General features: G+C 50.1%; 1 protein-coding gene across 2 annotated transcripts; it reads left to right on the top strand.

Moving 5' to 3' along the window:
* The first annotated feature begins 18,034 nt into the window (after positions 1–18,034).
* ZBTB40 (zinc finger and BTB domain containing 40) lies at positions 18,035–51,418 on the top strand. 2 transcript variants are annotated; one of them, XM_075721638.1, is made up of 17 exons: positions 18,035–18,723; positions 19,402–19,535; positions 27,024–27,219; positions 27,752–27,894; positions 33,212–33,404; positions 36,293–36,429; positions 36,868–37,057; positions 38,132–38,265; positions 39,201–39,369; positions 45,368–45,775; positions 46,269–46,475; positions 47,194–47,358; positions 47,818–48,032; positions 48,624–48,786; positions 49,119–49,205; positions 50,185–50,405; positions 51,134–51,418. In XM_075721638.1, exons 1-17 carry the CDS (start codon positions 18,057–18,059, stop codon positions 51,323–51,325), a joined length of 3,621 nt encoding a protein of 1,206 aa, XP_075577753.1. In that variant the 5' UTR covers positions 18,035–18,056; the 3' UTR covers positions 51,326–51,418. The 2 variants fall into 2 exon arrangements, with proteins under 2 accessions (XP_075577753.1, XP_075577752.1); XM_075721637.1 differs by having other exon boundaries at positions 18,035–18,786.
* The last annotated feature ends 18,623 nt before the right edge of the window (positions 51,419–70,041 follow it).

The raw sequence follows: 70,041 nt of genomic DNA, 5'->3' as shown, positions 1-70,041 counted from the left end.
TTTGTCTTCAGGGATGGAGAGCTTGGATGGGGTGGTTGAATTTGAAATCACTTATCATCACTGAACCACTTTCTTTTCCTGGAGGTTCCTCATCCCAGGAGATCAGGCTAGACCAAGGTCTCTGGTTTACACCCAGATGTTTCCACCCAGTGACCCTCAACGTACAAGAGCAGCGTCCCAGCCCACCAGAACATGTGCCATTCTTCATCCTTTGCGGCTGGAGTAAAAGACCTCCCAAGGCCGGTTCACGGACTCGATTAGAAACGCTGTCTCAGTCACGGAACCCACCAACAAACTTTCTGGAGCTTTGCAAGGCCCTGGAAACCTTGTGCCACCCTATTTCTGAGTCTCTCCTCCATTTTCCAGGTGGTGCAGATGCCTGGGAGGCAGGGAGGAGGTGCTGGTGGTGTTTTTCCCAGAGGTTGACTGTTGCGGGGTACCTGTGCATCAGAACAGCACATACCGTACAGCTGGCACAGTGTACTGCTGCCCTGAGCCAGCTCTGGAGGGTGGGTGGGTGGCCGTGCACAACCTGTCCCCAGTGTGTGGGGAGATGGCTAAAACAGTCAGAGGGCTAAAACACTTCCCTTGCAAAGAGCTCTGTGACAGACCAACCTCTTCTAGGTCTACCCTGCCCAGAGAGACCCCAAAATAAATATTCCCAAGGCACTGAGCCCCAGTGGAAAGAGGAGCAGGAGCAGGGAGCGGGACCAGGCTGGTGCGCTCAGCCCCACACACAGGGCAGCTACACAGATCCATGATGTTGACAGATCCAAAAATAACTCCAGCATCTCTATTTAATGCTATTTAGAAAAACCTCCAAAATGGTGAGCTTCCCCAAAGACAGGACCAATATTTATAAATGCCGCAACTTCCATGACCTGGTGATTTATACGGGAACCAGGCTGTCGGGCAGGGTTGCTGCAGCCCCAGCCAGGTCTGCATGCATTAATAGCGTCAGTCATTTTTGCTGTTCCCCAGGGGAGCAGGACGGGCTGGGGCAGCCGGAGGAGGAGGTCTGGCTGTGCAGGGAGGCTGCTGGGCAGGGGCAGCTCACACGGAGGCTGAATTTTCCTCCCATGTGAAAACATAATGAATTTTTGAGGTTGAAGTCGCCAAGTAACGTTGGCTGGTGGTAAGCTGCTTTCCCACATCAGAAAGGGCTCGGGGCTCCTCTGTGATAGCAGAGGGAGTGTGGGGCACCCCCTGGTCACACGAGACTGTCCCCATCCTCCCGTGCCCAGGATTCAGATCAGCTTCCCTCCTCCCTGGAGCCTGTCCTGCACACGTGGAGAAGAGTCTGGAGGTCAGTGCCTCAGCTTTCATGGACATGACCAAAGTGTGAACCAATAAGGAAAACTGCAAAGAAATAACCACTTTGGGTCAATGTGAACTGTGTTTTCTGGATTGCAATTTTCTACACCACAAATCAGCCCGTGAACACAGTACTTGCCCAGCCCTGATCAGGACAGCTGTCGCTTCCTACCAGACTGGCTGGCAGTCCCCCAGTCCCCTCCCACCACAGCCAGAGTAACACAGCATGCTTTCTTGGGTGGCAAAGATTATTTTAATGATTTCTCTGCTCCCTCTCACACCTTGCCATGCCCTCCACTGTTCCTATCCAGCTGACTGTGGATCGCTGTAGAAAGCACATGGGGGATATATTTAACCCCTAAATCATCTCCATGGCTAGAACTTTAGCAGAAACAAATGTGTCAGCAGATGGCATGAACAACAAGCTACGGCATGAGGATGGAGAGATGATTACCAGCAACTCCATAAACTGATTTTCCCTGATAAAAAAGCCTCCTCTGCAACACCGCTTCCCAAAATGTCCTGCCTGGCCTGGGATGCCCAAGGGATGGCATACGGCTGCTGGCTGCTCTGTCTGCAAGATACCTTGCTAGATGCCAGCCATCAGGACCTCTCCTACTTGGCCTTCATTGACCCCATGGGACAGGTCCTAGTCCATGAGAAAGGACCCTTTTGAAGTGATTGGGGTACTATTCCTCTGTGATGGAGGCCTGGAAGCAGGATGCTTCCCAGGCAGGCGCACAGGGCACAGATTTACCTGCACAGCTGAGTGATGGAGAACATCCGGTTGCCTGGAACAGCTGCTGCCTGGAAAGGAGCTCGTGATCCAAGCCATGGCACTACCTTGGCACCATCAGGGGACTGCAGGAGTCTCCATCCCCTGCTCCTCCAGCGGAGAAAGCAAAGCATGGTGGTGGGAAAGCCAAGCATACTTTCCACTCCCAGCCAGCAGCAGGCACTGGCGTGCAGCAGCCTGTATGTGCTGAGGGCCAAAAAGGGGACTGGCAGGAGTCTCTGTCCCAGCAGGAACACGGTCCATGCAGCAACTGGATTGGGACGTGCAGAAGGACATGTGCCACAGCGGGCAGTTTGGAGGGAGAGCAGCTAAGTCAGCAGGCGAGCGCATGGCTGGAGCCCCGCCAGCACCTGCCACCTCTGGAAATAGCTCTTACAGAGAACTGGGTTACAGGCATGGAGTCCCCTTCCCTTGTGTTATTACGCAGCACATGATACATGAAACATATTGGCAGCGGTCAGTCTAGGGAGAGTTGCAGCAAGGGAGGGAGTTAGATTAATAGCAAAACAAATCAGCACCTAGAAACGGAGCAAACGGACAACATGGAGGGACCCAGACCACCGGGGATGCTGGATTGCAGACAAACCCGTGCACATGCATGGAAGGAAAAACAGGCTGTGTGCAGAGCTGGCCACCAGGAGTAAAGACAGGAAAATGAAAGGAAAACCCTTTATTATCTAAATGGGGATATGATTTCTGGAAGAACAGACTCTTCAGCCCAGGAATGGTGTTTGAAGCACTACAACAGCTGAGAGAGGTGTTGATGGGTGCTGTCACCAGAAAAAATGAGAGTATGGAGATACTGGTTTTTACCTAAAGCCAAGACACAGGAGAAGAAATAGATACTTGATTCTGGAGTTGGGAACTCTGCATCAGCATGGGCCTGCGGAGGTAGTAAAGCAGAACATGTAGGGGAGATGCTGAGAGAAGCAGATCTAGCACAGAAGAAATATCACTAGACTAACAGTTATGAGAAACGATTGATAACAAGTGGTAGCTGCTAGTGTTTGAGACATGCTGACTGAGAGCGATGTACAATGGTCACAAGGGAATAGAGTGGACAGAAAAATGTGTGGCTCTGGGCAGCAATGGAGGAACTGCTCTGCGCTCAGTGCCCAGTGCAGTCTGCAGCTTGCAGATCTAGGAGCAGGGATCCTGCCAAGCCAGAAGCTTGCTGCTTTGCTAACAGAGCACCTACGGACAGGAAGGAGGTTGTGCTCAGACAGAACAGGAGCTGCTGACTGCATCCTCTGGAAGGGGATGAGCCCACCAGCTCACTGCAGTGCATACACCGAGTAATCCCCAGTCACCATGAAGAAGCCCCTACTGAGGAGCTTTGGAGATCAGCTCTGAGAAAAAAAGAGTTCAAGTAAGTTGAGCTGGGCTCATCTTGCACTGCACATGCAGATCAATTTGCAGTCTTTTAGCTTGTTACAGCACTGGCATGGCTGGAAGGAGAGGCTCAAGGGATGTTACAAAGATCCGAACAGAAGCGGGTACTGAGAAAAGACAATAATTTGTACAGCAAGGCTGGTGAGATCACAGAAAATCAATGTGACAGATACCAGCAGCTCCTACCAGCAGGTGAGGGGTGAGTTCTGGGCCACATTTAGGGTGGGATTTTGCTTAAAAGAGGCCAGGCACTAATACCAGGGGACTGAAGAACTGACATCATGGACAGATGCCTATGCATGCTGAGCTGAGGATGAAGGCATGCCTGGAGTGGTGCCAGGGCTGGATACTGATGCTCAGCTGAAGACAAGTGCTGTGCCCCATCCTCAAAGGAATCTCTCCAGCCTTCTGAAACTCCAACCTGCCTGTGAAAAGACTGGAAAAAACCTGATCACATTAGTAATGGATCACAGGTACGCAGTAACAACCACAGAGCCCGGGAACTGGACCTTCTTGAGGCCACTGAAGTCAGAATCTGATGGAGAAGGTGAAGATGCACTGAAGATGCACTTTGGAAAGCCTCATGTTCTCAACATGTTCTGATCAGGCACTGGGCCACCACACTCAGCAACAGAGCGACACAGTCTGGCATCCTGTGGGAACCTGAACACAAGATATCTTTCCCCACATACCACACAGAAGGGAGCAGGGATGGCAAATGCCAAGGAGATGGTCCCCCTTGGGAATCGTTGCAATAAAAAGCAATGAATTCAAAAGCCAAGGAAGCTGGTGAACCAGAAACTACAAGAGGGCATTAGGAAGTCAGTCTGGGTGCCAGCAGTCTACCTCTTAAGTGAAAATTCAGTTTGGCTGGCAAAACACAGCAGTGAAATACTGCAAACCCATTTACAGTCCCTGCTTCTTAATGTGAATGTCCCCTTCCCCAAAAGGCCTCATCAGATTCAGTTTTGAAGGCAATTTAGCTGGAATAACTGGGCAACTTACAGTCTCTGAGTACAACCCTGGAATGTGCTGGCAAAGGCAAGAGTATGGGGCAAAAGGGGGGACAGAGACTCCTCTGCCATGAGACAGCTGCTCCCCTGGGAGGAGGGGGAAGGAGCGGGGTGGGAGGAAATCTCGAGTTTGGTACATGGAGAGTGCACTTTGCTTGGTAACTCCCAGTGTCTCCTCTGGGACAGCTTGGAGGGGTTGTGCATGGTGTTCCGCTCCATTAGTAATTACTTTATGCCAGCACATGTAAATAATTATTCTGGCACAGCTTCCCAGCAGAGTGCTGTGTGCAGTCCTTCTGAGCCGTTGTAGCATTGACCCCAGAGCACAGCCTGCTTTGCTGGCTCCCTTGGAGGCTAATACCAGGAGTGATGAGATTTGTGTTCGCACACGGACTGGCTGCAAGTCCTTGCATCAACAGCACTTTGGAAGCTTATAGTATCTGTGCAGGTGAAGTGTATTTCCATGTGACCAAACTCACTGCTTGCCCTCAAGAACTGATTGTGCAGCCCACCCCTTTCCCTAAAGTCAGATCCTCAAGAGAGAACCTTTGGGGTTAAAAAGATGGAAGGGAGAAATGCTTACAGAAGGAAGATAAAAGAAGTCTCCATCACTTGATATTTTCTGCGAAAGGCTTTGCCTGAGACAGGGTGGTCATGCCAAAGCATTAGCAACCCCTGTGAACAGCAAGGTTTCCAGTGGAAGCCAGAGTCCTTGCAAACTGATGTGCCTCTGCATGGTATGACATGAAACAAATCTTTCACCCCAGAAATCTGCCTCTTTCCAAACTCCAACAGTGCCCTCAAGTGCTCAAAGGAGAAGCTGCAAGCCAGGGATGGAGCTTGCTACCACCCAGGCTGCAGTGCAGAGGAGAGATTATGAACTAGGAGGGGAAAGCTGTGGTTGTATGGCCTTGAGCTTGCCTCAGTGCTGTTCCTGCCTGTGCTAAGCTGAAACGGCTGCATCCCCCTGTCTTACTTCTGTTCCCCTGAGTGGGGAGATCTGTGCCATGTGACAGCCCAGCTGTCACCAAGAGATGCTCCAAGAGCATCCAAGGCAGGTCTGTGTTGCCTGGAAAAGACACACACATCAAAAGCTTGTGAAAACAGTGTGGTTTGGATTTGACCACTGGAGTGATCCCACCCAGCCAGACCTCCTGGATCCATCCCTCCAGAAGATGTGACCTCCTCTGGAGGACTGAGTCTCAGTGTCCCAGCTTCAGAGGGGAGGTTGTGTTTCACCCCATCTGACTCCCTGCTGTGGGCTTTCCAAGCTGTCTGGAGACAGTTTTGGCACAGCAAGGCAGAGCAGTCCTTGCTCCTTCAGTGGGCTGTGTCTCAGCAAGAGGGGCTCTTTCAGGGAACAAGAGATAAGGCCTGTTTGGATCTGTGTGACCCTCTGCCTGCTCCCAGTGAGAAAGCGGGAGCTGGAGACACTGTACATGCTCATCTGAGCTCCTCTGTGTGACACACAAGTGATCCCTGGCAGGGTGGTTAACTCAGAAAGAGCTCAACTCACTCAGGTCTCCCCCTGTGTGTTCCCTGGAGAGTCACCTGGTGGAGCTTTACCCTATGGTCCTACACTTCGAGGAAAGAAAACATTCAGATGGTACACCTCCACTCACCAGTACTTGCTGTACGAAGATTAAGACGTTTCCAAGGGACAACAGGGTGTTACTGTGACAGGAATTGACAAAGGTATATTGGGACACTGTACTTGTCCCCTGTTTCCTCACCCTTTTCCTTATTTGGGGAGGCTACTCTTAGCCTGGATCATGGCATTAGTTTGATTTACACAGTGTGGCCCCCAAACCCATTAAGCAGAAGAGGGGACAGCAACAGGCAGATAGGGAAGGGAACTCCTGAATCTGTTTTTGTCCCTGTAGCCAAAGTATCATGAGACCATCCACTCTGGCCACCTTACCTTCAGACCTTGGAGGAAAGCCTGCCTGGCTCCTCTGAAGGCATGTTTGTTGTTCTCTTCTGTCACTTCTCATCATGCTACGTCTCCATACACCTCCAAGGCAGGAGACCGTAGCTGCTCTCTCAGCAGGCTGCCATCATCCTGTCAGTCCACCTTGAATCACAGACACTATCAAGCAAACAGTGATTCCAGCTCCAGAGCTGGTTTCAGCAGAGCCACCCTTCTGTCACCTTTTGGTGTGCTGCCTTGATGTGGGCAGTGATGGGTGTTCAGCTTTCTCCTCTTTCTAATCTTGGTGAAAAGCTGCTATCACAGGCACCTGCTCCAGGTGTTCACTGGAAGTACCACAACACAAAGCCAAAGCAGGCACTATACAGGCAGGTTCACAAACATCGAGCCAAAACCTCACACCTCGCTAGACCCCTTTAAGTGCCAAAGCTGCAACTTTCTTCCCCAAGGACCAATTCTCAAGGTACCAGAGACATCAGGGCTCTTCTCTGCCATCCTAGACTTTCTCTGCAGGAAATGTTCTGCTGCTCTGGAGAAGGTGCCTGCTGCGATGGACAGCTCCTGTGCTGCTGTGGTTCATCACTGCCTCAGACAGCACGAGGTGACCCTGCCAGCAAGCACAGATCCGACAGTGATGAGGACGGTCTTTCTAGTGTAGCGGGCAGCACTTGCTGCCCTTCATCTCACCGATGCTCCTTGGCAAGTGCCAGCCTCTCCCTGCAGCAGATGGGGAGCAGGTTTTTCGTCTGACACTGCCTGGTCATTGTCTTCAGGTCAGCTGCTGTCAGCAGCCACAGAGCAACAGACACTGGTGACTTCTCAGGGCTTCAGCATCAACTTGCTTTGATCATCACCGGCCTGGGGATAAAAATAACCAGATCTGGGTCCAGCACTTTGTCCCAGGGAACTCTTCAGCACATGAATAGGGGCACTTATGAGAAAACTGTCGGAGCCAGAATTAACAGCTGTAACAGGGACAACTAGTTGCAGGAAACTGGCAAAGGACCGTAGTCTGAGCAGGTCGCCCGGGAACATCTCTCCACACCTCTGCAAGAAAATGGCTTGTCCTGCTTTTCTTGCGTTCACCAAAAGTGACCTTGAAACCTGCTGCTGCCATGCCATTTCTATTCTAACGGCCAGAATAGCTGGCTGTGCCACTCACAGCTGAGGATCCCGGCCAAAAGGCATTTCCCTGGCAGAGTGCAGAGGCCCCAGAGCAGAGCAGGTCTCATCATGATGTTATGGGTTTCTAATTAATACCCATTTGTTTGCAAGCTGATCTGCCCAACCACATACCAGCCCCAGAATTCCATCTGCATTCCTGCAGAGAGGGCTTGACAGTCGTCAGGACCCACAATCCCAGGCCCTGCCCGCCTGCCTGCTGCTCTCTACCCAGTCACACACAGCCTAGTCTCAAAGCTACATAGCCAAGGATATTACACTCCCCACCTCCACGCATTTATCCCAAAATTAGCACTTGTTTATGCAATCCATCAATAGATGGCAGCAGATAGCCCCTTCCAGGCCTGGAAATACAAATGGCAATGCCTGAACCAGATGCTCCCTGCACTGTCTGGCGACTTTTGTTTTTTTCTTTTTTTTTTCATGCAAAATACAGCTAAAATTTTTCTGCTTCCACAATGACACAAGTCAGACAAAACTCTCCCCTGTAGGCAGAGGAAACAGCAGCTTTCAGGTGCGTCCTTTGGCACCGTGCAACTGTTAAGAAAGCAGAAACACCCGCCCGACATAACACACAGGAGAGGGATCGCATCTTCGCTGGCTGAGGTGTGATCGCAACTTATTCAGGCCAGCAGGGACACTTGGTAGCCTGGCTGTTTGATGGCAGGGGCAGTCCTGCTTACTGGGGCCATCTGGAAGCTCTCAGTGCCCGCTGAAACAAAACGCACCCAGAGGCCCTCGCTGAGCTGCAGCAGATTACTGTCAGAGAGACAGGGAACATAAACACACCAAGGTCTTGGGGCAGAACAAGGACCACCCCTGCTATGCCAGCATGCGTCTGTACAGAAATACAAAATGGGGTCTTGCCGCCTCTGCCCTGAGAGCAGATCACCAGCGCACAAGCTCAGTGAGGATGGCCTGTTCCCACCCAACGTCCTGCTGTACGCAGGCTGATGCACGGCATACGTACACAGGACCTTGAAAAGCACAGTGCCCTTCGGCATCTGGTGGCTCCTTTGCACCTCGCATTTCCTGGGGCCAGCCAGACGCCCTGGGGGTCTCTGCTGGGATTCCCCGCCATCCTCCCCAATTTGCCTTCCAGGCCTCCCCAGCCTGTGGTGCAGGGCCGCCATGAGCTGGGCTGCAGGCCAGCTGCTGAGGCTACCCTCAGGGTGGCTACGGGAGGCGGAGGGGACTGCTACAATGGCGAGATGGCCGCCCGGAGGGAGCAGGCAGTTGCACCGGCAGCGTGCTGTGAAGCCAAGGGCTGGCAACTGGGCAAGCAGCTGATGGAGCTGAAGGAAGATCGGGACCCACTGCCAGGGCTGTCCCGCTCCGCCCCCCTCCCCTCCCACAGCCAGAGCCTCCAAAGTACAGCCACAGCCTTGGCTCCGGAAGGCCCATCACGGCCCGGGTCCTTCCTTCCCCTCACCCAGCCCGTGCTTCGTGATCCAGAAGCATAGAAACACAGAATCGTTTAGGTTGGAAAAGACCTTTAAGATCATCGCTCCGGCCTGCGCCCCGCTCCTCAGCCCGGCAGGCCCCTTCGCAGCCAGCCGCCCACCCCCACCGGGCTGCTCACCCACGGCCCGTGCCCTGCCACCACCGCCGCCGCCGCCATCCTCAGGAAGCGAGCGCTGGCTCTGCCCCAGGAGGGCGATGTTTTATTCACCGAGGGGGCTCGGAGGGCGCCTGAGGCACCGGCCGCGGGGAGCCCTGGCAGCGGCAGCGGCCCCGCCGCCACCGCCGCCCGCTCCCTCAGGGCGGACCCGGGGCGGGGGGGGCGGTGAGGGAGCTGCGCGCGCCGAGAGCGCGCAGGAGGGCACCGCCCCTTACCCCTCCGTCACGTGCCGCGGGAGCCGGCCCGCTGCCGCCTCAAGATGGCGGCCGCGGAGGGGGGCGGGGGCGGGCGGCTGTTGTTGAAGCTTTATTGTTCCCGCGGCGATGGCTCCTGCCGTCGCGCGCCGTGTCCGCCGCGCCGCTCCCAATAAAGGTAACCATGGCGACGGTGGCGCCGGCCGGGCCGGGCCGGGGGCCGCGCTGCTCTGCGGGGGCGGCCCGGCCCGCCTCGCTCGGCCCCTCCGCGGCGGGCCGCCTCCGTGGGCGTCCCGGAGGGGCTCGGAGGGCAGCTCCCCCCCCCCCTTCCACCCCCGCCGGGCTGGCCCCGTCTCCTGCGGCCTCCCCCGGCCCGGCCTCGCTTCCTCGCCTCGGTGCCAGAGCCACGCGGGGGGGCCCAGCTGGGCCCGGGCTCTGCCGCGCCGGGGATGGGGCGGTTTGCCTCGGCCCGGGGGGCAGGCGGGCGGGAGCGCCTGTCCTCACCCGCAGGGAGGGGCCGGCTCCTGCGAAGCCTTTGCGGGCGGCCAAGGAGGGTGAAGGGAGCCGGCGGGCTGCCCTTGCCGACAGCCTGGCCGGGAGGTGGAACCCCCATGGGAGTGCTGTGTTAAATCGAGGTGTGCTTGATAGGTGCTCCACGGTTGGCCAAAATGGAAGGTCTGCTGTCCGTCTCGTTTAAAACACTGCACATGTCCCTTCTGCCGAAGGGAGCTGGTTGATTGCGTTGCTGCCATGGAAAATGTGGCCGGGCTCCTTCCTTTTGTAACCTACACTTAAAAGCAAGGATGCTTCCACCAGAATTTTGGCTCCACCTGTGAGCCAAAGCCTGTCAGCTGGCTACCACTAACCCCCCAAAGACATTTCTCATTAGATGCGCTGTAGGGGCTCTGAGCTGTGTCCCCTGCTTGGGCAGAAGCCGTGAACCTCCCAGAAAGTATTTTAAAGGTAGGCAAGGAAGGGAATTACTGTGCTCTTCCATGCCTGTCGCTACAGATTCCGCTCTTTTGCTTTGGACCGCTAATTGTGCCTGTTCATTGAGACGATCGGTTAGAAGACTGACCCATCAGGAGACAAGTAGTTTTTTTGCACTGCGCCTAGAATCAGTGGTCTGATTCAGTTTCTTGTGTGATCACCAGCTCGATAGAGCTGCTGCAGAGGAGAAGGGAGGAGCAGGGCTTCCCCTTTCTGTAGCAGCCTGTTCCCAGGTCGGGTTAGATGTATTATGGAAATGTGCTGTGGTGGGTCCTGGTCAATAAAACCCACCTCCGCCCTAGGGAGGGACAGGCTTGTCAGTGAGTCTCAGGGGTAATTTCTTTTCCTGTGGTGGAAAGGAAGGCTGGCACACCTGATTTATTGGCCTAGATATGATATAAGGCAGTACGATTCTGCAGGTTTTTGGTGAAGAGATACCAAGTGTCTTGCATTTGAGATTTGGGTTTCATACCCTGGTCCAAGGACAGGGTGGTGCAGGAACAGCCTGCTGGAGTATGGAACAGAATGGAGGTGCTCTCCCAGCCAACCACCCCAGCCTCCGAGCCCTGCTCATTCGCTCTTGTTTCACCTCTCTTTCCAGTATATTTTAACTGCCATGACATACCGCTTAAAGGAGGTGCTGAAAATGTGCCCGTTGTCACCCAGACTGCAGCTCAGCAGTTATAGAAGTCTTCGAGGAGACAGAGGGAGTTGGTTTCCTGGGGTAAATGCCGTTAGGCTTTTACATTGCTGCATCCTTCTCTGTCTGTGTTTCAAAGCAGCTGCACTCACGTTTGAAGAGTTGTTGTAGGTCCTTTTGCCTTAATTGAGTTTCAGGGCTGTGCAGGTGCCTCTCTGATGGCCTGAAGCAGGAGGTAACAGCGTTGGAAATCCCGGTGCCTCCTGGCTTGCTGTCTCGATAGATTCAGCTCAAAGTAATTCTGTGTACTTTACTAACAAGTCTGAGGGAATCAGTTCCCATTTTGGGCTGACCATGCTTGAGAAGTGTCATTTTAAAGCTTGGGGTTTTTCCTCTGTGTGCTTGAAGAGGGCTTTGGATCGAGGCACCTTATGGGTGCATTGTGCCTTGTCTGCTCTTGGGTGTAGGAACAAATGTCTTCTGCACTTCTGCTGACACAAAAATGGATCACAAAAGCTGGTCAAAGTAGTGGTTTGTGTTTTTTTTTTTTTTTTTTTAAAAAGCCACTAATAAATTACAACATGCAGTCTTCTCTGATGTAAACCTACCTGACAAACAGGAGTTCAGATGTCCAACTTTGTTTTTTGAGGATGCTATGGGAACCTGCAAAATATAATTAGCACTTCCAGTGTTCTCGGGCACAGCGAGACATGGATGAGCAGTGACTGGAGCAAACTTTGGCTGTTGCTTTGGGTTTGTGCTGGTTTCCCGCTGCGTGATATTGTTCTTTTGTTGGAGCAGCCCTATTCCATGAGGGATAAGCAGCAGCCCTCGCTTTGAAGAGTAATGGAAAACTTGCTGTTAAGAGTTGGAACGTACCCATTCGTTTTTCAGTCTATTATATTTCCATTAAGAGCATCAGTGCAGACAGATAGCCAAAATGTTGCGTGTTTTTTGAGCGGTATATTCTGCTGCCTTAGAGACGGCAGAGTGCTGAATTTAGTCAAAGTGTTGCTTAGTTTCCTCTGTTAGCTGTCTGCACTGATGCTCTGAACTGAAATAAAATAGATTGAAAAACAAATTGGTGTGCCCTGGCTTCTCGTACTGGATTTTACATTGTCCTCTGGGAGAGCTGCCTGTGCTGGCCCTTTGGAGCACCCCAGAGAAGGGTAATGACCACTCAGCCTCTTTCAACACTACAGAGACTGAATTACTTTTGGTGGGAGAGGTAAGAAAATTGAATCGCAGTACATGATTTTGTGGCTTTCCAATAACCCTCTTTGTAAGGTCATCATCTTAGTAACAAGAAAACAGGAAACTGGTAAACACACAGAAAAAGTATTCAGATTCTGATTTAAGGCTGTCACTATCCTTAACTCCTCAGAGCTAAAGACAGAAAGTTGCCCATTGCTTGGAGGCTGCTGTCGTACCCAAGGGACTGCAGGGCCAGGGAATGTGAGAGAATGAATCTCAGCTTTCTGTCCTGCTGCATTTACTGATTTACACAAGTCTTTGAAATGAGCCTTTGAGTAAGTGCCAAATGGGTAGTGATGGGGTGAGCTCCCCTCAGAGGGGCAGGGAGCCTTCCTGGGCTGAGAGTAGGCTTGCTTTGATGACCATTTCGGATTGTAGCTCCTGTGAGCAGAAAGCTAAGAGTGCAGGGAACAGGAGGGTTGCTGGACTGCTCCTGTGAGACCCTCCCTCCTATCAGCTCTAACAGAAGTGACATTTACTTAAGACAGAGAAGTTGGATTTTTCCATTTTGCTTATATCTTTCTGTCCACTTTATTTTTTTCTGCCTGCTTCGTTTTAGCTTTTTAGAGCTTGCACAGGATTTACTTTCCTCTACTTTTGCACCGAGTGTGCAGGCTGGCTTTAGTAAGCTTTAGCATCCCTGTGCATTGTGTTGCACTGCACTGTGCTGGCAGCAGAGAGAGCACAAGGCTGTGGGTTTGTGCCTTTAAAAAACAGTGTGATGGTATTGCTTAATTTTTTGGCAGTGCAGCAATAGTTGGGGGTGGTTGGTTTTTTTTTTTTTTCCTGAAAACTAAAAAAAGCCTACTCCTTGTGCATCCCAAGGAAGAATTTCAGGCACGGAATGCATCTTCAAGCTGGCCACTGAGATTCTACTAATCAATGCAGGAAGTAGCTTTTGGCATTATTTTAGTAATGCCAGCAGCTGTGTTGACCAGCACCTTGGAAAAGCCCTTAATTATGGCAGTGAGGGGCATACAGAATCATTTTGCTGAAGCCGTGGTGGCAATAAAATTCTGTGCCTTGCGATGGACTTTCTGATGATGTGAGCTACTACAGCAGCCTCGTAACTGTAAGGGAGTGATGGACTCGTGTGCATCTTTGGAGCACCTATCTCTGTAGTGTCTAACTGCTAAAGTGCTGAGTCCTAAATTTCAGTTATCTTTTGATGAACCTAGTGACGTGGATGGCTTTTGAATCTGTTGAATCTGGATTGAAGTAATTATATGAATAATGAAGAGAAATAATTTAATTTGGAAACTCCTCTTCAGTTACGTAAATAGAATTGGGTGTTCCTGTTTCCTCCTTCTCTGTGAAGAAGTATTGCTGCTCTCAACATATCTTTTTCTGGTTCTCATGTAGCTTAAAGAAAAAGACATGATCCTCTCAAACTGCGGGGGTGTCTGAGGACAGAAATACCTGGGAAAAGGAGGAAAGAGCTGGAACCAGATGGTGGACAGTAATGTTTGGTGCAGACCTGTTCTGGACCTCCCATATTTGTGAGGTTCAGAAGAAGGGGCTTCTCTGCTGAAGTGGGTGTCCTGAGAACAGTCCCAGATGATAACTGCTGCTTAAGGATGAACAGGAGGACATTTATCAACACGTGGTCGAGTAGAGCCTTAGGAATATTAGGCACTTGTGAAAATGTGACTCCAATTGATTGACTTTGCAGTCTCACTGGAAATCAGTGGAGTGAAAACTCCTAAGCCACCTTGGTGTTCTCCTTGGGAAGCTGGCAAGATGAGGCTTAAGATATCTCTTGATGTTCCTCAAAAGAGTCATCGTTGTTTTGCAAAGCCCAGCTGGAGGGCAGCTAAGATGAGCAAATATCTGTCTCCTCTGTCCCCCTTTCTGACTTAAGCCAGCCAATATTTTGGAATAGGGCAGTGCTGTTGCGGCTCAGGTGTCAGAGACCCCAGAAGCAGCCCATTTACCTTAAGTTTGAAACTCATAAAAAACCCCAGTGAGCCTGGCTCCAAAGAGGATGCAGAGAAGCAGCTTTGAGCTGAAAAAGTAGCAAATGGCTTTTTCTTACCAGTGGTGCTGGCAGAGGCAGATGGCTCGTGCTCTGTAAGCACTCATCATTGCTGAAGTATTAGTTACCTGCTCTCAGAGAGATTCCCAGTTCAGCCCAGTCCCCCAGCCAAATCTCCCAAAAGCCATCTATAAGATGGCTGGGGAATGAAGCCAGACAAATTTGGGTAAGAAACGAGGCATGTAATTTAACAGTTAGAATAACTATAGCAGTGGAGGGTGCTCCCCCTAAAAATCAGTTATTATCATGACGGGGCACCTTGCTGGACGAGACGCTTTAGCCAAACCCAAGTTACTGAGTCTGAAAATCTGGGAGGTAGTGACGGATGGGAAATCAGATTGCTGGCGGTGGTCCCTTCTGGCCCTAAGCTTTGAATAAAAGCCTGAAGCGTGTTCTAAGAAGGGGGCAATTGCCTTGAGGATGGTCCTGGCCATCACCCCTCGTTAAAAAAAAAAATGCCTTTTCTCTTTGGCAGTACTAGATCTTTGGGTCCCTGCAATTGAAGAAATAAAACGTATTTAAACAAGTATGTCTGATCTAATTGCTCAAGACACATTTTCCAGTGCTCTGGGTTGCTGTAATAAAGAAGGGGAGGTGCCGCTAGGCTGCTTAGAGCTTCACTGTTTTGAGCTGTCATGGGCAAATATATCTTCTATATTCTTGCCAGGAATAGAGGGAGCAGACGGTGCTGCTGCTTCTTCCAGCTTGCCATGGTGAAAGCGATAGGTTTTATGCAGAAGGCTATTCATGGCAGAGGGAGCAGACATCTCTTCCAGGACATCGATGTTTCCTGCTTGTCCTTTTGTAGGAAGAGCCACAGCTATTATTATTTAACCAGCAGACCCAATTTCTTCTCAGATACTGGAAGTCCTTCAGCTCCAGGGAAGGAGTGGGTGGACTAAAACTGCAATTACGTTGAGCCTGGCAAAAGAAATGGGTCTCTTTCTTCTCCCACGACCAGCAGCAACTCCACTGATGGCAGCCTGGTTGCTTGTGATTTACAGCGGCGTGGGAGGATAGCAGAGCCTGCGTGTTTAATAGGTTGGAAGCGCAGGTGGCCGGCCCTGTGCACGGGTGAGGGGGTGGATCTGGTAGTTGCAAAGTAGCAGAGATGAGCTGCAGACCAGACAGCCTTTGGCAGCAATGTACCCAGAGGAGCTCTAGCTCCTGGGAAGCAGGAGGGTGGGGTGTCAGCGACTACTTAGGTTTCCCCACCTTCCAGAAAAGGACCCATCTACCCTGTGCTCTCACTTCAAAGGTATTCAGATGGAGAGCATGACACCTCTGCTTTGAGGTGATGTCAAAACCATCTGTGATCTTATCCTGAGGATTGAAAAGCAAGTTACATAGTACTTCATCTTTAAAGCACGGGGGAGCTCTTGGCTGAGCAGAGCTCTCATGCATGGGTGGTGTGCACCAACCAGTTGCTCAGCCGTATGTAGCTGTGGTACGAAGTGATGTCTCCTGGCTCCTCCTGTCTTCCTGCAGCCACCGCAGGCAGTGCCGCGCAGAAGGACAGCTGGAGTCCTGCCTGCCTGTGGGCAGGAGGTCCTGCTTCCCACAAAGTCTGAACTCCAGAGGGGTTGGCGGCTTGTGGGAGCGAGATGCCAGCTCAACCTGTGCCCAGTGTCTGCTTGCAACTTGCAATTTGGTGCAAGTTGGGAGTTGCTCTGAGCCTGTTTTTGTATGAGGCAGCGCTTCAAGGTGGTGTATGAGCATCGGCTCATTAAAGCTCGTGCCGCAATGATACACAATAGAGAACATAGAGAACTCCTGTTCTCTATGAGACAGTGGGAAGCTGGGTGCAACGATGTTAAGCAGTTGAAGGTCATGTAAATCATGTCTATCCAGGTGCTCTTTATCTAGCGCTCATGCTGTTTTGTTTCAGCATCATTGCCAGCACAAGTGTTAGGCATCCTAGTGTGTAGACAAGGCAGTAACATCTTTGTCTTGTCTAGCTTAGGTCCAGATATCCTGCTGATAAAATTCTGTTGCAGATGTCCTATCTGTTCTCCCTCCTGCAACGAGGGCAGGGAAGGTAAGAGGGAGGCTCTGGTAGATGGGATTAGGGCTGTGGACCTCTTCAAGAAATTACAGCTTGGTGGAAAAGACTTCTAAGTCTATGAGTTAGGACCATGGTGTGCTGAGAAGGGAGGTGCTGAAGTTCCTGGGCTGCAAGCAGGCCTCTATCTCCAACACTCGTGTGCCCCTGTGGATCTTAGCAGTGATGTGGGGAGAAAATTAACTGGTCCCAAACCACTTAGTGCTTCGCAGCTCAAACCCAACACCTCAGATTCTCCTGTGTGTTTGGTAGATGGTCTGAACAGGTCTTCCTGCACTGCTTCCTCACCTGCCCTTTCAGAAACCGGCTACTGAGTTCAGCATCAGTGTCTGATCTGAAGAGCATTCACACCTCCTTGAGCTCTAGCACAGGCATATCAGGGAGTTTCTTCTCCCTTTTTATAACTTCCGGGACTCAGTACTCATTTCCAAGCTCTTTCTGAAGTATTTATGTTTGAACATTATCTAGAGTCTTCAGCTCTAGTGGGGTAAGTTGCTGAATTTGGGGACTGTGAGTTTGGAAGGCGGCCTCTTCTTCCTGTAACCACTGAACTGCAGCATTTTGCAGATGACGCCAAGTTGGGTGGGAGTGTTGATCTGCTGGAGGGTAGGATGGCCCTGCAGAGGGACCTGGACAGGCTGGACCAATGGGCTGAGGCCAACTGTATGAGGTTTAACAAGGCCAAGTGCCGGGTCCTGCACTTGGGTCACAACAACCCCATGCAACGCTACAGGCTTGGGGAAGAGTGGCTGGAAAGCTGGCTGGCCGAAAAGGACCTGGGGGTGCTGGCTGACAGCCAGCTGAACGTGAGCCAGCAGCGTGCCCAGGTGGCCAAGAAGGCCAACAGCATCCTGGCTTGTGTCAGGAATAGTGTGGCCAGCAGGAGCAGGGAGGTGATTGTGCCCCCGGTACTCGGCGCTGGTGAGGCCGCACCTGGAATGCTGTGTCCAGTTTTGGGCCCCTCAATACAAGAAAGACATTGAGCTGCTGGAGTGTGTCCAGGGAAGGGCAAGGAAGCTGGTGAAGGGTCTGGAGCACAGGCCTTACGAGGAGCAGCTGAGGTTGTTTAGCCTGGAGAAGAGGAGGCTGAGGGGTGACCTTATTGCCCTTTACAACTCCCTGAAAGGAGGTTGTAGTGAGGTGGGTGTTGGTCTCTTCTCCCATGTAGTTAGTGATAGGACGAGAGGAAATGGGCTCAAGCTGCACCAGGGGAAGTTTAGATTGAATATTAGGGAAAATATCTTCACGGAAAGGGTGGTCAGGCATTGGAACAGGCTTCCCAGAGAGGTGGTGGAGTCACCATCCCTGGAAGTGTTCAAAAAATGGGCAGATGTGGCACTTTGGGATATGGTTTAGTCTAGTCTACCCTTGATTGGTTTAGTGTAGACTTGGTAGTGTTAGGTTAATGGTTGGACTGGATGATCTTAAAGGTCTTTTCCAACCTAAACGATTCTATGATTCTATGATAGTAAGCTACTAGGAGGTGTAAACTGAAAAGTGATTTTTTCTTACTCTTTCTGTCTTGCTACTACCTGAGCAAAGTGCTAACAGGATCCTTTGTTTTTTCACTAGCTGGGCTTTGTGAAAGCAGTGTGGAGACCACGGCAAGAGGAGGCCAGTAGACCCTGGTGCCATGGAGCTTCCCAGTTACAGCAAGCAGCTGCTGCAGCAGCTCTACGCTCTCTGCAAAGAGCAGCAGTTCTGCGATTGCACCATCTTCATCGGGAATGTTCATTTTAGAGCACACAAGGTGGTTTTGGCTGCTGCCAGCCTGCTTTTTAAATCCTTGTTGGACAGCACAGACACCATCTCCATTGATGCTTCTGTGGTGACCCCTGAGGAGTTTGTGCTCTTGCTGGAGATGATGTACAGTGGCAAACTCCCGCTGGGGAAGCACAACTTCACCAAAGTAATCTCCGTGGCAGATAGTCTGCAGATGTTTGATGTGGCTGTTAGTTGCAAAAACCTCCTCAGGGACCTCATCAGCTGTTCGACTCAGGACCAGGTAGTGAGAGAAGTCTCTGGCCAGGCAGCAGACTCATATGGAAACCATGTTGAAGCTAATAACCTGCCCCAGTCCGAAAAACCTGTGGAAGGAAAAACAGATATCCTCCTCCCTCTGAGAGTTTCCCCTCCTCCTGGCCCTGTAGAAGCAGAAATGGAAGCAGATGTTTGTCCTTTCGGCCAGCAACTTACCATGAATCACACCTGGGTTCACCAGGATGCAATGCCGAGTGACTCCAGATCCCTCCGTGAGGATTCAAGCTCTTGTCCTGACCAGCCAGCCTGTGCCGAGCAGGGTGGCAGTGCAGAAGAGGACCTTGCTGAGCCTCCGGAGGAGAAAGGAGGAGCAAGGGATTTAGGTGAGACTTTACAGGTCTGGGCACAGCATTGCCTCTTATTTGCAACTGCATTGACTCATGTTTTGCTCTTATGGGGGATCTTTTCCTCTGTGTTTGTTCTTGTTAGTTTACCCTGGGTTGGGAGTGGCATGATGTGTACCCCTTTTCTGCAGGGACTTTCTTCCTTTGGCACTGTGCAGTACTCTCCTTTGGACTTTGCAGTTGTTTCACTCTCACAAAAAAGTGAGCAAAACTTTTCTTACCAATGCATGTGATTACATCTGATGTACAGTGAGATCTGCATTAGTGCAGGACATGAGGTTGATAAAGCAATCTGTATAACAGTAAGTGCACAGGGTTACCTACTAATGCTACCTTATCCTTTAAACTCCTGTTCAGCATGGGAGGAAAACAGAGGCTGTACTGGGTTTAAAATAAATGTTCCATTTATAACTGGTGTTAAATAAACTGTTGGTTTTCCCTCCAGACTGCGTGATATCTTTAGAAGGGATTTGTGAGTCACAGTTTCCCTATTATAGCCAATGTGCTGGTTACAAACTGATGCCTTTCAATCACATCATGCTTTCTGTGAATCCCTTCAATTAGCAAATAACTTATCTTGTTTCTCTCACACAGCAGCAGAGAGCAAAAGCTGTAAACTGGATTTCTTTCTTCGATATGAAAGTGTTTTCTCTGAGGCCCTTTCTGATGCCCGAGCTGTGCTGAAAAGACTAGAAGACTGCAGAGAAATTGATGCCTCTCAAAAGGAGGTAGGTGTATTTACTTGGGTAAATGATACAAGCTTTTTCTTCACCTTGCTGAGGGCTAGAATGGTTTGTGCCCTGCTTTAGAAATTGTTTCATGGGAAACAGGGGCTCTGGTGCCTGGTTGGTTGAAGGGCAAGACATGCTCACCTGAGCAACACCCCGGAGAGAACCTGTAAGAGCATGTAGGTAAAGAAGTGTACGTCCTGCCCTGAAGACATCTTTGTTGTGTTGTAGGAGAGCTCCAGCGCTGATTTCTCTTCTCCTGTTTATGGCATTTACTTCAGGAACTGTGTTGACTTGTAAACGACTGACATACGAGATCCCAAAATAGAGTTCCCGAGCCCTCAGCGAGGACTTGCCGTGGAGCATCTGCTCCGCTCTGTGTATGGGAGGCTGCTTGCGGGGAGCGTTACCAGGGGGGTTACGGGTGCCGCCCTGCGGCACTTTCTCCTGGTGATGTGCTGCTTTAAAAGCAGTTGTCACTGATGAATGATGCTCGAATTACTGTTGGAGGGGATATTTGAGTGTGGTGCTTGGTTAATGCTGAAGGGTACTCTGGGCTCTGAACAATGGTAGCCAGATACCAGCTGTCGTACCGGCTCAAAGCCACCACAGAAACAGCAGGTTACGTCTGTATCGGTGTAGCAGTGGTGCAGGAGGACACGGAGCTTGGAAATGATTGCGGCAGGTCTGGGAGGGCACTGACGCTGGCTGCACGCTGCTGTGCGATCGCAGGGTCTGTGAAAGAAGCTGTGGCCACTGTGGAGCGAGGATGGGACTGTACTTGCTCTCCTCACCCCGGCTGTTTCTGATAGTGCGTTTTTCATACCAGGCTGCATGAACTGCCCTGTGTACCTTTTCTGCATGTGGAAAAATGAGAATGTGACTGTTTTATTGCCAGCTCTTCAGTGGCTCTGTGGTTAGCTGACCTTTTGAAGCCAAGAAATGCTATTCCCTAGGTCGGGAGGCTGCGATGCTGTCTAGGTTCCCATGCGCTTGCTGGCTGGGAAGCTGTCTGGTTTCAAGTCACTTGGTCCCTCCAGTACCAGTATGACCACGGGACATTTTGGCTGTGGTGGCATTCTCTTCTAAAAACCCAAGGCAACATGTTTATTAGAAAAAAAACTTGTGTGACAGCAGGGAGGAGAATTCCCTTGAGTCGGGGAGTGCAGGTTTCTTTTCTGACGAGCCTTTAAATGTTCATGGAGGGAAGCCCGTGTTCCATTAGCTGCTGACCCTCCTGATGATGTTGAATGCAACATCTCTGGGGCTTTAGGAGGGACATGTGGGTCCTAATTTGTGCTTGTAGCAGCAAGTCCAAGCCTGGCTGGGCTGACAAGCACCTGTGAGTGCATTGCTCTCAGTATGCCTGCACACCCTGAGAAGGATTAGGTTTCTGTATGTTTGTTTGTCGCCTTGAAAAATAAGTCAGGTTTAAGGTTTTACCTGTTCTGCACCTTGGCAATTGGAGCAGAGCTGGGGGGGGTGCTGTGCCACATGGATGGGTGCTGCCAGAAGGGATTTGGCAGCTCCATGCACCTGTGCCAGCAGGCATCACCTGTGCTTGCGTGCCTTCCCTTGCCTGCTTGTGCTGCCTCCATGGTCACAGGGCAGAGCAGCACCTGCAGAGTGCCCAGGCAGGCATGCTGCCTTGCTGCTTCTCTGCATAACAGCCCCATTTTCTATTGCTTTCCAGTAACTGTTGTTTCATGTTTCTTCAGCACCTCCAAGACCCAGCAGGTGAGGTTTGCAGACCCATGCCTGGCCCTTTATGCTCCCAGATGAGCTGTTGCAGCAGGAGCTAAGCAAGAGGTTGTGGAGCTCAGAGAGGCAGTTTGGGTGTCTGACCGCAAAACAGCAGCTGGACAATTTTTCTGCAGCTATAAATAAACGCTGAATAAATGAGAAATGGATTTTCTTTAAGCCTTCCCGAAAAATCACTTCTCAGCTGTGACAAGCATGAAAAGTGTCAGCCCCAGGGCAGTGGCGGGGGGACAGACTGCAGCCTGTTGTAAGCAAGAGCTCAGCCAGTTCTGTCCCTCTCTGAGCTTCCCTTTGGGACAAGCAGGACCTGTGGGCACCAGCACTGAGCCTGGGTTCTGTTTCCAGCAGAAGGAGTAGCTTTTTCTCTGCAAAGGCCTGGTGTTTTCTTAGGGGGAAACACAGCAGGGTGTTTTTAAAGTCATGCTTAAAGTGCAAGTTCAGCTCCAAAGAGCCCAGCTCGGGATGCATAATTAAGGCTGAGATTGTGCCAGTGGTAGATGTCAATGGATTTTTTTTCTCTCTCTCCTTTTTGTTTTTTTCCCCTCCCCTTTTTTGTATTATTTTGCCAGTCATTTGCTTGAAGTCTCTTGGGTGCCTCAGGGCAAGTAAAAGTCGGTTTGGAAGCTGGTGAGATGCTGTTTCTTTGCACTAAGCAGTCTGGCTGGGCGTGCTTGCCCTGCCGCAGGGGAGATCTCCCATCCCTCACGCACATCCATCTTCTGCTCAGCAGCCTTTTGTGGGTGGCTTATCTCTATAGGCAAGCAGCGGTGTGTTTTGGACAGCAAAGCCTGGGCAGCGTGGGGCTTGTGGGTGTTCAGGGGGGTTTTGCAAGCCTGCCTGTTGACACCGAGGCTGTCCTGGTGTTTAGGCTCCTCTGGTTTCAGTGGCATTTTGCCTTGGACATAGCCTCTGTATTTCTATTCCTTTGCTCTTGAGCTCGTCCCTGCATGGGTGCCTGGCTCCCCACACTGTTCCTGTCTGCTCCCCTCCGGTGTTGCTGCCTTATTTCCTGCTACCTCCAGTGGAGATCTGTTAGGCCGTGGGATTTTTCCTCAAGGAGGTTTGTGGTGCAGGGCTTGCTTTTGTGAGAATTGTTGCTTCTCTCTAAGTTTGACATTATGTTCTGCTCCCTGGGCTGAAAAATGCAGACGTGTTGCTTTTCCGTTTAGGGAGATGTGATTTTTGGGGTTGTTTTTGTTTTAGAATCTCTCTGTGTATCTCACATAAACTATTCGTATCTAATTTGGTTCTGGCCTGGATGAAACCTGCTTGGAAATAAGAACAAGACTGAAATTGCAGTAATTTGGGGAAGCGTAGAAGAGCTTTGCTTGTGTCAGGTCTTATCTTCCTGTGCTCTCTTAGAGAAACTCAATTCAAATTATTGCACAGCTCATTTGTTCCCTCTACTGCTGGGTTCAGATGAAGTGGGGGAGTGCTGATTCTCCTGCGTAGAATAAATGTCACTGTGCTTGTGGATCATTTCCATTGCCTATGGGCCTGTGCAATTATTGTCATCCTTCGTTTGCAGCTGCAGGGATTTCTAGATGCGGCAGAAGAAAGAAGTTTCCCATTATCTTCTGCATCCTGATTAGGAGTGATAGGTTGTGAGGGTTTTATTTCGTGGTGACAGAGCTGGAGAACAACTTTTCCCCTTGTTCTGGTGTACTTGTGTGAAAGTTTGGACTGAGCTTTTGTTCTTGTGTGGAGCAAGCAGGGGTCAGCGTTCTCCACGGAGCCTCCCTGCTACTGGGGTCTCCCTCATCAGTCACGTACAAATGCAGGCTTGGAGAAAAAGCGCTTCAGATATCTGAACCAGAAATGGGAACCTGTTTTTTCTCTGATTATTTTATGCACAGTGATAGCCGATAGACTTCGTGCCATGGTCATAGCCTACGAGCTTCTCTGTGGTCCAGATGTGTGGAGCCAGTCCCTGTGCTGTCCATGCCACCAACCCTGTGGGCAGCGGCTGTCTGTGCAGATTTCCAGTAGCTTTTTATATTTTCTTCACCTTACGCACATAAAAAAATAACTGGTAAAAAACCCCAAAGTAGCTTGCGTTCACAGAGGACTGATGATTATGTCTCTGGAAGTTTCCCTGTGGTGCCCAGCCTCCTGCGGTCAGGGACTTTGCAGCTCACTGAACGGCCAGTGCAGCTCTCCTCGGGGCATGGAGGTGGCATTGAGGTACAGGCACAGGATTTACCACTTTCAGGGGTGAGTCTTGTAACTGAATGTGCCTTGGCTTGTGAGGGAGGGGTCTGAAGGGAGCTGGCTTCTTCTGTCGCCCTGAACACCACGGCTTTCCAGCCTGTCTCTTGCAGATCCCTCCCCACCACCCTTTGGGTGCTTGCATTCTCTCTAAAGCTGATGCTTGAGGGAGATCACTCAGTAATAGCCGCTAAAGAGGCTTGTTGCTGAGACATGCTTGCATGGTGGGAGCAGGAGCATGCATCAGGCATGAAAAGCCATAACCCTGCAGGGAAGAGGTTAGTGGCCACACTGACCTGCCCTCCCTCTTTCCCCACATCCCTCTTTAGTCTCAGTTATGGGCCATTGCGCTCTTGGGTGGGATGCACATTACTTGCCCATCTGGCTGGGGTCCTCTCTGTGTCCCAGGACATCCCTCAGGATGGCACACCAACTGAGTTCAGGCCAGCCCAAGCTCAGGGCTGCTCCCTGCAGGGCCAGCCACCAGCTGTTCTTTGAGCATGCCTGTCCCCAGCCCAGAAAAACTTAATCTCACGACCTTGTTGGAGGGGGAGGTGGAGTTCCCAGAGGCACTGTCTTCCTAGGAGTATTGTGGATTGGTGTGAGGAGGGAGATTAGTGCCTGGCTGGGAGGACACAGCGCTAACTCAGCTCTTGCTGAGCAGATTGTGGCTCTGCGTGAGCAGTGTCTTGCATCTTCCTAGCTGTCCTGGTTTCAGCTGGGATAGAGTTAATTTTCTTCCTAGTAGCAGGCACAGTGCTGTGTTTTGGATTTAGAATGAGAAGAATGTTGATAACACACCGATGTCTTAGTTGTTGCTAAGTACTGCTTATGCTAGTCAAGGACTTTTCAGCTTCCCATGCTCTGCCAGGGGCACAAGAAACTGGGAGGGGGCACAGCCAGAATAGTTGATGCAAACTGACCAAAGGGCTATTCCATACCATACGGCGTCATGCTCAGTATAGAAACTCGGGGGGGTTGGCCGGGGAGCAGCAATCGCTGCTCGGGAACTGTCTGGGTACCGGTCAGCGGGTGGTGAGCAATTGCATTGTGCATCACTTGCTCTGTTGTTTATTATTATTATTATTATTATTATTATATTTTATTTTATTGTTACTATTATCATTACTATTTTACTTTATTTCAATTCTTAAACTGTTCTTATCTCAACCCAGGAGTGTTTCTTACTCCTCCGATCCTCTCCCCCCATCCCATCGGGGTAGTGGGAGTGAGCGAGCGGCTGCGTGGTGCTGAGTTGCTGGCTGGGGCTAAACCATGACACTAGCCAAGGTGGCAGGGGACATTGGAAGGAGCAGAAGATAATAAAGGAGCAATGGGGCAGAGCAGGATGTGGGGTGAAGGGACACAGTAGTGTAGGAATTGATTGTGTCAGGAAAGAAATCTGGAAAAATGTGGACGATGTTGAGATGATACAGAGATAGGAGACCTACCTCCTGTGGCGTTACCTGCAGAGATTCCTGTGCAGAGCTTGCCTTGGGGCTGCCATGGACATGGGGAGGTTTGAGATGAACCGGGAGGGCTGTTTTGTGGTGTTTGACCATAGCAGTACTGAGCTACTGAGTTAGTAGTGTTGTGGCCACCAGAACTGACACCCTCAACTGGAACCCAACTCCTCAGTGGACGGTGAACCTATTTGGTGGCACAGCTCAAGCTTAAGCCAAATCTTGGTCAGCAGGATTCCCTGCTCAGAGAGCCCATCTCTTCCTCCAGTATGGAAGCTGGATGTGTGCTAATTTGTGCCAAGTCGGCCGTGAAGGCCTTTGCGAGTGTCCCAGGCAGTGAAACCTAATGGATCAGGCTGTAATGCATGGGCACATTATGACTGAGTGGAAGCTGGGATTCCAGCTAATATCAGTATTTCTCTGTTCTTTCCAGGATCTTTGGGAATTGTTAGTGCTTCAAAGTAAGTCTAAAATGTGCTGCGTGCTCTTTCAAAACAATGCTAAAAGGCTGTTGTTCCCACTGAGCAATGTGTCCAAGGAAAGGTCTTCCAGAAAGAGGCTATAAATAGCAGAGCCTTTCAGTTTCTGAAAACTCATTTCCATTAACCAAAACCATGCACTGAGGACAGGATGTTATCTGGAGCTCTGGGTAGCAATGCTGTGCTGATTTTAATTTTAAAAAAATAAAAATGAAAAAGAATATTGTGACAATGCAAGTTACTTTTCATCCATATTAGTAAAAACATGTATTTGGCAGGGTGCTGAGTACCTTTAAGACAGTGAGAATCAAGATACTTTGTGTTTTACAGGATCATTTTGATCTGGAAGGGGCCAGCCATGCAAACCTCGAGAACAAACACGATCTGGTTATCAAGTCTCATTACAAATTAATGTTTGCATTAAAAAAAATACCTTTAAGCTTGTTCTTCAGCATGTCTGCGGCATCTTCTTTCTTCCTTTATAACAGAGCCCTTCATGTCCACGTCTCTCTGTTCGGCAGGAAAAATGCCGTTAGCGGGTAAGAGCTGGGACTCCTGCAGCTTCCCCTCTGTGGATACTCTTTGCAATAGGTCATTGCACTGTCACGCTGCCCTAATATATGAGCATTTACACCTGCTAGGAAAAGCAAGTCCACCATTCCCCTGGTGCGGCCCCAAGCAGTTGCATTCAGTCTTTTTATCATAGAAATAAAAATGACAATGACAGCAGAAAATGGCTGCTCTCTCTGGAGCTGGGCTAAGCTCTCCACTTCAAAGGTACTTTTATAGCGTCCCTGGAGTCTCTAATAAAGGACGCCTGCTCTGAAAGGCTGGCATCACTCCTGGAGAGCTGGGGAGCGTGTGTCTTTAGGGGCAATATTGACAGCACTAAAGGGCTCCGGGGAAATGGGAGCAAGAGTTACAGCTTATTTCTTTTCCTTTTATTTCCATAACTGAGCAAGGATGTTTGCCTCTGGTTGCTGTTTTGGGTCACTGGAGTGGATTTTGGAGCTCTGGGCGTGATTGCCAGGCGTGCTGAGAGCCCACAAGACTCAAGAGTTTGCATGCCTCCTCTCCAAAGCTTTCTCTAGGAGAAGCAACTCCATTGTGACTTGAGGATGGAGATTCCTGGAAGTACCACTTAAAATGCTCCCTGCTTTCTGTGCAAGTGATCTCTTCTTGTTCTGCAGTGAACTCTAGTATCCCCTGGCCAAACTTTGGGCTTCCAAAGCAACAGTGTTTAAACCATGTTTTATTAGGTCTCTTAGACTTATTATTGGCATTTGGCTGTTAGGGGAAGAAATGAAGAGATGTTTGGTGCTGGAACCAGCTCCAGTTTGTGGGACTTGCTGTAAAGATAAGAGCTGTCAGGTAGGATTTGCTGCCCTCCTTCCTGGGGCTGGTGGCCGCAGACCAGAGCTTGAGTTCAATGGTGTGTGTCTATGTGGTTATTTTTTTGTTTTGTTCAATTTTTTGTCCCCTGAACAAAACCCCCTGGATTCTGCTTTTTGTGTTGGTTTGTATAGGGCAGTTGACTCTGTTACTAAAAACTTCCGTGTTTGCCTGTTCTGTTGTAGGCTCTGTTTGCCTGTCTGGCAGAGGCAGGGGAACAGTCGGTGTTCAAGAAGCTGCTGAGCAAAGTGAAGGATGCTCAGACCCTGGCTGCTCAGACCCTTGTGTCTTTACTGAAGCTGTTTCAAGACACGAATCCCACGCTGAGAGCGGCTTTGCTGGAGAGGGAAGGGGGCAGCACAGAAGCCGTGGAGCAAACAGGTACAGAAGTGGGTGCAGCCTCTGGCAAAGTGAGCGGGCAACCTTACAGGCAAAGCAGGTCTCCAGAAACCCTGTATCCATACTCAGACACAGGAGATTTATCACGTGCTGGCCAGGATCCTGGAGCGTTTCTGTCCCGCAGCAGCGAGGTACGGGCAGTGCAGGGCTCTCCCCATTGCTGCCTGGAGGGCTGGATCAATGGCTGTGCAGCCAGCATGGGTCAGAGCACAGCCCAGCCTCAGGATTGAAAGCTCCTTTCTTACTTGAGTCTGACACAAAGCAGTGGCCTTGCAAACCTGGTGTTAACCTCCAGCTTGCTTTATGGCTTTGTGCTCTGTTAGATAAATGAGACATTTTCCTTTCATAGAGTTTAAAGAGAATAGTAAAGTGGTTTTCCTCTGCTGCTTGTGCTTGGGATGAGCTTTGCTATTCACTTAGATCTTTCACAGAGTCTCACTCGCTTCAGGAGCCTGTCAGTTCCTTCAGACTGACTTGTTTCTTCTCTTGTGTTTCTGAATCCTTTTCTCCCCAGAGAGCACAGACGAGGGAGAGTCGCTGACCGCTCGCTTGCTGGGACGCAGGGAGGAGCTGATCCAGAGCGTGACACAGCTGAGCCCCATCGTAGAGTTCCTGGAGGCGGCAGAAGAGGGATTCCTGACTGCCTCGGAGAAGCGGGTAAAAAAAATCAGAAATAAGGAAACCTCTGTGGGCGAGGGGGGGGTGTGTGTCTGCAAGGCACCATCTTACCGCATGGTTTGCCAAGTGATGTGCTGGCCTCACCTGGCAGTTTCACCTCCCTTTTGCAAAGCATGGGCCACATATGTGTTGCCTCAGGTCCTTCTGCGCTGAACTGTGGGAACAGTGAAAGCTGAGCTGCAAATGCAACCTCAAGACCAGGATGAACACTGCCTGGTACAGGGTCAGACTGCCCCTGTGAGCGGAGCCTGGGGCAGAGGAGGTGCCTGGTACTCCTCGTAGGCCCTGAAAATGCCTTTTTTGTGAGCCCAGAGAAGGCTCTGTAGTGGAGTTTGGTTTCAGCAGAACCGCTAATACCTCTGTGCTGCTGGCTTGCCAGTTACATCCTTGTGTACATGGCCATCAGCTTACCTTTCAGCTGACTCTCCCAGCTTTAACTCTTTTCTTTAACTCTTATCACACGGTTGCCTGCAAAAGTAGCACATCCACTGACTGTTTTGTTTTGCTTTTGGGGTTTTTTTTTGATGTGTTGAATGCAGCAGTTGGTGTTGCTTTCCTGTAAGCAATTGCATTATGTATGCTGATTTGCGGAAGCGATAAAGGACAAAATATTGTGTATAACCTGCTTTCCTTTGTGTTTTGGGGGGAGCTGGCTATACCCTGCCTGTGCAGCTGAAACTTGCAGGGTGCCCTAGCATGCTGTGTTCAATACGCAGCTTGCAGACCTCCTGTCCTAGTTCGTCACATCAGTTAGTTCCCCTGATGCAGGATTATAACGTGTGGAAGGCACTGTTGTGCTCAGTGGCATGAATGATGTCTGCTTTCTGTCTGAGTGAGCCTGACCAGAGCCATGACAGGTGGGCTAAGAAGCTCTGCCTGTCTTGTAAGTCCCTCAGTAATGTCTTGCTCACTTGCACGCGGTCCCTCACCCAGTGTCCAGCGTGGAGCATCCCTGAGTATGGGCACAGCTAGGTGCAGGAGGGCCAGAGAAGGTGCTGCCAACAGAAGCATCCACCTTGTGCTCATGGGCTAGGGTGTGGCTGGCAGCTGATAAATTTTCCCCTGGGAAGCAGCAAGGCTGAGCCTAGACTGGGGATGTGAGAGGAGAAAGGGAGGCGTGAATGCAGCAAAGGACTCGGCATCTGCTGGGGATACTGCGGCTGTCAGCAGAGACCTGCGTGGGGGGTGCCTGGAGCTGAGCCGTGAAAGCTGCATCAGCAGTGGGGGATTAGGATTTTTCATATATGCCTGTTCATGTTGCAGTGCGGCCTTTCTTTTAAAGGCTGCACCTTTTCCCTGCACTCTTTTTCTTAATGAAATTAGATAGTTATAATGCAGCCATTTTTCATCTCCCTTCCCATTAAAAAAAAAAAAACCACAAACCAACCACAAACCTAAACCCTTCTGCCATCATAATTCTGCCCCTCGGGCACAAGACTTGGTCTTTAATTGCACCATCATATACTACGGGACTCCTGTTTTGTTTGGTGAGGGGGTAGTGTTATTCAGTATTTCTTTTTATCCTCTTCATTCACTCAATGCTCCATTTGGTGCAGAGCCTCCAAACCCTGCTCCGAATACAAAATCCTTCTCTCTATGGGATCCCTTTGTGCTCTTGTTTTAGCCCACAGGTTCCCAGAAAATAACAAATGTATTTGGGGACCACTTCGGTGACGCTGGGTGCATTGCTCTTTCCCTACTGTGGCATGGGAAAATAAGGCAGAAATTGCCAAGTGTAGACTGACCTTGGGGGGTTTGCCCTTTTTTTTTTTTTCCCCAGACTTGGTTTATTTGTTTATGTTTTTTTTCCCTCCAGACAAGTGCAAAAGTACTTAATTATTTCAGAAGTTAAATTGATTAAAACGGTGGGCCTGTGGCATATGTGCACTTGAGATCTCTGGTGTCTCAGATGTGGTACTGGGAAAACGAACATGGAATTATCAGCCACCTCTGAAGGTTTCATCTTACCTGATTCATCCAGCATTGCATGAGAGCTCTGGACTGGCACAGACAGGATCGAGTTCTCCAAGGGTTCATAAAGATGAGGCTTTCCTTTTTCTTCTCACAGTCATTGCCTCATTAGCTACGCATTTATTCAGCAAGACAAGCACAAGTTTTATGTGTAACAGCCTTTTTTCTAGGCAACTGGGTTCTTTCTGTGCCTGGGTCCAAGCTATGCATGGAGCAAGTCTGATTTTCTTTGATTGAAAACCAGTTGCTAAGCCCCTTTGTAAATACCTGTTTTTCTGGGGAACTTTGTACCTAGCATTTCTATATTTTGAGGCTTCTGTAATGTGGGGAGGTAGGGTGGAGGATTTGGGGGATGGCTTGGATGCAGATTATCACTTAAAAGAAATAAACTTGGATACAGAGGAAGAGCAGGTAACCTCTCATGCATGGTGTCCCATGGCTTAGGTCATTGCAGAGGGCGACCAGTCCACAACACAGCCCTGAACCCAGAGCATCAGAGTAGCCGGTAGAAATGTCCATCCTTTCCTTCTGCCCAGGCTCTCTTCTAGAGGGGACTTGGGTATTTTCAGCTATGTGCTTTCCCTCCCCTTTGGCTCCAGTGCCTACACAGCTTGATGCTCAAACCAAACTGCTTCAGAGCTAGGGCGGGTATCGGTGACAAAACAAGCCAGGTTACTGGCTGTTGCAGGGGCAATCTTAACCGGACATGCTGGGGGACGGAGAAGTCCTCCAGCAAGCAGAATTGGGGGATGTTTTCCCACTGTCTCAGCTGGTGTTGTCAAAGTGAGTCTCAAAATGTCAGCGCTGCATCTCCCACTGCCAGGGACATCACTTCTGCGCCTGTCGACACTTGCCTGGGAGCAGTGGTAGGTTACAGCATGAGCTCCCCAGAAGGATGCTGCTCTTGTACCCTTTTTTGTGTTCTCTTAAAAGGGGACTTCAGACTGAGTGATTCAGAGTCAGTTCCGTGTGAATTAGATGGGAGGATATGTCAACAGGTTCATTAACAGAGTTTTGGCTATAAAAGGACAGATTTTTAGAAATGAGAGAAACTAATTAATGAGATCAGCTGCTCGTAAGAGTGCAGGAGGAGCTGTTGGATTAGTTTCTTTTATGTTAAAGGTAGGAGAACTGTCTGAAGTTTGCATCCTGAACGAGAGAGGAGAATTTGTATGAGAGGTTACAGACCTGAGTGAATGAATAACTTGGGACCTGCAAGGAATGGCTGAAATGTCCAACAGGTGAAGAAATGTACTTCAGAGGTATGAAGAGAGTCTTGCGGTATGTCAGGCTGCTGGGCATCACAGCCTATATTGAGACAAGCAACAAACGTTTTTCTGATCAAGTAAAGAAAAAGAATAATGAGAACAGATGACCCTCAAACTCATGACTGAGCCTAGAGACAAATCCAGGAGAGACATGGAAACAGAAATTTCCTGCAGCTGAAGTGAAACCACAACTCAAAGGGCATCCCCCAGCAGACTGGAGGAGCTGACACACGTGGCTATGAGAGCGACAGCAAGGCTTATTACCATATTTTCCAAGTTGAGAGTGGTCCCCACAGTTGATGACCAGGACAGACAGGTGGGAGAGAGAAGCCATGATCCAGGCAGCCAGCTCTGTGGGTGCATGGAAATATATTTTGGGACAGGCTGGAGGACGCATATAGCTGAAGCACTGTGTGTAAGCAAAAAAATGGGATAAAATGCAGTAAAGGGTGTTGAAGTAGATTGTTTCTGCCTGACCTGGAATCTTTATTTGATGAGACAAAAATGGGTTTTTCTGCCTTGATCTAGACCTGAGCAAAGCATTTGAATTTCATGTGAAGAAATTGTTAAACTAGAGGAAGCAGTGAGATTAAAAAAGAATGTATCTTATTGGGAAATAACTACAGATTGTGCTGAAGGCAGGACTGACAGGTTGGAGTAATGTTATCAGTGGGATTCTTGGCACTTACTTAATATTAACACTAATGTTATTGACACAAAAATATCAAAGCATGCTTGGCAAAACTTGCCAATGAGCAAAATGGGGATCTTTTGTCCATACAGAAGAGGATCTGCAAGAGGGAGAAGAATTACATGGCTGGAGAACTAAGTAGTGAGAATTGAATGATGTGGTGGTATAAAGTGAAGGGGGTGCGTTTAGAGACAGTAACGGGAACTAAGAATTAAGACCTCATCTGAAACTTCTGTGTGCATTTCCAGTCTTGTTCAAAAAAGGTGAATTCATATTGAAGCAGAGACAGATCTGCAGTTGTAAGATGAGGTGAGTGGAGAAGGTGTTTTACGAAAGGAGCTGCCTTATTTACACAAGTGAAATGAAGACTGAGAGGGAATATGATTGTGCTCTTACAAAGAAATTGGACGGGAAGGGTAGGGTAAACACCTCAGAGAGTTTAGAAGAGCTTTTTAAGCTAAAAGATAATGTTGGCACGTGAACAAATGGGTATACGCTGGCCATGAATAAATTTAAGCTGAAAATTAGAAGAATCAACAGGGGAATGAGACTGTGGAAGAGCTTTCCAACCAGGGGAAAGGGAGCAAAAATGTAACTAGTTTTAGGACAGATCTTAATAATTTTATTAATGGGACTGTGTAGTGTAGTGCTTATGACAGCGGGGAGCTGGGCTGGTGACCTACAGGGTTTCTGCCAGTCCTACATTTCAAACGCTTAGGAACACAGTGTTTGCAGAGAGGAGGTCAACCTGTGTTGGTCAACTGGCTTTCTCTTGTAGGAGCCTTGTAGGTATTATACTGGCATACTAGAGCTTTTCCAAGCTACAGTGATTGCATCTCATGTAAGAGATGTCTCATGTGGCCTTGTCATAGAAATAATCATTCAATTAATAGGATGCTTATTTAAGTAATGAGAGTTTGGGATTTTTTTCCCCTCTCTCCATCCCTTTTGATGACAAGCAGAAAAATTGGGGAGACAAAGGAAAAGAGACTGCCAATTTAAAAAGTATTTGCTAAAAATATTAAATGAAATATTATTTTGAATCCTGTCTTTAAGTCTTTTTTGTTCCCTTTGAAAAAATGTTTTTTGCTTGTCAGCCGCTTCCAAGAGCTAGCCTTGGTGGAACGATCCACCAGGGTAGTTTTCAAGGTGACACATGTTAGATATATCTGGGACATGTTTAGATGTTCCTGTAACTAGCACCCTGTAACATCTCCCAGTTAATCCAATTAGTGGAAACAGTGAATATGGATTTATTGCAGTGCTGTGCACTGTGATACTCTTACTGTTTCTCTGATCTCTATTCATATCCAGGAGTTTGCAGGAAGCTCTCACAAACAGGGTCTTGGGTGTTTCTTTGTCACAGGTGGTTTTGGATTGCTGTGAAGGTGTCTCTCAGAGGGAAGCCATGGACAATCTGCTCAGGAAGGTGGATGAAGAGAAAACCCTGAAAGCAGAAAGTTTGGTCAAACTTTTGGGGTCTGTGAAAGCATCATTCCCTGGTCTCCAGCTTGTGCTAGACAACTTGATGACAACAGCAAACGTCTCTGATGGCAAAGGTATGGGTACACTAAACTTCCGAGTCCGGGAGCTCAGTTCAGGGAATTGTCAGGAAGTTTGGATACTTGTCTGGACTTCAGCGTGCTCTTATAATCTTACTTTCATGTAAGGGAATGGGATGGCCATTTTATGCAAACAGAAATGGTGTGGGAGCATGGGGGTAGGAGGACTATGCCAGCAAGGAGGCCCATGCTTTGCAATGAAACGAGCAGTGTTGGGCAGATGCATGTTGGGTTCCTTCCTTGAGTTTGACACTGATAGGGTAGAAACTAGGATATCATATCTGGTAAACAGAACTGTTCCCTCCAGTGTCAAATTACTTTTTGGTTTTGAGTCACTTAAAAGCAGCACCATGTGTCTCCATAATAAATAGAACAATTTTCACCTAATAAACACTTCATAGGTGAAGACATCTTTAACAACACTGGTCTATAGGTGACTTAACTCATGGTACTTGCTGGCTGTGAAAGCAAATACCTAAAACTTCCCCAAACTCATATGGATGTCTTGATGTTAAATACAGGCAACGTCTTACCTGGAGGCTGTCTTTGTGAATTCCTTGTGATTGAAGGATTGTAGGAAAATTTAGTTGGGCTGTGCTCCTGTCCTAAATCCAGGTATCCATTTCTGCGTATCATGGTCACGGACTTGTGCTCTCCTGTGTGGAGCAGAGTGTGCTGATGGGAGCCTCACACTTAGTGTCCCCATTAGACATCCTTATCTTGGACAACTAGTCCTCTCCTCCTTTTTGGTGGGGTTTTATTGCTTATTGCCTGCCTATGGTAGTTCAGGGACTCATGAGCCCTTGTCTTTCGACTGGTGGGACAGCGTTCCAAGTTTGGGTGGGTTTAGGCACACCCCTGAGCAGTTCAGATAGAGAGGCAAAATTTCACCAGCTCTGAAGTCACTTAAAAATTAAAAACTAAATTAACATGCAGTGAAATGTAAATTAGTGTTTAACAGAAAGCAAAACTGTGCTCATAATTCTGATAATTTCCTCTGTAGCAAACATTCCCGACAGACAGTTTGCTTTGTCATTTGTTAAGCAAGATTGCTTTCTTGAAACACCAGACTCCCAACATGGTTAATTATCTAGTGGTAATACCCATTCCAAGGAGGAGCATTCCTTAATTACATAGAGCTGAATCTCCTCAAATTGCAGCTTGAACAAACAGAAGCACAAATATTTCTTATCATGAAAATGAAGAGGGAGGAAATGATCTGAGCCACTAACAGCAGCCTTTGGTGTCCTGTGCTGTCCTGCAAACAGAAAGGAGGATGTCTTGCACAGTGGTGCAGGGCACGCTCTGGTTATGGAGCTGAACTTGGTACGGCAGCAGAACTGAGAGGGCATTCATAACTACTCAAATTTGTGTAATAATATCAGAAACATTCCTATGGGACTAATAAAATATTTTTATTTGTAAACCATTCCCTGATCCAGGTGGGGCACATTCAAGTCATACCTAAACCCTACGGAGCTCAAGTGCTCAATGAGGTTCCCTTAGCTTTGCCAGGGAGTAGACTCGGGTGTCCAAGAAATCATTGTCCAGGGAGTTTTTCATATTAGCTCAAAAATGTTCCACTGATTATTCCCACAGCCTGCCGTTGCCTCCTTCACCATCCTGGAGAGCTTTCTCTTCTTACCTGGCACTGTGTGTCTTCTGGGTCCCAGAGGCTGTATTTCCTTTTCACCAAGCTGTGTGTATTTAGCTGCTGTTTTCCCAAGTAGTGCTGTGCGAATAATAGATTGTTCTATTTGGTACTGAACCAAAATGATTAAAAGACCTCCACACACAAACAAAAAACACGCGCAGATGTCTTGGATGAACTGCAGTTTTTGTTTTGGTTTCTCCTACAAAAGTATAACTATGCATCTTCTCCAATTTAGTAACTCCAACAGTGAAAAAAGTCCTTTTCAGATTCATCTATTTGGCAATTTCCAGTTTTATTTATCAACTAATTTGGCAACAAGTACAATCATATATTACTTTTAGTACACACTATGTTTTTTCCAAGTTTCTTCATTACCCTAAATAAACACTGTTCCTCTTTCTTGAATTAGTCCACTGTGTCCTGGTACTGGGGTGTCTTTAAAGGGTTGTGGTGTTACTCTAGAGTCATTGTTTCTCAGATTCATCAGGGCAAACCTCAGCAGACCCAGCTTGGAATTAGATATGGGGGAGGAAGGAATGAGGTTAAAGTTGCATTTTTGCGGTGTAGGGGAGGGACAAGGGTGTTACTGCCGCTTTACAGTCACAAGTGTGGTTTGTGTTCCCTTAACATTTTCACCAAGGACAACTCAGCCTGCGAATTTCTTGATTACATTGGACCATCTAGGTGTTTGTAAAATGTCAGTATGTTTGATAGTCATACACTGCTGAAGTGGAGCATGTTGCAGAGCTCCTTCTCGGTGGAGTGGATCAAAGACTCTCACTTACAGATCTCTTTCAAAGAAACTACAATTAAGAGTCAGTAATGGGGTCTCCTTGATTCGAGGGCATCGGAAGAGGCTGATGAACGTCTTGACATGGTGTCTTCACAGACAAGGCTGCATGCTTACCTGCTGAACATTGCTGAAAACTGAGACTTTCTTCTTCTGGGCTCAGACCAAGACTGAGACTCAGAAGGCATTTGGGTGGCAGAGATCTATTTCTGTAGGCACGTATGGGCAGAGGATATATTGTCTTTGATTTGGAGAAGTCTTGATTTGTCATGTTCATCATCTGCTTGAAGGTGAATCCAAATGTCCTGAGAGTAAGGCCCTGAGTGTTAGTGACCCAGAGAGAACTAGCTGCCTTGGCTTTTTCGGTCTCCCCTAGCTCTGAAGCCTTTTGGGAAGATGCTGCAAGCTGAGCTGTTCTTATTTTCATTCTCTTGCATTTAGCCAAATGGAGCCCAGAGGATTATGGAGCCAAACTGTTGAGACGATACCGAGAAAACTTAGTGGAGCTCCTCACAGACACCCAGATGCTGCTGCAGGGTATCTCTGCTGCACAGAGCCTGGCTCCTGCTGAGAGAGAGGTAAGCAGCCTCCTGTACATGTGCAGGCAGATGCTGAGCTTTAATCCCCATCCGGGATCCCTATCAAGTTACTACCTGTCATGGCTTGGCTTGGGGCAGTCCTCCAGCAGGACTCTGTTTAATGATTCCTTAGTATCCCATAGCGGGAGTGAAGCAGGTAACATATATGAAGATGAAGGTTGGCAAGTAAGCGTGGCCGATTTGGGCACTGAAGAGAGATGCTCAGCTTCGGAGTGAGTCAAGGAAATGGCTGACGTGTTTGGGTGAAGGGCTGGGTTTCAAAGCAGTCACCGCTTGGGGTGCACCGTGAGCTAGGTCTTTAGCAGGGTGGAAGCAAGGGAAGGCTGGGTCTGGGGTGAGCCACAGTCATGGCTAAGCGTGATGCAGGGCAGATGGATGGGGTCCCTTGTTAATTGCCTCACTGTGGGTCTTTCCAAGGCAATGGAGCAGGTTGTCAAGCGTGAGGCCGGCGGTTTTGCCTCCCTCATGTCAGCAGCGCTGGAGGAGCAGTCTCTGTCGGTCTCTGCCATTTGGCAGCTGCTGCTGGCTGTGCGGGAACCTGCACCACTGAACCTGCTCATGGAGGAGATACGGAAACAACCCGGCGCAGAGTTTTTCTTCCAAGCAGGTAATGGCCTTGGTGTTCCCCCATGCTCTCCCTGAGCTTCTCCCGCTGCTGGTAGGGGCTGCTTTCTAACTCCTCACCCTCTCCCCAGCCCTTCCAATGGGTCTCAACACTCGTATCATTGGTGAAACAGTGGATTGGGTAGAAGAGCAGTTCCATCCACAAGCACGGCTGCTTTGCTTGTGGCTCTGTGCCTTCAGGTTTTGTAATGAGCAAACGTTTTGAGAGCTGACCACCATCCTGCGCTAATAACCAGCTGGAGGCCCATCAGATTGAAAGCATGGGTTTTATCGGAGGTCTGTGTGTAGCCACCCCAGAGCCTGTGTCCTCCCCAGAGCCCCAGCCTCTGGCTTTGAGTTTTCCTACTTTAAAACCTAACTCTCCTTCTTCCCCCAAATTGTTGCAAAAATCTCATGGAAGTGTGAGGAGCCCTCAGGCTGGTGGTCCTGTGGGGCAGGAGAGGTTGGCTATGCAGAGGCCGTCTCTGTGTGCTGGTGCTGTGGACACAAAGCTGGGGTTCACCTGCCTGCAGTCAGATGCCTGTGGTGTAGCTGCCTCTGTACGAACTCCTCTTCTCCATCCCTTCCGTACTCAGCCCGGAGAAGCCAGCACTTCTGGTGCATGGTGCATCCAGCCACTTTTTACATGGCTGTACCCAGATGAGGCAAATTATGCCTAGAAAAGCCTGATTCTCTGCAAAAGGCAGAATGGGATGTCTGTAATTGGGGGAGAGAAGAAATCTTGAGTCTTGGGAGAATCATGCCTGCTTTTTGAGGTTTGACAACTGATGTGTCTCTTTCAGCAATGTGCTTTGGAAAACGTGATCTCGCCCGTAGTTGGACAAGCAGTGAGAAGTGAAGTCTGCTAGGGTTTAATGCTGGATGTCAGTGCTGCAATTAGCATAACCAAAGCTTGCCTGTAGTTGTTTGCTGTTTTCTATGCCCTAAAGAAGTCACTCTTGCTGTTGACAGCTCAGCTTCAGGAGTGGGCTGGACAAAGCCAAGTGAAGCTAAGGCCTTCAGGTTCTCCTTTGGTTTTGTGTTTTTAAATACCTTTACTTTCTATTTTCATCTTCAGTGGCCACCAGTGAGAGCACAGCCATTGAGATCATCCTGCGGCACAGCAAGCTGATCTCGGAGGCCATCCAGCAGAGAGCGGACCTGGAGGGCTTGGCTCCGGGGGAGGCGGGACTCACGGAAGCAGTAAAAGAGGTATGAGGGGATGCTCTGGAGCCGGCATGGCTCGAGGCTCAAATGGTGGTCAGGCCCTAGTGTGTGCTGAAATAAATCAAGGGACATTACTTAGGTTGGGGAAGCCATCCAAAGTTGGAGGTGCCCCTCTGCTGAAGTGGGAGCCTGTTGGATGTTTTATATAAATTCTGCAGGAGTTTTTTAGGTGAAAGAAATTACCAGTGAAATTCTCAGTTGGTGAAAATGTGGGTATTCAAACACAGCAAAACTGTTTCAGGGAGTGGGTTTCTATTTGAGCTGGCTGTTCCAGGACATATGAGAATGAAACACTCCTAGAAAAGGCACTGAGGATGCCATGCCTGTGTTGCGTCCCAGAGTGCCTTGCCCGTTTTCCTTTTGACAACGAAAATGGGCTGCGTTAGTAACAAGCTGGCCTTTTCCACCAAGCAGTCTGTGGTTGCTCGTTCCTGCTTTGGTTAGCTGCTGTTGGAGATCTGGAAGGGTGAGGTACGTATGGGCATGCACAGATCCTCACCTTAGTTCTCCTTGCAGTGGCTGGCTGAAGCAGGTTTGGACTTGGAAGGGAGAGAAAAGCCCAGGGAGGGCTGTGTATGAAACACAGGTTTATGAGTTAGGTAAGCTTGTAATGCTGTAAGACACTGAGGAACCGCTTTTTCCATGGTAGTTTTAAGTGAGCTAATACTGAAATGGAAAAAGTCTGAGAATTTAATTTGTTGTAACTTTTTTTTTAATCCTGAAATTCTCTCAGCTCATGCACATATATCAGTGGAGGGGCAAAGACCTGTATGGAAAGGGATTTCTTTTCTGGTTTCTCAAAGCAGGTTCCCAGCAGTAGAGATGAAACGAAGAGGATGTGCCCTCACTCCCAGACCATCCCGACCTTTCACAGCCCAAAATCTCTGTCATGTGATGTTTTCTTCTTCTTACTTCTCCAGCTGCTGAGTATTTCTGCTCAGAAGGAGAGTTCAGAGGCCTCCTTGAAAGCAGCTCTGAGCACAGCCCAGAAGAAGTCTGTCCTGGCCATCAAGATCTGTCAGCTGCTGTGCAATGTCCATGAGTCCTTCCCAGACCTGCAGCCAGTGATGCAGGAGCTGGGGCATGTGGGTAAGAAAGCATAGGCTTTCATCCTTCTGTGATCCTTTACACATGGTTATGGGAGTCTTGGACAGTTTGGTAGTGGACCTCGGTGTCCTGGTGGCCTGAGGTCATTTCACAGAACTACCCCTAGCCAGATGTCAGGGTTGTACTTGCAGGAGTACACAAGTCACAGGGGTGACCTCTGGATCCAAGCACTGGAGCATGCATTTCTCCTGCTGGTAAAATGCACCAAATTAAAGTTTCATATGTTATGAGAGGTATAGAGGTTGTAACTGACCCCATACTGGTATTCCTGTCGTGGTTCAGCCCCAGCCAGCAACTAAGCACCACACAGCCACTCGCTCACTCCCCCTGCCCCAATGAGATGGGGGAGAGAATCGGAGGAGTAAGAGTGAGAAACACTCCTGGGTTGAGATAAGAACAGTTTAAGAATTGAAATGAAGTAAAATAGTAATGATAATAGTAACAATAAAATATTATAATAATAAACAGAGCAAGTGATGCACAATGCAATTGCTCACCACCCGCTGACCGGTACCCAGACAGTTCCCGAGCAGCGATTGCTGCTCCCCAGCCAACCCCCCCGAGTTTCTATACTGAGCATGACGCCGTATGGTATGGAATAGCCCTTTGGTCAGTTTGCATCAACTATTCTGGCTGTGCCCCCTCCCAGTTTCTTGTGCCCCTGGCAGAGCATGGGAAGCTGAAAAGTCCTTGACTAGCATAAGCAGTACTTAGCAACAACTAAGACATCAGTGTGTTATCAACATTCTTCTCATTCTAAATCCAAAACACAGCACTGTGCCTGCTACTAGGAAGAAAATTAACTCTATCCCAGCTGAAACCAGGACAATTCCTTAACTGCGTTTGCATTTGTCTCCCCCCAGCCCTTGCTCTGGAGGCATTTAAGCAACTTGGTTATGTAATTTGTGTCTATATTGGATTATTTTTCAGAATTTTTTTCCTTAACCTGTGGGGTTTCTTTGGCTCTTCCTGTACTGCTGGATCTGTCTGAATTTGGACTTGTATTACAATCCCTTGATTTTATCTGTGTATGTGTGGATACTTCGCAGGCTGATTGTGAAAAGGTCACATCGGAGCACGCTTGTCTTGTGCAAAGGTGACCATGATGGTGTATTTTGTAGTCCCAGACTATTTTCTGAGTTAATTTTCTTATAGTGCCTTGGTTTGGTCTTGCTATGTATACACTTTACAGAGCAAATAATCCCCTGGGAGGGTCCCACAGCAGTAGGGGAATGTTACATACTGTACTAAGCTAAGCAAAGGTATGAACAAAACATATGCAGATAGCAATTTGGTGAGCTCCAGAAACAAATGCATAGCAATAACCATGTGTGAGACCCTGCCCTGAGCTGTGGGATGCTTTCCAGCTGAGCTGAATTGTATCTCAGCACCCATCATTTGAAGGAAGAATGCTTAACAGAATTTGGTGCTCTAATGCAAAAGATAAGAGGGCCAGGAAGCTAACTGCAGGTTTGCATTCTTTTGAAGAGGATGCAAATATGACTTTCTTATTCTGTTTGCTTGCATACATTTTTGTGGCATTGTACTTCCCAGTGCATCCAACTACAGATTCTTTGGGCTGTGGAGTCTGCGGGGATGTACACAGTGTGATTTTTATGCAAGCACAGGCACTGGTTCAGTCTAGTCCATCCCTATTTACTCATGTTGCCAGAGCTGCTTAGCTTATGACGCAGTGTGGAAATACTAGCAGATTGCTAGGTGTTAGAGTAGCAGCTTGTTATTAATGTCTGGCCCTTTTTTTAGGGGTAGAAGGTTTGTCTGAAAATTTGGGTCAGCACCATGATCGGTCTTTATGAATGAACGCAAGCCTCCTGGCTTTGACACTCGCCATCATTTCGTGTTTGACAGTGACAGGCGAAGCCAGTGTTCCCTGTGTACTGGGAAGAGGCAGAGAACGAGCTGCTGTTCGTTAACTTGCCTGCGTTCTGGAGCAGTGAGGAAATGTGGTTGGGGTGGAAGATGGGACTAGGTGGCTGGGACCAGTGCGTGTGTAGAAGAAATTGAGGACCTGGCTTAGTCCTCTAGCTGTAAGGCTCAGAGGGTGATAACACATGCTCTGCTCCCCTTTCTTGACTCAGTGACCTTAGTGGTCTCCCTGAGAGATGTCCCACACTGTAGACTGTCCACTATTCATGTCCAGTTCAGATCAAGGTTCTCTCTTTTAACTCCACCAAGAGCTGCCACCGATCCAGTTGGCTTTTTTACCTGGTCATGGCTCTGATGAGGATTTCCAGAGAAAAGGATTATCTTATCTGCCATTCCTTCTCTGTCTCCTGATGCTGCAGGCGCTTGCCCCACTCCCCTTGACCCTGCCTGACTATGGGGTGTGCCAGGGCAGATGCCCTGGTGACTCTAGAGGAGGTAAGCCAACAAAAATTGCACGTGCCTGTGAATGTGCAGCCCACCTTAGCTCCTGAACGCCTTGCAGTGCTTACCAGCGAGGGACCTGGGGAGTCAGCTAAATTGCTCTGGCAGATGCCTGCTTCTCTGGCACTAATATCAAAGAGAGCAGACTGCTGTTACTAAGTGTCTTTGCAGGGCTTCAAGCCAAGGTTGAAACGAAATCAAGCAAGAAGCAACATCAAAAACAAGAGCCCTGGAAAAATGGTGTTTACTTGGCAAAAACATATATTCTGTATGAAGTGTCCAGAGGAGTATTGCCAGTTACCAGCCCTTTTTTGGCATTCTACAGGTCTTTACACTGAACTTCCATATCTTAATTTCTAGGTCAGTCTCCTCAGCTCCGATATCACTGCTTACCAGCCCTAAATGTTGCAGGTGGCTTTATGGATCAATAGCCATGTGGCTCTTGGCATGAGATATGAATGATAACTGCGAGCCTCATGTTTGAGGGATGTGAGCTTCCGCTTGAAACAGAGGAGATCTTAGATTTCTGAAGAACATATGTGCCACATGGAGATGTGTACGGTTTGCATTTCCACTTGAAAGCAATGGTTTTTACATCTCTACTGGAAAAAAAAAATCTGATACTTAATTTAGGTGAGCTGAAGCACTTGGAAAGCACTAGCCATCCCTGTGGAGGAAACTGTCTGCATCCATCCCCAACCACACTCAACATAAAGTAATGGGTTGGTTTCTTTGGTGGAGGTACAATATGAAATCTGTTGGCTTCTCCTTGGGTCCCTTCTGTAGTCGGAGCACTTTCACTGTTGGCAGCTGGTGCTTGCAAGGACAAGGTTTGGCTCTTCCAGCCAACTCCATAACCTCCTCTCTAACCAGCTGCTTTCCAGGTCTCTGTACAGTCACTTCTTGGGAGATCATGTTTGTCAAGATATGCCTCACTTTCAGATCTCAGAAATGTGTCAAGATCTCCAGCAAAAAGGCTTTTCCTCTGCATAGTCTTGTGTTTAAAAAAGACAGCAATCTAACTTAGGCCTGAGTCAGCCCCTGGAATTGTTAAACTGTAGGGTCTGCAAGCAAAATGCCATTCTCCCCTGTAAAGATTCTGCATTAGAAGCCACCATGTGTGTCAGCAACCATCAGAATGACCTTCAAGATGCAAAGGGGTAGGTGGAATTTTCTTCCAGCTTAAGCTGAAGAAGCGGGAGATGGGATGGTCACGCACCAAGAGATCTTCTGCTTCTGGAGTCTAATATCTATCATGAATTGCAGGGAGGGTAGAGCAGCCACCAGGATTACAGACTCTGCAGACCACTTTCAAAAGAGAAAGAGAACTCTGTATGAAATACACCGTCATTAACAGCAGGGTTTTTCTTCCAGTGCTGATTGTCTTTGCCACCAAAGAATGGAAAGTGATGCAAAGTCCAGAGTCACAGAGGACCCCGCAGTTGGGAATTCATGTCTGGGACCTCTCTGGTGTATATTTACCCTCAGGCTCTGTGTGCTTCCAGGAGGCTCAGCCATCGGCATGGCCAAGGCATGCTAAGTTCCTGCCCCTCAAACTTCATGTGCAATCGTTTCTTCAGTCTGGCCTTATTTCTCATGAGAGCACTCGGGTTCACCTCCAAGCTTCCTGCATCTCCAAGCATGGAAGCTGACCGGGTAATGTCTGTTGCTCAAGGCTGCTCTAACAAGGTATGAAATGTTGTCTTCACCCATAGGAGCGGTTCTAGGAGACATCCTGGCTGCCAACTGGAAAGGAATTGCTGCCCTGATGTAGCAGTGCCATGTGCCCCCTCTTCTGTTCAGGCAGAAGCCAGCCTGTGGTACTTGATGGCGTTAAAGAAACCTGCAAGTTCAGCAGCCTGACACCAGACCTTACTCTCACATCAGCTTTGCATCATGCAGTTTAGCATGTCCCCCATTCTCCTGTCTCATGGTAGCCAGACTTTGAAAGCCTTTTGAGGGTGTATTCCACCATCAGGCAAGGTTCCTCCTGCCATCCAGGATGTATATATTACACTGGCACGGGACTGCAGGGTGCAGGTACCTAGCCATTGATTTCACATGCTCTGCTTCAGCTTTCTTTCAAAACTGTTCTCCTGGAGTGGTAGCATCCCCCTGAAGATGGAGAGCTGTTCCTGGAGCCCCTTTATTCATTTCCCCATGAAGGTGGACTGACGCTGAGAACCCCCCCCCGCCCCCGCCTTTATACCATTACAGTCTTGTGCTGTTAGCCTAGTCCTGAACAACATTTTCACAGGCATAAGAGCAGGAGGACCATGAGCCAGCTCTTGGCACACTGGGGTCCATGGCAAAACTCCACCTCATCTCATTCAGGTTACACCCCTGCTGCCACAGCACTTCTTTTAGACATTTCCAGTCCTGGTTTCCTTCGTGCTCATATATTCATCCACATTCATCCTGCCCAGCAAGATGACTCTTTTTGATGTTCAACATTTCTGGGAGGTTTAAAGGTACTTTTTCACTTGGGTCAGAAAAACTGACTGTTGGTTGTAGAGATGTGGGAAGAGACCTTAGAGGTGAAAGGTGTGTATTGCTATCTTGACAGAGCAGGACAAACTGGAAACCAGTCTTCCAGTCTGTTTTTTTCCCTTGATCTGTTCACAGGTTGGTGGGTCACCACTTGACATCTTAAGATTTTCAAGTCTGTTGGAATATCTCATCTGGTTTCTAGCTGGTTGCAAGTCCGAGGCAGTAGTGCTATGCAGCGAGAACACTTTGCTGAGCTCTTCCCATAGCGAGGAAGGCAGAAACGAAGTTTTGCAAGCACAAGCTGAATTTCCTGTGCATTGGCAAAAGGAGAAATCTGCACTGGTTTCCATGGCCACACAGTTGCATGGTTCTCATTATAGCAAAGAAGCCAAATATATCTGTTTGTATTTTGATTTCTTCCATACGTGCATTCCCTGTGGGTCTTTTCTGTAGATTTAGATCCTAGGTGAATTTTCCAGCTTGTGCTTTTTGAGATGATGGTGTTACAGGGACTCAGAAAAGCATTAGACTTTGTAGGAAGTGAATGTAATGAGCAATTTAAAATACCTCAGGGCCCTAACCAGAAGACTCAAAAGGGTCGTAGAAAGATTATCTGTTCCCTTTCAAAGAGTTTGCATTTGGGAAGTGTTCCTGAGATTTCTTGTAATTAATGGCTGGATATCCACTCTCAATGGCAGACTTAGTATCACACCTGAGGCTCAGATCTTCAAACTTCTAAGCATGGCTGTAACTTCATGAGTCTGAGCAGGAAGCAGATGCTTGGAAGCAACAGTTGTTACTGTTTGAGGAGGAAGCTCTTTAGAAAATCTGGCTCTGGCTCTTGCCATCTAATCCAGCCCCTGATATGTGTGGGTGGAGAAGCTCAAGGACCACTCTTTCATGCCTTGTACTGTGCATGGCTACGGCCACTTTTGGGCAGAGCCATGTGCCACCACTGTGATGGGACAGCATGTCCAATGTGTGTCTGTTCTTGCTGTGCAGGGACAACTGTCTGTGTAGGAGCATTCAGGGGATGGGAGACCAAGGGGCTGGTGCCCAGCCCTGCTGGTCACCACTGAAACAGGAATTGCTGTTTCCACAGGTCTCTTGACTGAGGGAAGTGGGGAGAAACCTGGGATCAAGAAGTGGAAGGTGAACAGTGAATCCCAAGTTGAAGCTCTGGACAAAGATGAGGACAAAGTGGGAGGTGCCAGTGCCAAGGAACTGAAGGAACACCAAGAAAAAGCTTCTTCCAAGAAGAGTTTTGTCTGCAAAGCCTGTGACAAGACCTTCCACTTCTACTGCCGCCTGAAGGTGCACATGAAACGTTGTCGGGTGGCCAGAGGAAAGCAAATCCAGTGCAAGGAGTGCAGCGAGGTCAAATCGACAAAGAAGGAGCTGGAGAAGCATCAACTGGAGGTCCATGGGGTGCTGGGGACAGCCAAGAAGAAGAAGAAGAGGCTACCCGTGGCATGTGACATCTGTGGCCGAGAGTTTGCTCATGCCTCAGGTAGGGTTGGTGGGAGCAGGGGTGTTTGGACAGAAGTCTGGACAATATAATAAAGCAATAGTCTGAAACCTCCTCCTCCTCCCTTCAGCTCTGTGAGCGTTGTGTGTGAGAAACACATCTCAGCTCATTTCTCCTGCCCCACTGAGCACAACTGCTTTCTGATTAGTTCTTCCCTAATTGGTTTTCCACATGGCTCATCAAGGAAAAGTGGGGCTACTGGCAAATTTAAAAGCTTCCAAAAATAATCAAGCTGTTCCAGTTCTGTGGATGGTTTAGCAGGATGAGTAAGAGGAGTTGAGTCTCTTTGCCTTCCCTGTGGCAGCTCATGATATCCTGGTGGACCTCCGGGCTGGAGGACACCAGTAGACCCCTGGTGTCACAGGTGGGCTGGTCGACCTCCGGGCTGGGTGGAGTGGTGCCTCTGCAGCAGGGTTGGGCAGGGCTGGCACTGGGTCCCACCAGTGCTACCCCAGTGTCCTGCCTGCCTCCCCAGGGATGCAGTATCACAAGCTGACGGAGCACTTCGACGAGAAGCCCTTCTCCTGCGAGGAGTGTGGGGCCAAGTTCGCAGCCAACTCCACGCTGAAGAACCACCTGCGGCTGCACACGGGGGACCGGCCCTTCATGTGCAAGCATTGCCTGATGACCTTCATGCAGGCCTCAGCCCTCGCCTACCACACCAAGAAGAAGCACGCTGAGGGTGAGCCTTCCCTGTGGGAACCTGGCCATGGGCTTGGCTTGCTCCATCCACCCCTTCCTGCCCTGCTCCTACATCTGCCTCCTGGCCACTTCCCCATCCTTTGGGGGAGCCCTGGGCAGCAGGCTGCTCCCAGGTCTCCTTCACCCACACAGTTTTGCCTGCAGTTCTCTACTCTGCCTTTCCCCCCATCCCCTCCAGGTCCTCTGATTAGCCACCCAGTTAGCAGTTTGCTCTCCATTAAGGGGATCTTCCTCTTCCTCCACCTTCCTTGTTTTTCTTCTGAGTAGCTCTGTCCCCTCACATCTAGACTCCTGCGATGCATCCTCTTCCCTGTGGTTAACCCGCTTTCTCCTGTTTCTCCCTCTGGCTGAATTTCACACAGTTTTTCATGCCAGGGCTGCTTCTGCCCCTGCACCCAGCGTCTTCCACTACCAGAGCATGAGCATGTTGCAGCTGAGCAGTTAATTTTGAACATGAGACATGCCAGCATGTAGTACCTCCAGATACTTGAGGACTTTAGTAACTTAATACTCCCTGTGCAGGCATGGCTTTCTTCAGCACCTCTACGACCTTTTTGACCCTGCGCTGAGATGCTCTGGCTACACCAGGAAACCCTGTCCACTTTACAGTCTCTTCCCTCTCCCTTTGAGATTAGGCATAGTGCAGACAGAGCTCCTGTCCCGTTAGGTGCAGGCTCTCACCCTGGGTGTCACTGCAGGGAAGATGTACGCCTGCCAGTACTGTGACGCCGTGTTTGCCCAGTCCATCGAGCTGTCACGCCATGTCCGGACTCACACGGGGGACAAGCCGTACGTCTGCCGGGAGTGTGGGAAAGGCTTTCGCCAGGCCAATGGGCTCTCCATCCACCTCCGGACCTTCCACAGTGAGTGTGGCCAGCTTCCTCACTGGCTTGGGCAGTCCAGCCTGCAAGACACGGCTTCTGCAGGGTCATGGCAGACCCGTCTGTGCCAGCAGAGGCTTGTGCAGGTGTTACTGGTGCCTGCAAGCTAGCTGGGTGTCTCCTGGTGGGGTTTTTCCCTCCTAAGAAAAGCAAGACTCTTCAGTGATTTGATGCTGTGGGTAGGGTTATACCAAAGAAAGTGGCAGAGCTGGCTTCCAGCAAACCGCAAGCTGCTGGGAACCTACCATGGGAAGGTGTAGGTGAGCAGGAGCAGCAACGTCTGTATGCAAAGCCAAAACTCCAGTGCTAGTTTTCTTCTGGGATGTAACAAGCTTTTATTTCCCTTTTCTTTCCTCCCTCTGTGAATTCTCCTCTTAATTATTTTCTTTTTTCCTTGATTTCTTTGTCCCCTATGGTTCTTGTTGTGTTTCTGGGCGGCAGACATCGAAGATCCCTATGACTGCAAGAAGTGCCGGATGAGTTTTGCCACGCTGCAGGAGCACCGCAAGCACGTCCACGAAGCCCACTCCCGGGAGTACCACCCCTGCCCTACCTGCTCTAAAGTCTTCAGCGCCCCATCGCTCCTGGAGCGCCACATGGTGACCCACGTCGGAGGAAAGCCCTTTAGCTGTGAGATCTGTGACAAAGCTTACCAGGTGAGCTGGTGCAGCAAGGATTTGGTCTCATGTGCTGGAGGTTGCCGTTGCCTGCTCCTGCACCAGGATGTCTCTCCTGTCCATGTACACTGAGTGCAGCAGTTTGTGGTCAGCAGAAGGAAAAATTGCACAGAGGAGGCAGACTCTGTAGGGAAAAGGCAGGTTCCTGGAGAGAGATGGGCCATGACTGCAAAGGGCTACACACCTGCCTACCTGGACACTCGGGGATCTCTTTCACCCAAGTTTCTAGCTGCCAGGAAGTGTAGGAATAAAAATACTCCTGTTGCAAATGGCATGCCTCAGTGGCAGTGTGTGTGGGAGCACTTTCCTACAAGGGAACAAAAATTCACACCAAAAGGAGACCTGCAGTGAGTGAGATGAGGATGAGGGATTCAGCAGTGTTCAACTCTTCACAGGCAATGGAGAAACAGAAGTGAGGTGTTTGCTGTTGTCCTGTGGGAGGATGAGCAGGTCTTGTACCTGCTGAGCACAACCCCGCTGTTCCTGTTCCTTTCCATGCGATTTCTTGCTGTCATGATGTCCCTGGAACAATTTTGTATTGTAACCATGATTTGATCCTTATCATTGCAGCAGTTGTCAGGGTTATGGTATCACAACCGGACCCACCACCCTGATGTCTTTGCAGCTCAGAATCACCGCTCCTCCAAGTTCTCCTCCCTGCAGTGCAGCTCCTGTGAGAAAACCTTCTCCAGCACTGCTGCTCACCGAAAGCATGTCAAGGCAGAGCACACAGGTAACGGCCCATTTGTTAGCAAACAAAAACATGTGGCAACTGCTGGGAGAGATGTAGTAATAACTCTGATCAGACAAGGTTGCCCATCCCGTTTACCTGCAAAATCACAGTAGAGTCTTTGTATCCTGTAGCAGTCTCTTCTGGCAAGTCTCATCTTAGTGTCTTGCGGCTCACTTGCTCTTGGCCTCTCCTTTCCAGTCTTATCTCCAAAGGTGCTCCTGATGTCTGTATGCATGTGTGGTGTAGCTGAAATATTAACAGATCTCTGGTCCAGAAGGTGTCTTGTAGAAGACCTTTGGTGCACACTTTTCTGTTCTTGGCCTTGTTTGCAGATGTGAAGTTTCATGAGTGCGAGACGTGCAAGGAGCTCTTCCCCACGCTGGCTCTCCTGCAAGTCCATGTGAAGTGCAGGCACTCAGGTCTGTTACATTTGCTGTTGTTCATGTTAACCTTGTGAGCAATGCCTGCTCCTCTCAGTGAGTGATGTCTAAGCTGTAAGTAGGAGAGTGAAGATGGACATGGTAAGGAAGCAGAGTGTGAGGAAACAGAAAATATGGATAAACTGGAAAAGCACTGGTTTTGGTGAGGCTGGGACATGTTTAAGTTTGGAGCCACTGGACTCAAGGAAGGATCTGGATTTGCTTATTACAGCAGAGAGATCTAAGTGCAGGTGAGGAAGCACAGCACAGAGAAATGAGGAACTGAACCCCAAGCATGGGGGTTTGTGGAGGATAGAGCTAGTGGAAGACTGGAGAAAAAGGGAGTTTAGCACCAGAAAGATCAGAGAGGGTCCTGGGCTTGGGGAGACCACATCCAGCACCCTTTGGCAAGTGTGCAAGCTGAAGCAAGGCTGTGAGGGTAGAGTGAACTGGCAGACCATACTATTATGAAAGGTGGGTCCCCAGGGCTGTGCATGGGTTAGCAGGAGAGGAGATGGATCGGGAGACATTGGAGCAGGCAGCCAACCGCAGCCTGGAGAGTGAGGAAGGAGAAGACCTAGACATAGCTCTGAGAAGAGAGAGACCCTGGGGTGGATAATGGGTTTGCAATAGCTGAATCAGGAGGTGCAAGCCAGGCCACAAGGAGCAGTGCTGGATGGTGCAAGGGAACAGGGAGAAGAGATGTTTGTGAGAAGGTACAGCTGCAGCTACAATCAGATACACCAGTCTGGCTTCTGAATGCTGGTGCTGCAGGGGGCTGGAGCTGAAACAGATCTGAACCGCCACAAACTGTTTGACAGACAGTGGTGTAGCCAGCAGAAGGGGCACTGGCACATGCTGTGCCCTCAGTCCCTGGTGGGTTTCAGCCCTGTGTGTCCTGGCCATCTGCAGCTCCCTGTGCCCTTGGGCTGGCCCTGGCTGTCACAGCCCAGGCTCAGGGTGGTGCTTCTTCCCCCAGGCTCCCAGCCGTTTCGCTGCTTGTACTGCTCAGCATCCTTCCGCTTCCCAGGCGCCCTGCAGAACCACGTCACCACCGAGCACTTCAGGGAGACGGAGAGCACCTTCACCTGCGAGCTCTGTGGGGAGCTCTTCCCCTCCCAGGGCGAGCTGGAGGGGCACTACAGTGCTGAGCATCCCAAGGTGGTCTTCTCCCAAGCCACCACAGCCCAGATTGTGCAGGTAAAGGCTGCTCTGTGCCACAGTCCCTGCAGTTGTTCATCCATCCTCCCCCTCCAACCCTCTTATTATTCCCAAATCCACCCTGCGGCTCCTGTCACCCCTTCTGCTCCCTGATTCCCCCTTCTTAGAGGGGTCCAGGATGCAAGCCCCCCAGCCCACAGTGCTCTGGGATTTCTGTGCTAGTGCGAGGTGGGCTCGCTGGAGGGGAAGCAGTTCAGCCCTGGTTTTCAGGAGCCGAGGAGGAGGGACTGACAGTGTGTGCAGAGGCGCCTGGTTACTCAGAGATTATTAAAACCCAGATGACGTACCCTGTGAGATTATAGCTGTTTTGTTGGAGGCTGAATGCTTGAACCCAGACCCTTTCTCTTCAATATCTCAGCCATCAGTGGAGAAGAGTTCCTTGGATGAGGGAGCCCAGTGTGCAAGATTCCCTGGGCTGGCATTCCTCCAGTGGATAATCACAGAGTGTTTACTGTCTGTGACTGCTTATGGAGCTAAATTATAGCAATTTTGTGGAGAGAAATATTTAAATTACTCTCCTGTCTTCTCTTTTGCATCATCGGTGCGTGTGGTTTGATGTTTCCCATTAGTCTCACGCCTATTGTAATTGCAGACCTCTGGTGTAAATGTTATTACCAGAGGTGGGGCTGGGAAAGATGTGGGTAGCAAAGTGATTGTGGGGAAGGCAGTGCTGTAAGTGTCTGACTTTCAGGTCATCTTCCACGCAGGTGATTCAGACGTCTGAGCAAGAAGCAGCAGAGCACATCATCTCTTTTGATGAGGCCCAACTCACTGGCTCCCAAGTCTTTGTGACATTGCCCGAATCCCAAGTGAGCCAAGCTGGCTCCGAGCTGGTGGCAGTGACCATGGAGGACTTGTTTGATGATAAAGTCACTCTCATTTGTGAAGAAACCAAGTGAGACTGAGCAGGAGCCCATGTGTGGCACCTGGTATCCACTGGACTGGTTCAGGAGCTGTACCTCATCATGCTGCTCTAGCAGGGAGATTCAGGGTTTCTTTGGGAAAGCAGCCTGGGATGTGATGCTGCAAAAGAAATGGCATGCAGCAAGCACAGCATGGCCAAGGACAGAAGAGGTTTATAGACATTCACAAGGGCCTGGGAAATCTCCCTACAGTCAGCAGCTGCTGGCTCGGGTGAGCTGGACCACTCATCCCTCCTGGCTCAAGAGAAAAAAAGAAGCAGAGAAAAAGATGGGAACTGGGTGTGTTCACGTGTGCTCCTCCACTGCTGTGAACAGAGTGGAAGGGAGGAGACCTGTGCAGAACAAAGTTGGGGTGGTATGGGTATGTGAAACCAAAGAAAAAGCTGTCCTGAGAATTCAGGGTGGAGATTTTTATGGCTGAATCAGTGATGTGCTCGCAGGTATCTGCTACTCTGCAGAGTGAGTAGGGGCTGCTTTGTTTCTTCTCTTGCTCTCCCTTGTACCATTGTGCTGCCTGTTGTGCCAGCTCGAAAAGTCCCCCAGTGCAGAGCTGACATTTGGGCCTCTCTGCTCGAGCAGAGGCTTCTTGGGAGTTGTGCTAAATGGCTTCAGAGCTGTTTAGGTAATACCTTGTGTAGCGCAGGTTTGATCCCATCCATATTTTTGCTGTGGCTGTCCGTTACGAAGAAGGGTCATAGGCAGGTCTGGGTATCCGCATCCTCTTCGCGAGCAAACAGCCCTGAGATGTCCCACCCCTCCTCTAATTCACCAAGGACGTGCTGAAGCTGCCATATCTGAGAAAGGAGGAGGAGCTGTGCCTGCATGCCAGGGCCCCTTGTTACTGGTATCAACGGATTGGTGCTAACGAAGGTGTTTCTGAGTGTGCAATAGCTGCTGTGACTGCACGTAGCCATTCCCCGTGGCACACAGGGCATTGCTTTGTACAATGCGTTCAGATACCTAATGCAAAGTTTGCTTCTCCGGTACCAGCACAATGCAAAAGCTTCACTGCAGCACACTGGCCCCTTTAAGACTAAATTTCATGAAGCTTTTTTTATCTGCAGTTTCCTAAAATATAATCTGATAATTAATGGTTTGCTGAATCCATTATGAAGTGCAATTAGATAGATGCAGGGTTCCTGTGGCTCTGGGGGGACTGGTAGCATTTATCTTCTTTCCCTCATGCCAAAAGGTTGAACTCTGCTACTGTGATATTTACATACTGAGCGGTGATCCCCGCCGCATCTCGCAGCCTGAGACCCCGCGGTGAGCAGTGCCTGTTTTATCACGCTGCCCAGAGCCACAGGAGTGCAGGAGATGAACAGATTGGAGTTTTCCAGCAGCATCTTGTGCTGGCTGCTCACAGCCGCCAGGCAGAGACGGTCGCACAGGAGCGTGCCAAGGTAGTTGTACCAGTGAGCTAGTTTGTTGTTCCTGTTACAACTTGGAGAGAAGAAGTGAACAGCAAGGGGTGCCCCCAGGAGAGGGGCTTGGTGGAGATAATGTTCTGCATGGCATTTTTTGTGTGTGTGTGTGTGTGAACAAGTATATGACCCTGCTGAAGTGTTGCACACGTCGAGAAGTGTTCCCGCCTTTCTCTTCCTCAGTTGCATGCATGGTTTGTCCCCCAGGCTTCGTGGTGACAGTGAAATGGAGGAAGCATGAGGTTAAGTTGCCATAGAATCCAGGAATGACCAGGAGATGGTGCTCAAGGTCTTGAGGATTAGTGCTAATGGCCAGGTGCCTCAGCACCTTTGCTGAAGCTCCTCTTAGCCTTCCCAGGCCTTACCCAGCTCCTGGGCTGGCAAGCGTGGAGAGCCCTTGAGCTGCTGCCAAGCTGAAGGACAACTCCAAGCCCTGGACAGGACACCTCCAAACCCTGGATATCGCTGCTTAAAGAAGAGCCTGGAACTGGGCTGTGGCCACCTGCGGAGAGGGTAAAATACATCTGCTACTGAGGTGGAGCAACAATAATGCCTGGGATCTCCCTCAGCCAGGAGGAGAGCAGAGGGGGAACTGCTGGAGACCATCTCATGCCTGCCTGGACACAAAAGAGCTGTGCGTGGCGCTTAGGATGAGCACAGGGACAATGACAGAACAAGCAAGCACATCTTGATGGTCTCAGAGCAGATGTGTTGGGAGGTAAGCGGTGGATTTTGTCCCACAGGCTGGTGGAGATGGAAGCTGTTCCCCCTTTTCTGGCTCTGTGGGGGCTGGGAGCTGTGGAAATCCTGCACAGGCTGTGTGAATGCTCTGGAGCAGGGGATGAATTGTCCAGGCGATGCTTTGCAGATGCCCTAGCCCTCATTTGGGAGGCAATATCTGCAGGGAGATAGAAGAAGCTGATCTCACTTTGTTCCTGAAAAACTCTGGAGGAAGAGTAAAGGTTTAGCAGGGTTTGGGGAGAAGTTGCCTTAGCTATAGCCCTCTCATAAGGCAGAGGGAGCTTAGCTAGGGAAAAGCATGCAAATGATGCATTTTAGCTTTGATCTGTTTGTCACAGTTGAAGGGGGACGGTGTAGATCACACATCAGGCACAGTTCAGGCTCACGTTTCCTGTTTAGGGCCATCTCTCCTGCCTTTGTGCCCTGCAAGAGTCTGTATGGACGTATCCTTGGCAGAGTCCTGCCAGCAGTATACACCCAGTGAGAGCTCTGCAGCTGTACAGAGACCGTCAAGCATCTCCTGTGTCATTATGAGGAGATAACAACTCAGATGCCTCCGTTCCAGTTCCTTCTTGATGGATGACATATGCACGTCAGAGCAAATTGCAGTGTTAGCAACACCTATGTCCTACCCAGAAGGAAGATATGTTTCCTGGGGCACGTCCTGGTCTGGTGTGCACAATGCTGAAGATGCTGATCGCTAGCAATTTCTTGTTATGCTGCATATTCTTTTTTCTCTGCAAAAATAAAACATGGAGAATGAAAGAGATAGCTGCACAGTATCATATGAAGCAATTGATTTGAAGGAAAAATCCTTATTTCTGAAAACATGATTTTTGCAGGTCTGCTCCCTGGTGCTGGATGACCCATCAGGTTATCTGGGGTCCTGTGCCCTTCTTGACCTTGGTGCCATCCTCTGCAAAGAAGCAGAGAAACTATTGCCAGGTCAGGGTGGTGCTTGGTCCTGTCCTGCCCTTCGCTGTGTCCTGTTGCAGGTGCCACATGCTTTTGGAAAAAGGGCAGAGTACCTGTAACAGAAGCCTGGGGAGTAAGGTCCCATGGAGGACATTAGATCAGTTAATGGTTTATATATCTTCATGCATTAATTGGTGCCATTTAGGGTGCAGGACTAAGCTTGTGACTGCTAGGAAATGTCTGGTTTCTGCACAACTTTCTTTCTGACCTGGTGTCTGTCCTGTTCCCTGAAGGATCCTTTGGAAAAAGGCAGGGTGCCGCTGGTTACGCAACAGCTGTGAGCAGCCCTCACTGGGCATTTCCCAATGCAAAGCATAATTTTGCAGCCCCAAGGTGTTATTTTAACTCAGTATATACAAGTACTGTGCTTTGGGCTTTGGTTTTTGTTTGTTTGGGGGTTTTTTGTTTGGTTTGGTTTGTTTGTTTGTTTGTTTTAAATCTAACCCATCTGTGATTAGGTGCAAAGATACTGCTGCTTTGCCCAGGAGCGAGGGATGGAGGTGGTGGGAGCATGGAGAGAGCTCAGACGTTGCTTGAAGCCTCTCCTGGGGGAGAGGAGGAAGAGAGCAGGTACCAGCAGTCTGAAAACCCTCTGTGAGTCGGGCAAGCCCTGGCAGCCCCTGCGCCCCGGCTGATGCTGATGTCTTGGCAGATTTCATTATTGGTCTGGCAGGCTGCCAGCATGTCCCCAGCGAATTCAAGCACTGGAAAAAGGAAGCGACGTTTTCAACCATCTCCAGCTCGGCAAACGCTGAGCAGCGTTTCGCGGGGCAGAGATGAGATGCTTCAGCAGCCAGAGGGAATTCCCTCTCCTGAATATCAGTGGTTTGCTGCAGACGGTGAGAGCCTAGGCGCTTCCCCAGGAGATGGGCTCAGTAACTTTTTGTAATGGGGAGGAGCAGGCTGGCTAATGGAGGGTGCTCAGCTGCCTCTCCAGCATCAGTTAATCTAATCCCCCAGCACAGCCAGCTGTACGGTGCCTCATTGCAGTAGGTCACCATGATTCCTAATTTCCTGTGTTAAAACAGTAATTCCTTTTATCGGGTCTCCAGCCAGCCTTTCACACACAGTGAGAGCACAAGCAGAAGCTCTCACTTTGCCTTCCCTGCACCATTTATGATCACTCAAAGCAGGAAATCTGCCCAGGTTTCTAATCATATTTAAGCAAACCTGATAAAGCGTAGCTCTTATTCTACTTAATAAGAGAGATGTGGATGCTGTGTAGCGCCTGCTGTTAAGTTGCTATATATAGCTTTCATTGACAAATGGGAGTGGGGCTGGGAAGCATCCATGGGTCAGACCATGCCACCTGTTTCTGTGACCTGCAAGGAAACAGAAAGTCCTTGCCGGCAAAGAGTGCAGGCGAGACAGAGGCTAGAGGAGCAATAAGGAGCAGCAGGGATCCAAATTGCCTGGCACGTGGGTGCAGTCGAGCTGTGTGCATCTTAGCATCGCTAAATGTCAGGCTGTGTATCTGGGAAGAGGTGATGCTGGCTGCAGGGAGAGAGGAGGGGACTGCGGTCAGGATGTCTGAAAGCATCTTAAGGTCTGCTGGTCATAACCAGAGGTGTGTGGAGCTGTGAGCGATGTTTGGGAACTTTAGTAGCTGCTTTTGGCAGAAGTTGGGAGGTGTTTACTGCTGCCCTCTGATCTGAGCATTGCTGCGACTAGATGACATTCCTGTACAGCTGCTCACGCACAGCAGCATATGACAAGTAAATGACAAACTGGAGGCTGTGCAGGCAACAACTACCAGCACAAGTCAAGGGCTGGAAAATCTGCCATATTGCATGAGAGTGCAGCAGCTGTAATTGCTCAGCAATGACCTGGTGGCAGCCTTCACCGCCCTATTCCAGGGGACTGTGTTTGCTCCCGTCTCTGTGCTCTAGCAAAGTGCTGAAGGGCATCAATGCTAGTAAGAGTCCGTCTGTACAGAGTGCAAATGCTTGGATTTGCCTTATTTCCCTTCCCCTCTTGGACACCCTTGAGATGCCCAGCATTGAGGGTAGTCCAGACAGCGACATTTTCACTTCTAACAGGAGCAGTCGATCCCTGTTTTGTTCCGGGGGAGCTCAGGGTCAAGTTTGCTGTCTTGTATTTCCTTCATCCCCTGGATCAGGGATACTTAGAGCCCTGCAGCATATGGGAAGCCTGGTCTGGGCAGGCTGTCTGCTTGCGTTGTTCTCTGTGCTTCCCAGACCTTCTCCCACTGCCCCAGAGCCTCTTGCAGGTGGGGAGGGCTGGCCAGGAGGGGTCTGTTGTATACGCATCCTTGCTTGGAGCACGAAGTAGCTGTCAACAAATGGGTCTGTCCAGATAGTTTAGATCTAGCTTGGTGCTGTGCAAAATCATATCAGTCCACAGGTCTTCCAGCCGCTGGAGGCTTCCTGCCAGAGATGGAGTTTGCTCTCCTCCTCTTGGCTGTAATGAGGTAAACAGTGCCCTGCCTCAGGTTTCAAACTGCCTGTGGAGATAATGCATGCCCCTCCAGCTGTGCCGAACCTGCTAATGGGCATGATGATGGCTTTCCCTGACATGTGAATCTGGCTTTCTCTGCCCAAGGAGACCAAGACCCATGCCATGGCATTGGCTTTTTTGGCCAGCACTTTGGTAGGAAAGCGTTGAGCTCCAGCCCTTGCCATCCACCCTCATCCCTCTGCTCTGCTGTGCTTCACCTGGACAAGGTTTCCCTGCAGGTTCACCCAGCCCTCCACCCACCTTCACCTGGGCTTTGTTGTGACCCAGAGCATCTACCCCAAAGCTCATCCCATGGAGATGGTGCATCTTGATGTACACTTGCAATGAGCTGAGCCCCATGCAGGGCTTTGCTGTCTGTAGAGACTACACGTGGATGCACATCTGGAAAGTCTCCAGTAGCTGGTAAATAACTCCCATTCTGGCCTTCTGCAGGAGGTGCAGGGAGGGCTCTGTGCTGGGTGGAAGATGGGTGGGATGGCTGGAAGGACCCTTTGGCAATTACAAACGTGTGGGTGGTTCCCTTTATCCAGCTTGCATTGCTTTCACTTGTTCTAGCCCAGAGGCTACAGTTGAGACAGTACTTAGAGCAGGGCTGCCCTGTCAGTTGATACTTAATGCCATAATAATATTACGTTTGTTTAGCTCATTGCTCTTCAAACCTTAAGTTGTTTCTTTTGTCTCTGAGCATTTAATAGCTCTTGTTATTGAGCTGTCCAGTGATACACAGGGGCTTTTTCCAGCGTGGTTATAGATGATAGTGAATTTGGTGATACACGGGAGTAGGTCAGATGATCCCTATGGCGTGCGTGAACTTCCATTTATCAACGCTACGTTTTCCTTGCAGCAGAACTGGTCTCTGTTAGCAGTGAATTCCCTCTGCAGCTCCCTACAGCCTCTCTCATCGACTAACCCAGATAATCCTCTGCTATCTGCCACATCTCAGTAGATCTATTAAACACACAAAAGTTCTGGTGTCCTTGTGCGTAACCAGGGTAGGTTGCAAGATTTTAAATCCCCCAGTGTAGGATACTGTCAAAGTTTTATTGAAAGTCTAAATAAATAACCCACTTTTACTCATCCATTTCTCAGTGGTAGGAGAGGGCTTTTCTTTTTTTAGAGGCGAGGCATTACTGTTCATGTGATGTGCTAGTTCGGATTATTGTTGATACAGCCGACCAGGAGCTGATGCAGCTGATGGGACCCTGTGGTAGGTGATGGGATGTGGGGTCCCAGGAGCTTTGCACAGTTGGGTTTGGGTCTGCCTGCAGCTCTAGTGGAGGATGAGGACAGGTGGGACTGACTTTGGGGGTTCGCAGTGGCTTACTTTCATGCTGAAGAAACCAAACCATCAGCCTTTCTGTGTCTTTGCCTGTGTCCCTCTAGGATATATGCACAGGCCACTGCCAAGCTTCGGCAGGCTCTGACCCCTCCTCCACTTAGTCTTAGGAGGGCCAGCGGAGCAGGTAACGCAGAGGGAGTCTTACTGCTGATATTTGTTTGTGTGTCAGTACCTGTCCCCCCCTTCCCGTTTCTCACTGCAAAAGGCTCTACCACTCCTGCATACCTAATGCAAACATTGCAGAAGGATGATTCAGCACTTGGCAGAGAATTGCAAATGCCTGGGAGATTATTTTGAGCATTTTGGAGTGGCTCTGGGAAGCGCCGGGGTGATCAGGGTTCCTGTGTCAGCCACGTCCGTGCGTGGCTGCGTGCCTGAGCAGACGTGGGACGCAGCCCTGGGACAGCCTGGCACGCTGCCGACTGCTGCGTTCCTGCCTCGGCAGCCTGTCTGGCTCCTTTCCCCCTGCCAAAGCTCTGCAGCCCCGGCAGGGACCCTGAGCTCCCCTTTCCCCTCTGGGGAGCTGGGAGCTAACCTTGCCAAAGCGATCGAACACAATTTCCTTTTTCTGTGTCATGAGCCCATTCCCGGGGCTGTGCTCATGCCAGGCGCTCGCAGGGAGAGGTCTCCTGTTGGGAACAATTCCTTCCTTAGGCTGGTGGGGGGGATTACTCAGACCTGTAATTTTAGGGGGCACTAATTGGCGTTGGTTTAAACATGAAAGCAGCCAGGCTGTCTCCCGTGATGGGAAGCAGGAAGAGTCTGAAAGCACCTGGGCTCAACGGCTGCAGGTCAGGGGGGTGTATGCAGCCCTTAGCTGGTGATGGGCTCCAGCGGGGGCTACAGGACCTGCCTGACCCTTGGGGACACTGGCTGGGCCCTTAGGGCTCGGATATTGGCATCTCCAGTGCTCCCTGATCCCCCAGAGCACCTCTGCTGGCTTGGCCCTTCGCCCTGAGCCCACCGCACTGTGCTGCGGGGCTGACGGGTGGTGTCCTGGGGGGAAAAACACACTGCTGGTGCTCCGGACACCCCAAACAAGCCTTTGGGGGCTGGAGCCTGGCAGTTTAACCTGCAGAAGATGTTTGGCTCGAGGTCCCTGGGATGAGGGCTGGGGGGGTTGCTCCATTTTCTTCTGGGCGCTGTGGGGAGCCATCCCCATCCTCTGGTCTCATTTGTTTGGGGCAGGTGTCTGCTTATTGGTGGGTTGCTCCATTTTCTTCTGGCCCTGCCTGCTGTGCCGTGTCCCTCCATGCCTTCAGTAAGCTCTCTTTGCGGGTCTTCCTCCATGCTCTGTACATGGGGCTGCATGGGCTGGGAAGACCTGGACCAGGTTTCCCCTCCCAACCCTGTGCAAGCGTGGCCAGAAGAATTATCTGCTGAGACCGAGTGCCTCCTGTCTTGTCCTGTCATTGCCGTCTGGCCACGTTGGTGCTGAGCACGGGGGGGGGGGGGGGGGGGAACCAGCCCAGAAGCTCTCCCCTGGAGGCAACAGGGAGGTGGGGGACGGGGACAGAGTCTTCCAGCTGCTTGCCCAAGGGCTGGTCTAGAAGGGCACCTCGCAGGCATGCATGGGCGCCCTGGTCCACCCACCCACCTGCCTCTTCTGCTCTAGATGGCTCCAGTGGGGATGGGCAGGGAGCAGGCGGGTGCTCACACAAGGCTGCATCAGTGCCCAGCCTTGTAGGAGGAGCAGTGGCAGAGCAGAGCGGCTGTTGCTGGGCAGGGTGATGGAAGAGGAGGATTATGACAAACAGTATTACCAGGGAGCACTTTCCCCCCTGCTTTTTTTTTTTTTTTTTTTTTGAAGCTCAGATAATGCAGAACACATCCACAGAGATTTCATCTCAGTTTTCCCCAAACCCCCTTTTGTCTGTGATGAAGCCTGAGACATCTCCACATCTCCAGCACAAAGAATTCTTCTTTTTTTTTTTTTTTTTTTTTAAAGTTGTTAAGGCCTGAAAAGAGGGGTTTAGGAGAGAACGACCTTCAGTGTCGGTTATAATCTCACTGCACGAATCTCTAATATCCCTTGCTCACACAAATACATACACCCAGCTTCTTCCAGAGCATCCTTCAAGAAAATCGATGAGGAAACGGGATTTGCCATGCTGGTCCAGCTCGCTCAGGATCCTCTCTTCAGAAGCGACCGGTCTCATGCTCCGAAGGTGAAAATTCTCTGCCACCCATGCAAACGCTTCTGCAGCATCCTGAAGGGGAAAGAAATCTCTTCCGAGCACTGCAGCCCCCTCAGCTTCTAAGTAAATGTTTTGATCATCCCTGTTGGCTGCAAAGCCTATGAGTGCTGGCCGTGTTGAAATGAATTTAGGGGCCGGTTGGCAGGACTTGCTCCAGGTCCCTTGTGTCCAGGGCCCAGCTCTCATATATGCTGCAGTGTTCCACCTGTGAAATCATGGCTTCAAACACAGTGAAGCAAAAGACATATCTGATGGGTACTGTTGATGGTCACCTGTAGAAGGATGCTGGCTGAATGTCCTGCTGTGCCTCTATGTGCTGTTAAACCCTGCAGCATGAACCATCTACACAAGCATGGCATCTCCAAGTGCTTTGTGATGTTGGGAGGAAAAAAGCACAGCAAGGATTTGAGCAGGGAGGGGTTGAACTAGATGATCTCCAGGGGTCCTGTCCAACCTCAGCTACTCTGATCACAATTTTTTTGCAGATCTCAAATTTTTCCCCCGAGGATTGAGTCCATAGCTTTGGCTGGGCTTCCCTACTGCAGCACAGAGCAGCATCAGACGAGCCTCAAACTCAAGAGCGCTGCATCCATTTTCCTGCTAGAGCAGAAAATGGACCAAACCCAGGAGACCTTTGGTGTGGGCTTCAGTGCAATCCTAGTGCCAAGACAGGATGGAGCAGGACACCTTGAGGTGGACAATTTGTCTCACCTGGCTCCTCAGGGGAAGAATATCTGACTCCCAGTTATGCTGCAGATCCAGACAGACTGGTGCGTGGTACTTTGATCTGCTCTTTCCAGAGCCAGGGAGGTTTCCTGTGGTTCAGGTGACCATTTGGCAGCTCTGTGCCCACTGCAATAGCCCTATGACAGCACTGTTACAACTGCTCCTACCTGTGTGAAGAAATCAAGGGGCAGTTTCTGACCTCTTCTATTTCCCACAGGTCCCACCAGCTGCGTCTTGCTGTGAATGTGGTTTGGACCCATCTCTGGAGGTGCCAAAATGTTGGGTCCCTGGACTACACTGCTCTCTTGTCCCAGTGTTGCTGATCTGACCTTGCAGTTTCCATGAGTACCTGGTCATCTGGCTGGATGGCAGCTCCATCCTGCCAGTATTGCAGTTTTGGGGACTTGGGCTCGTTGTCACAGTGCAAGACACCATGAGGTATGTCCTACAGGCAGTGCATCATGGTGAACACCCTAACTGGGTCAGGCAGAGATATCAGCACCTCTTTTTTTTGCGTCCAACCTCCATGCTGGCCGTGGCTGTTTGCCAGCCTGATGCTGTCCTTCCAGGAGTTTCCTTTCTTCGAGGAAGCTGATCTTACTTGGTAATGCTTGATGCCTGCCCCCCTTTTAGGGGGACAGGGCCAACCATCCTCCCCTCCATGCTGTTGCTGCAGCTCTATGCCACATGCTCCATCTGTGCCGGGGACATGGTAGCTCTTGCTGCCTGCAGGCACATCCCAGCATTTGCAGAGTTGTTTTAACTTTGCCCTTCTGCCTTCTGTTCACCATCTTCCAGATCTGCCCTTTCTGATTTTTCTCCACGCTGCTGTCTCCAGGGCCCCTCCAGCCCTAGGATGGTATCTGGCATTGTGTGCAGGACATCCCTGCTCTGGGCTAGCTCCAGTCTGTCCTCAGTGGGGCTGGAGAAAACTCTTGTGGTACCAAGGCGAGCAGACTGGCAGTGTTCACTTTGAAAGCCCCTCGCTCGTCCAAGCTGTAATCGCTCAGGTCGCCGTTACTCCTACCCAGGAACCGTGCAGCAGATTAGCTTGACTTTATTTCTTTTAACAATCACGCTGCTTAAAGAGCAGGCACCATAAAGGATGCTGACTCACTGCTGATCAGAAAACAGGGCTGCAAAAATCAGCCCCTCGTGTCCCACCACTGCTGCGGTACTCCTGGCTGCACCTCCAGTGGGAAAATCCAGTCCACTTGCAAGATTTCCTCTCCCGCTGGGTGCACAGAGGCATGCAGATCTTTTAATGACAGCTGAGATTTGTGAGTATTGACTTCATTATTCAGTGATTAAAATATTCCAGCTTCATTGCGACACAGGGGTGCATTAATGATTTATAGTATTGCATTTTAATTGGACACCTTAGCAAACTTTAAAAGCGGCTTGTGCCGTGGATTCAGCTGAAATCTGGAAATTAAATCTGAACTTTTAGTAGTTTATTGGCTTGAAAGATAGGAAAAGGGGCTACATGCACCATGGAGAAAAAAAAATCTTAAAGAGTCTTTGAAAAGTGACCGTAACCCAGATTGGCACATGGATGCACCCGTTGCCCGAGGAGGCAGCGCTGGCCCTGGGGGGGACGGCATCCATCTCCACACATGACAGGAGGCTGGCGCGTGGCTTGGCTGCTCTGACCCTCTGTCATTCTTCTCAAGGCAGCTTTTGCAGAGTTTTAAGTCTCTTCTAATGTCATGGGTCCTGGGAGCAGGGGGGCTTCCAGGAGTGTTTCTGGGCCGTGGGGGCTCCTAGCCCACCACCTGTCTCCACGCTGCTGTCCCACCTCCCGATGGGACACTGCCCTGCGACCACCTGTCCCAGCAGACCATCCCAACCCTTTCTCTTGCTCCTCTGGTGTAGGAAGCTGGGAGTGTGACACAGTCGCGTCTTTGCTGTCCCTGCAGGGAATCCAGCATCACTGACTGTCTCCATCCTCTGCGTCACCTGCTATTATCAGCAAACACTTTGAGACCTGTTTGGGTGAATCTCTTGTACACAGTGGGGTTCCCCATCGATTGCTATATTTCTTACCTCTGCTCTTAGGAGACCCCTGGGGCTGTGTCTTTTCCTCTTGCCTGCATCCTGAGACAAGCAGGAGGGACAGCGAGGGGGAGATTGCGACCTGCCCTGCATGCAGGGTGTTTCAGAGGTACGAAGGAGAGGAGGGACGTTTCACTCCAGATGTTCCTGTCGCAGGATCTGCCCCTTGAACTGATGGCTGTAGCAGCCTCAGCCCCTGGGGACCCCCAGGTCCCCTTTTGGTGTGTCATCCCCACCCCCTTTTATCCCCACTCCCTTCACAGGCCAATTAGCTGTTTGCTTAAGGTACTGCAAACGTCACTTGATAAGTTTACCTAATTGCTTCACTTAAGTTAATTACTTCTTGGCTGAACAAGAAAGCAACATAATTGATGTCAAGGCATATTTGTCACTTCAATTAATGTCCCGGGAGTGGGGAACTTGGCACTCCCCCTCTCCCACCCTTCCTTGCTGGCTGCGGCCAGCGAGGCGTCCGGCAGCGCTCTGCTCCCTGCGGCTCCCCGCTGTTGCAGTGGAGCAGAGATGGGTGCTGCGCCTCGGGCAGCCCTGCCATGCATGCATGCCCTCCTGGGGCAGGCTGCAGTACGCTGGGGATGCTGCCTCCTGCCTCCATCTCTTGCCGGACCCTGGGAGCAGACAGCAGCTTCCAGTCACTGGTGATAAATCCCATTATACGGCACTGCCTGCCTGATGTATGGGTAGGGGAGGTGAAGGCAGGGAGGCTGCCCAGTGTGTTGGTAATGAGAGGAATAACCCGTAGTGCAGGCAGCAGGCGCCTTTTGCATTAACCTGTCGATGGGGAGAGAGATGACCCTCATGGCTCCAGCCTGCCCTGCATGGGGAGCGGCTTCATGGGGACAGCCAGCAGCCGGATCCAGACCATACCCCGCGCAAGACTAAATTCAGCCGATGCTCTGGCTGCATGCAGGCTGGGGTTTGGGTCAGGACACAGCCTCAAGTGATTTCTTTGAGTCCTGGCTGTTTGCTGGGAGTTAGGAAAGCTGGCAGGATGCTGGGCTGAGATCTCTCCTGCTAAATGAGGCTGGCAGCAATTGTCAGGGAGTTTGCACCCCTTCTTTCTTTCGCAGGTTGTTTTTTTTTTTTTTCTCTTTCCTTTGCATCTGAAAGGATTTGTGGCAGTAGGTTAGCTCATAAAAAGCTTTCCCTGGGAGTGGCTGCCTGCCGGACTTGGGGTGAATGCCCCGGAGAAAACGCCTCCCACTCCAGTCAAATCTTCCTCCTGTGACCTGCACCAGGAGGTGAACTTTTGTGCGAGAGAAAGATAATCCCCTTTGCTCACCGGGACTGAAAGCTCTGTGATAAAAGCTTTATTCAAGATCAAAGACATATGCTGCTTTTTTTTTAAAAAAAAAAAAAAAACCAAACCCAACACCTACTACCTTAAACAAAAAGGTTGGTTTATGCCAGATTGAAGCTTCGAGCGGTGACAGCTCTGGAGCTCATCTTCCGGTCCGGTGCTTGGCAGGGAGTGGGACAGTGTGGGGATGTAAGGCACCGTGACCATTATCCTGGCACAAAGAGAGTTTGGGGGCTCAGCTCCATTTCCCATTGCACAAAACCACTCGGGGTTCAGGTTCCCTTTCAGTCCGGGGGATTATCTGGGCAGCTGGAGGAGGCGGGGGGGAGCCTGGGGACTGGTTTACGTTTGATCTTGTTTAGCAGTTTCATCTGCACGACTGTCCGGTGGGGGCTTTGCTCAGGGGTCCGAGAAACCTCCTGCGATGGAGGTGACACAAAGGGCTGTGGGCTTTTCTCAGCAGTAAGCTGGTTAAATGGGGGGGGGAGGGTTGTGATGGTTTGCACTTCAAAAGCCATGAGATGGGCTTCCAAAACTGTGAGCTCAGCTACAAATTGCAGGGTTGTTTCTTCATTATTGGAGCCCCAGCGCTGGGACCTGTTCTGTTGCTTTCTTCCCAGCTGCAGACTTTTCCCTGCAGCCAGCCAGGCTGGTACCTAGTAAAAATCAAGCCAAAGTGCCTCTTTTCAGGGTGCTGAGTGTCCTTATCAACATCCACATCCTCAGGACATCCCACACTGTGTGTTACCCTATCCTGCAGTAGAGAAGGGCAGCTATAATGTGAGAAGCTCGATTGCCAGGACCACGCATTTCAGACAGTGAAACAAGTCCCGTGTAACCCTGCTTTCACCCCAGTACTGATTTTCACATCACAGCCAAGTCCTCCTGTGTGTAAAATGGCAGAGGATCCCTCACTTACTTCCATGGCTACATCCTCTCTGCATTTAGCCCTTTGTAAAATGAGGGATCACAGGTTGAACTGCGTGCTCAGGATAACTCCTCTGAAGCTAATGGATTTACTATGGTACCTCATTTCAGAGCTAAGCTCAGCAAACCTGGTCTCAGTGGAAAAAAAAAGAAAATCTCTCCAGGAATGAAATTCACTCTGTCGAGTGCAACACATTTTGCACTGAGATAAACCTCACTCCTCTATGCGGCTTCTGCATGGACTGGTCCCTATCAGCTGTCCTCCTTGGCTCTCCAGGCACTGCTGGGTAGACAGCCCACGAGCCTGCTCCTGGCTCTGCTGCACCCAGACCTGGAGCAAAGTGGTGGGTCCCACCTGTGCTGAGTGAGGGATGTCAGATGATGTTTGCCAGCTTGTTCTGGTGAAAATCTCTTGGTCCACAGGCCAGGGCATTAGGAAAGACCAACTTGCCTTACACTGTTGGAGAAATAAAACCATTTAGAGGATCAGGGTTAATCCTGATGTATCTGCTCTCCAGCATCCCTCCAGCTGGCTCAGGTGCAACTGTCTCACCAGATCAGCATTAGGCTGGGAGAAGATCATCCCCGGCAGGACCAAGGAGCCAGGAAGGGTGGACAGGCAGCTGTATGGCTGTAGGATGTCACCACCTGCAGTCTGAAGCCTCCTTTACCTTCTGCTCCTGCTACACAACCTTCCCCTGTACCCACAAGGAGATGCCAACTTGGATGTGTCACTGAGAAGATGGATACTGAAGTTGAAATGAGGGAAGGAGGAAGCCCAGGGGACTGGCTGAGTTCGGGATCTCAAGGTCCAAGCAGAGAGAGGGGGTTAGCCCCACACAGATTTAGGAAAGGGGGACACCTTTCCCTGTGCAGCCCATGAAAACCATGGCCATATTGTAGGCTGCTACCAACAAATGGGTTTGGAGAGCCTGAAACAGGGATTGCTCCTGATCCCTGCTGGGCACAGTTCAGCAAAGTCTTCGCTGAGACTCACCACAGAGTGGAGTGGAAAATCAGCACAACGTCCTTATACATCTCTTCAGAGCCGGGGATGGTAGGGACACTTGGTCCCACTGAAGTGTTGCAGGGCTCTACCTTGCAGCTTGAGGTCTGTCTTTAATTAAAGGAGGGCAACTGACTTGGGATAGTTCCCAGAGCTTGGGGAGGATTTTCCTTCCCTGGGAAGAAGATGCAAGAGGTTTGTGATGTGGGGAAGATCTTCCCCTGAGGGCTGGGCCAACACTGAGCTCTTCTGCTCTGTCTTCTGTGGTGGAGCAATGTCCCCCTCCATGCTGTGCAGCAGCTTGTACCAGTGTGGCTGCCAAGGATGGCCACGAGCCATGCAGAGCTGTCTGAGAGCAGTCAGGGAAGAGATGGGCAGAGGAGAGGGGCACAGCCCAGACCTCTTCCAAGGGAAATTGTCCTTTTCTTTAGAGTCAAAGCTCCACCATTGAAGGGGTCATTCTGGACACGGGGGAACGAGCAGCACAGCAGCTGATAGAAGTGCACTCTTACTGGGTAATCCAAGAGCTCTAATGATCTGCCTTTGATCTCCTATTCAACGGGGAGATTTATTACAGCTTTCATTTCAAGTCAGAACTGATGAATTTCAGTGGACCTGTCGAGTGGCTACAATCTGGAGGCATTTATCTTTCAGGAGGAAGAGACAGTCTCCTCTCTTTGTCTCTTTGAAATGATGAGGGGAGACACCGTACCCAGCTAGTGAGGGTCAAATGATACCTGCTGCATGGTAGCAAGGTCCGCCTTACTCAGGGCAGGCTCCCTGCTCCAGCTGTGGCACAGCAGCTGCTTCAGTGGCCTTTCTACTCTGGCACAAAGTTAACCCTGCTTAATACATGTTGCTCTCCCTCTTCCCTGCTTTTGCAGACAGCCCAGAGCCCCAGGACAGGGCTCCCAGGGCTGTTTCCCTGGAGCCAGGCGCTGCTCTGGATCTAGAAGATGCCTCTGCTTCTCTGGCAGAAGGTGACCTGGAAACCTGGTGTCCAAAACCATCTCTTCTGGCTTGGGTTGTGCATTTAAACTCTGTTGCATTTAAACTATTTTCTGCAATTTCACCAGAATCAACACATCTTGCTTCTGACTGCTCAAGGATGCTGGGGGGAGCCTGTTTCAGATGCTTTCATGTACATGCAGTTCAGCTGTCCCATCTAACAGTATTTTCACTTGATAGTTCTCCACTGAAGCAGGTCTGCAGCAGCAGATCCCTTATCCAAACACCAGGATGGCCTGTGCCATCCTGCAGCACATGCAAAAGCTGGGGATCTTTGTTAAATAATAGCAATTTTATCATTTCTAAGAGCCACAGAAGAGCTCTCGGGCATTATTTGCAGCCTCTTATCAGTTTGAAGGCTCTCCTTGGCAGGACCTGTGCTGGGCACCTCTTTGTGTTGTCGCTGCTGCTCCCTGCCTGCACCCAGTGGCAGCAATGACAGGAGTATATTTTCTGTTACATATTAGCACTGGTTTGGGATTTGGCTTGGACCAAGAGATGTGTTTCAACATTTAGCATCTGCAGCTATTTCTCCCAGTCTCCAGAGCTGGTCCCATTGCTTTGGTTCACCCTCTACCCCATCTTGTCCCCATCTCTCCCACCAAGGGAGAGGCTTTCAGTTGGTTGGAGACTGCACCTTCACGACACTGTCTCAGTGCTGCAATGTTTGTCCTGGGAGCACTGCACCGGTGAAAACAGCATCCTTGCAAGGTCCCACCACTGTCCTGACCATACCAGTCATCTTGGCCCTGCATCACTGTGCTAATGCAGTCCACTGTGCAGCTCTGCATCCTGTCCTGGCAAGCTCTGCACTGGCATTGGCACCTCCACGGGGCCATCATGCTCCCTCCCATCAGCAGACAACAAAGAGGCTCTGACGTGCTTCTGCTCTTGAGCAGGGATGGGCTCTCCTGGGACAGGCTTGGCTGCCTTCCCTGGCTCATCTCTGCTTCACGAGCAGTTGTCTGAGTATGCTGCCAGCCCCATGTACTCCGTGTCAAGCCCTTGATCCTTTGCTCCAGTGGGACCTGTGGTGGCAGCAGGAGATCTTTCCTCTCCTTTCTTCCATGGTCCCTTTGAGGATCTTGCCCTTGGGAGCCCCACGGGCATGGCAGCAGCAGGATTTCTGGGCTGCTTGGGCTCCCATTAGCCACACGTGGTCCCTCAGGACCCTGCTGCTGGCCCTGGTCACACGTCCCAGGGAAGAGCCATGTGCCTGGACCAGCACAGCTCAGTGACATGCAGGGGTTTTGGGTGCAGAAGAGCTGGGTACCAAGCACTGGTGCAACCAGGGGCAGAAGAGATGCAGGTGGTCCATGCAGACAAAGAGCAAGTGCTGTGGAGAGGTGGCACCATCCCAAAGGGCCTTTTGAGGAACCACGGTGCAGCCAGAGTGCTGGAGTTACCCAGATCCATTGCACAATGGGATGGATGTGGGAGTTTCTGGGAGCAATGCCTGGCCCAGCTGTCTGCATCTCTGTAGCTTTGGTTTCTTAGAAGGGGTTTGTTGGTTTGGGCTCTGCAGCAAGACAAGGTTAAGCCAATTTAAAGGAGTTAAAACCTTTTCTTACTCCTGACTACAATGCCTGCTTCCTGGTGTTCATCTGCCTCCTGCTGACAGTGGGATTGCACATGACTTGCATGGATGGAAGCTGGTGGCATCATGCCATGAGCCCTCTGCCATGTGCCCAGGGCTGCTCCTCTGGCCCAGCACAGCTGCTGTTGTGGGTTGTCCCACTGTGCCATGCAGTGTCCAGGGAGCATGTGGTGCCCCATGGGGCCTCGGGATCAGGGGGGCTCTGTGAAAGCCAACGCTGTCCTCCAGCACATCCCCGAGCCACACGCGCGTGGGTGTAAAGCTGCATGTACGGGATGTGTGACCTGGTCTCTGTGCTTCATCCCTATCTATTTCCAGGCTGCCCTGCTGTGGCTGTGCAGCACAGCTGCAATTTGTATGTGTGGGTGGCAGTGGTGGGGGAAGAGCCACCCGCTGTCAGGCTGTCCCCTAATCCATCCTGCAGACGAGCGGCTGCCTGCCTGCCTAGCAGATAGCGCTGGGAGGGCTGTTGCTCCCTGCCAGGGATTGCTAAAGAGCAGCCACCGTATTGATTGGCCCTGTCACTGCTTGAGGGATGTATTCTTGTGAACAGCCTCTGGCATTAGCAGTCTGCTCGCATGTTGGCTGCATCAAGGGCCACCAAGGTCTCCATTCCCAGCAGGCGCAGCAGGGACAGGGCTAGGGCTCGTGGCTGCACTTGGCAATGCCTGCCCCAGAAAGCCGGACCACAAGGATGGTTGTGGTAACCCTCAGCACTGCAGTGGGGGGAAGGAGAAGACCAAGATGGTGTTGCATCCAGGGATTCAGGTGAGGAGATACTTGGTGAGCACATCTCCTGGGCTCACCATGGGCACCCAGTAGAGGTGTGGATCCTTCCAGCTCATGCTTTGTGACTGCTGGATTTGATAGGCTTCAGTGTCTTCAGTGGGATCAAGGATG

This window comes from Pelecanus crispus, chromosome 15, assembly GCF_030463565.1.
Source record: "Pelecanus crispus isolate bPelCri1 chromosome 15, bPelCri1.pri, whole genome shotgun sequence".
Taxonomy (NCBI): domain Eukaryota; kingdom Metazoa; phylum Chordata; class Aves; order Pelecaniformes; family Pelecanidae; genus Pelecanus; species Pelecanus crispus.
This window is presented reverse-complemented; position numbering and strand designations above follow the sequence as displayed.

What these genes read in the sequence shown, in the direction of transcription:
- ZBTB40 (XM_075721637.1), top strand. Translation starts at nt 18,057, where the DNA reads ATGGAGCTTCCCAGTTACAGCAAGCAGCTGCTGCAGCAGCTCTACGCT. An exon ending in TCTGTGACAAAGCTTACCAG is followed by an intron (nt 48,033 to 48,623) that starts GTGAGCTGGTGC and finishes TTATCATTGCAG; the next exon opens with CAGTTGTCAGGGTTATGGTA. An exon ending in TGTCAAGGCAGAGCACACAG is followed by an intron (nt 48,787 to 49,118) that starts GTAACGGCCCAT and finishes CCTTGTTTGCAG; the next exon opens with ATGTGAAGTTTCATGAGTGC.